We start from the raw sequence: 53,102 nt of genomic DNA on the forward strand, positions 1-53,102 counted from the left end.
TTTACTCCTTCTTTAGACTCATTTCTGATGAACATACACTGCAATAAATACTTCTTTTATAATATGCCTGCCCTAAAATATCTCATTCGAGGTCACCACTGTCAGTCTTTGGGAAAGGGTGCTAAGGGCTGACTCAAGAGAATGAAGAGTCAAATCCACACAGTAACTTCTGAGAAGGGTGAGAAATCTTGTGTGCCAGTCTAGCCTCCTTTTCTACGGTGGCTCTTGGCTCTGGGCTTTGCCCACAGCTCTACTGGAAAATCCATTCCTTCTTCCCACAGCAACTACCGCACCTAAATAACCTCATGTTTCTCCCCTCTTAGCATGAGGATCACAAGGAAGGAAAATGAAAGCACCCTACTCCCTGTTTCAGAGGAAGTTTCTCTGGTAACCCTATCCAAATGGCCCCAAATCAGCTACACAGATTTGGAAACGTTAAGTCATCAGTTACGTTCAGGAACCATATATAAAAGCCCTATTTCTCAAGACTGACTATAAAACAGAATCTGTGAGTGCCACCTTGTGGCAAGCCTGACCACTCTAACGACCACCCGTCATGCCCCATGGTTCACCCCTGGACTCCGGAGCATGGGGTCCAGCCACTGAGCACATGGCCCACAATGACCTACCCCACTGAACGTACGGTCCTGGAAGAGGCTGGTATTGTTCATCTTCAAGGATCTCTAGTTCAGAGCCCAGAAATGCCGGTTTGGGGGCAAGAGGGCACGAAGCGGCGGACGAACAAAACGCACGCCCGTTTGCGGACGCTTCGCTGATGGGCTGAAGCTCCGCTGTGCGTGGTACGTCGTGGCGCACGCCGTGCGTGGTACGTCCGTGTGCGTGGCACGTCCATATACACGCTGTGCGTGGTGTACCTGTGTGCGTGTCAGGCTTCTGCCTCACGGCAGGGACGCCAGGGGTGAATATCTCCTCCCCCAAGAATATTTACTGATTTTACAAAGCTGAGAAGAAAAAAAAGTTTTACATTTACAGTCAGTGAGCTTTGTGCTTCAAAGTTTTATTTATCAGTGTTACAGCAACCATCACCAACTTGGGCACAATTTCAAAACGGCTTCTGTTGGATTCTGGCCATAAAATCACTAAGTTTGTTACGATCTTGTCAAGTAAAAAAGCTCTCCTCGTACTTTAGAAAAACTGCTAATCACTAATAATTTATGCTCAAAGTGGTGGCTTCACGTAAAGAGATGGAACACCACTGTTCTGAACATCTAAGTATATGAATTAATCTCAGAGTCCCACACACGAGAGCGGGTGGAGAAATCCTCGCAACGCAACCCAACCAAAGGACTCCAAGAGAGAATTAAGTGTTGAAAAGAGGTCAGTATTACAAATCGGAAGGAACACAGAACACGGAAGGGACGTGACACTGATTCTGAGAGTAGAGAATCTTCCTCTCAGAAGGAGATTCAGCTAGAAAACCTTGCAGTTCTGGACAGGAGGATTGCAATGAATAGACAACAAACAGCACGAAAGGGAAAGCGAAGCAAATATCAAAGTTCTCTTGAGAGATGATGCTTGTACCTCTTTTTGCCCCACCCAGTTAGAAGGCCTATTTCCAGAAAAGGATTTCCTCCAGTGTTAGGGTGGAAGCATATGGCAGGAAGTCGCTGCTTTGGTCCTGGCTGTGTAAAGGGGAGCATCCTCAAGTATGGAAATAAACCGAAGTGACCTAGATGGGATGGATCTTAACCAGGTGAGATGTGGGAGAGCATGAAGTTAAGGAATTTATAATTATGAGCTTGAACTGGGGAAATGAATCTGACTCCTGTTCACCTCTCCAACTTCTGCAAGAATTTCTCCTGTCCTAACCCAATGAGATTAAAATACTTGACTGCCCCTGTTTGAGAAAAAACAACATACTGGGCAGGGAATAAATGTATTAAAAACCTGAGCGTCTTGACAAGTCACTTCAGGGGAGAATCCTTCATCTGCTGTCTGCGCACAGGAAGCAAAAGAAGGAAAGTAAAATAAAGGCCAAGGCCCTTTTGTCCACAAAAAATAAGAGGGAAGCAAAAGGAATTCTCACTCTGCCCAAGTAAAATCCAAAACCGTAAGCTCCCCCTGAAGCAACAGCCCGCCTCCACCAGAAGCATCCTGGGATTGGCGTGGGTTAACATTCCAAGTTGTGACACTAGGCTCTGACAATTAATGACACAGGAAGAGGTGACCTTCCCACCTTGGCTCAGCTTCCCAGCCATCCTGGGAGAAGAGCAGCTCTCACGACAGCTTGATGGGAAGGTCTTCCCCGTATTTCCGGAGCAGCTTCTGATGGTTGTGGTCCACTGACCACTGCTGGGGCAGGTGCCTGGGCTGCATGGAGTCCAGGAAGTGCTGACGCCAGCGGCTCTCCAGCTGCATGAGGGAGCGCAGCCCGCCCTGGCTGTGGCACTGCACCACCTTCAGCCCATGAGGAATGTAGTTTTCGTTGGAAATCCTGGCAAGACACAAAGCACAAGGGTCTGAGGAAGACAAGCACAGGACGGTGTCGCAGACGGCTCCAAAAGCTGTGGGCCAGGGGGCTGCCACAACGGTAGATCAGGAGGTTGCTGGACTTCTAAAGGTTGATTACTTTAATGCTTTTTAAAAAATTTTATTTATTTATTTGAGAGAGAGCATGTGAGCACGAGCAGGGTGTGGGGTGGCAGAGGCAAAGGGAAAAGCAGATTCCCCGCTGATTGGGGCTCAATCCCAGGACCCTGGGGTCATAATCTGAGACAGAAGCAGATGCTTAACTGAGCCACCCTGGCGCCCCCTACTTTAATGTTTTTAAAGCATCTTTCCTACATCTGCCATTTTAAGAAGTTTGGACATACTGCACACAATCTGACAGAAGGTATTTGGGGATTCTGAGTTATATTTGTGGGGAGGCCACTGCCGGAAGCTCAGCCCCCACTACAGGAGCCGCACTGTCTGGCTGACAATGAGTGAAGAACGTTGGTCTTTTATTTACTCCGGGGTTACTCAGGTACCAGCTTGTCCTTCTCAACCATACTCATACTCAGTATTTATATGGGGCTGCTAAATCACCCTGCGTGTTCTTGTGTTTCAAACGCTGGAATACCTACATGTAAAAATGCAAGGTGGGACATTTCTTTAGTGCCTCCTTTCTCACAGGAAGAGTGCTAAACCATACAGCATAGGCAGTAGTCAGTGGTGTTGAATAGCATTCTACGGTGACAGATGGGAGCACCACTTGTGGTGGGCATAGCATAACCCACAAACTTGTCGAATCACTGTTGTACACCTGAAACTAATATAACACTGTGCATCATGTGTCACAATGTTGTGTCAGCTACGCTTCAACTTTTAAAAAATTGAAATTAAAAAAAGATGGGGGCGCCTGGTTGACTCAGTCAGTAGGACATGTGACTCTTGATCACATGGTCATGAGATCGAGCTCCACGTTGGGCCGAGAGATTACTTTAAAAAAATCAACAAATAGGGGCACCTGGGTGGCTCAGTGGGTTAAAACCTCTGCCTTCGGCTCAGGTCATGATCCCAGGGTCCTGGGATCGAGCCCCGCATCGGGCTCTCTGCTCAGCGGGGAGCCTGCTTCCTCCTCTCTCTCTGCTTGCCTCTCTGACTACTTTGTAATCTCTATCAAATAAATAAATAAAATCTTAAAAAAAAATCAACAAATAAAAATCTTGGGGCACGTGGCTGGCTCAGTCAGTAGAAATGCAGCTCTTAGTCTTGGGGTTATAAGTTCAGACCCCATGTTGGGTGTAGAGATTACTCAAAGTCTTTAAAAAAAAAAAAGCCAAACTATATCCACGAGAGATGTGTTTTGGTCCCATGAAATACTCAATTGTGTAGCCGGTGCTGTTTAATGGGAAGATAAATCCTTGCCCTCTTCCTAACTAAGCAGAGAAGTCTTAAAAGTCCTCGGATGTCCTGCAAACAGTGCTTTTACCTCCCGTGAGTAACAACTACTTTTCCGGAGAAAGCCCCTACCCCATGGACTCAGTTCCCCTCCTTGCATTCATACCCCACTCTCATTCCTCCCTCCCAACACTCCCTCCCCCATTCCAGCAGTACCAGTGCCCTCCAGAAATCTGCAGCCACCTTACTGCTTAGCTGACAAGTATCCCTAACTTGCCTACCTTCCCCCAAACAGCTTCTTCTCAGCCCCAGACAGCTCAGTCCAGCATCCCTCTATCCTAGTCAACAAGGTGATTGGTTAGAAAGGTCTGTGACTGAAAGGGGAAGTTTAGTTGTGTTAGCAAATACATCTGGGAATTGGTCGGAGGAACCATTCTCATTCATTTCTCATTGGACCTTGGCAAGTTACTTAACTTCAACCTCAGGGTAGCTAACATAAAAAATAACATCTATGCTACAACCTCACAAAATAGTCAGGAAGAATCAAAATAGGACAAAACTCATTAGTACTGTTTTCTAACTTCGAAATATTTAACAAATGCAAGATATAATGCTAACAGTTACCAGTAAGAAATCTAAATCCTATTTCAAAGGGTTGTTAAGAGAAACGATTAAGACAATTTATAGAAAGTTTATTAGCTTGGGTAAATAGAGCAGGATAACTTGGGATGCCTGGGTGGCTCATTCAGTTAAGCATCCACCTTCAGCTCATGTCCTGATCTCAGGGTCCTGGGATCAAGTCCCACATCGGGCTCCCTGCTAGGTGGGGAGCCTGCTTCTCCCTCCCTCTGCCTGCTGCTCCCCCTGCTTGTGCTCTCTCCCTCTGACAAATAAATAAAATATTTTAAAATATATTTAAATATAAGACACCTACAACCATTTGTTTGATAAATGTTTGCTGCAATCTTTAAGATTCTGGGGTCATGAAACTGAAGTACAGGCAAGCAGCATCACTCTCACAGTTTTGGGAACTTAGCAGTGCAATTCTTTTGGGCTCTAGTACTCCTGGAAAAGTGGTAACAGGAAGCAAAACTGGAGCAGGGGGCCCAGAGTTTCTTTCACCTCAGCCCTGTACCCATTCATTTGTCAGGGCCATCGGCTTCTCATTTAGGAACACTGAATTAAGTCATGAGTTCAACTCTGTACTCATGGGGAAGGAGAGGAAGCAAAGGAAGGAAGGAAAAAAGAGAACAGTATGAACGGTAAGACCAATTGTGGCCAGTATTCTATTCGGTGGGCCAGTACCCTGAATGCAGATGAGACAGCAAGCATGAATCCATTGGTCTCAGTTCCCACAGACCTGGATGAGGTAAGGGACACAAAGCCATGTACACTGTACTCAAAAGCAACTTCAGAGACTTGGGGTTATTTTTTGAGTATTATTTCCATCTCCTCTGCTGACTTCAGGATTTACTTCTGCACAGAATCTCTAAGGCAGAGCTCCACTGCATTTGAACTCATCTGCTCATCATGAAAATGGCTGGACAGAGACGACCCTGAAGGGTCAAGGACAGAAGGCAAGTCTCCTATGGAAAGGAAACTCTCACATCGATTCTTCTATCCCAGCCCCATGGTATTTTAAGCCATTAGATACTCAATGGGGTAACAGGAGGCTATGCTCTGCACCTAAACGGCTCTTGGCCCCTGCCTGACCGGCATCCCCGCTAAGCAGGCGGAGCTAGTGCCCCCAGGATGTCCCCCAATCCCTTCCCAGACCGGGAACTGTACACTGTACCTTGTCTCCAGGCTGGCGGCCTCCTGAAGCATCTCCTCCGTGACTGTGTCTGTGTTGTAAAACTCTCTGAGCGCCTGCAGCAGTTCCACCTTTCGGTGAGCGGGCAGGCTCTCTGCGTTGAGCAGGGCCCTGGCCCCAGACCGTACCTGCCGGCGCTCAGGATCTTCCAGCAGGCGCAGCCCCTCCTCAGAGCCGATGGGGGCCTGGAATTCCCTGGCCAGCTGCTGCTTCAGGTGGTTGTCATAGTAGTTAGAGACGGCGTGACAGGAGGTACAGAGCAGCAGCACGTCGTGGGAGTTGTGGTCTTTCATCTCAATGGGGAAGTGCTTCCGGTACTCGTGCGGAATCACGTTCTTCCTGCCAAGCCCACCCAGAGGCAGTGCTCATTAGCATCGGACACAGAACGCAGGTGGAGCTAGCAGGCAGGCGGCTGGGATTCTCATCTGGGCGTAAACAGGATGGAGAAGCCTGGGGCACCACAACCCAATAGAGACTACATAAAGGCAATACTGCCTCTTCCACTCTTGGCCTACCTACCTACCTGAGCCTTAGTTTCCTCTCCCCGAGGAGCAAGTTCATACCACGTGCTAGCAAGAGTCAGCGGAGGGCCAAGGCAGAGGGAGGCTAACAACAACCTTTGCAAACACTGTGCTCCCAGAGAGGAAAAGTATCAGAGAAAAATTCAGAAAAAAAAAATTCTAATGACCTTCAACATCTGGAAAATAACTCTCTCAAAGCACGTAGCAGGTCCCTCTACTCCTGAAATTTTGGAAGCCTGGTGACTTAAAAAAAAAACCAATTTTCTCATCTGAGGAACCCCTTACTCAAACTATTTCCAGGCTCATCAAGGCCCATTGTTATTTTCTAAGGAAAACTGAGCTCTCAGGAAAAACTCTTGGCACACAACTATTTGTCTCATTTTGTAAGAGGAGAGTAGAAGAGTGAGTTACTCTACTGAAGGCAGGGAGTAGAGCCAACATGTACCTTCAGGTCATCCAAAAACAGGCATACCTCATTTTACTGCACTTTGCAGATACTGCATTTTTTACAAACTGAAAGTCTGTGGCAACTCTGCATTGGGCAAGTCTGTTGGCCTCATTTTTTTCCCCCAACAGCATTTGTTCACTTTGTGTCTCTGTGTCACATTTTGGTACCTTTTCCTTATTATTATATTTTTGTACGGATGTGTTATCACTGTCCTAGGAGTCACTAGAGTAACTGATTTGGGAGGCCATGAATCACGCCCACATAAGACTGAGCACTCAATAGATAAATGTGTGTGTTCTGACTGCCTCACCAACCGGCCATTCCCGTGTCTCTCTTCCTCTCCTCTCGCCTCCTTATTCCTTGAGATGAAATAATATTGCTCTCAGGCCAATCAATAACCTACTACAATGGCCTCTAAGTGCTCAAGTGAAAGGAAGAGTGGCATGTCTCCCACTTCAAATCAAAAGCTAGAAATGATTAGGTTTAGTGAGGAAGGCATGTCAAAATCCAAGACAAACCAAAAGCTAGGCCTCCTGCTCCAGTTAGCCAAGTTGTGAACGCACAGGAAAAGTTCTCAAGGAAACTAAAAGTGCTGCTCCAGCAAACATGTAAATGCTGTGCAAACAAAACAGCCTTACTGCTGGTATAGAAAAGGGTTCATGGTCTGGACAGAAGATCACACCAGCCATACAGTTATCTTAAGCCAAAGCCTAATCCAAGCCAAACCCAAACTCTCTTCAATTCTGTGAAGACTGAGACAGGTGAGGAAGCTGCAGAAGAAAATTCTGAAGCTAGCTGGGGTTGGTTCAAGAAGTTTAAGGAAAGAAACTATCTCCATAAACATCAAAGTACAAGATGAAGCCCCAAGTGCTGATGGAGAAGCTCCAGCGAATTATGCATAAGATCCAGCTAAGATCACTAATGAAGGTGGCTATACATAGGAGCAGATTTTCACTGTGGATGAAACAGCCTTCTTGCAAGAAGATGCCATCTAGGATTTTCATAGCTAAAGAGAAGTCAAGGGGCGCCTGGGTGGCTCAGTGGGTTAAAGCTTCTGCCTTTGGCTCAGGTCGTGATCTCAGGGTCCTGGGATTGAGCCCTGCATCAGGCTCTCTGCTCAGCATGGAGTCTGCTTTCTCCTTTCTCTCTGCCTGCCTCTCTGCCTCCTTGTGATCTCTGTCTGTCAAATAAATAAATAAAATCTTAAAAAAAAGAGAGAGAGAGAGAAGTCAATGCCTGGCTTCAAAACTTCAAAAGCCAGGCTGACTCTCTTGTTTGGGACTAATGCAGCTGGTGACTTTAAGTTGAACCCAGTGCTCATGGACCACTCCCAAAATCCCAGAGCCCTTCAGAATTATGCTAAATCTACTCCGCTTGTGCTCTCTAAATGGATGACGGCATATCTGTTTACAGCATGGTTTACTGAATATTTTAAGCCCACTGTTGGGACTACTAATCAGGAAAAAAAAATTTCCTTTTCAAATATTACTGCTCGGGGCACCTGGATGCCTCATTCAGTTGAGTGTCTACCTTTGGCTGAGGTCATGATTCCAGGGCTGTGGGACTGAGCCCCACATCAGGCCCCCTGCTGTAGAGAGTTGGCTTGTCCCTCTCCCTGTGGCCCCCAGCCCCTACTCATGCTCTGTGCTTTCTCTCTCCCTCTCTCAAATAAACAAATAAAATCTTTTTAAAGTAAAATAAAACATTACTGATCATTGAGAGTGCATCTGGTTACCCAAGAACTCTGATAGAGATGTACAATGAAATTAATGATCTTTTCAGGTCTGTTAACACAACATCCATTCTGCAGCCCATTGATCAAGGAGTAATTTTGATTTTTAAGCCTTATTATTTAAGAAATACTTTTCATAAGGGCTATAGCTACCATAAATAGAGATGCCTCTAATGGATCTTGGCAAAGCAAACTGAAAACCTTCTGGAAAGGATTCACCATTCTAGATGCCATTAAGAATATTCATGATTCATGGGAAGAGGTGAAGATACCAACATTAATTAACAGGAGTCTCTAGCCCTTATGGAGGACTTTGAGGGGTTTAAGACTTTGGTGGAGGATGTAACTACAGATGTGGTGGAAATAGCAAAAGAACTGGAACTAGAAGTGGAGCCTGCAGGTGGGAGTGAATTACTGCAACTGTTTCATCCCACGATAAAACTTATAAGGATGAGGAGTTGCTTCTTGTTGAATGAGCAAAGAAAGAGGTTTCTTGAGATGTGAAGACTACTGAAATGACAACAATGGATTTAAAATATTATATAAACTTAGTTGACTAGACAGTGGTAAAATGTGAGGACTCTCCATTTTGGAAGAAGTTCCACTGTGGGCAAAATGCTATCAAACAACATCACATGCTACAGGGAAATCCTTCATGAAGAAAAGGTTCATCAATATAGCAAACTTCACTGTTGACTTATATTAAGAAACTGCCACAGTCACCACCCTGATCAGTCAGCAGCCATCAACACCATGGCAATAACCTCCCCCAGCAAAAAGATTACAACTCACTGAAAGCTCAGATGTGGTTAGCATTTCTTAGCAATAGAGTATTTTTATTTATTTCTTTTTTTAAAAAAAATCTCTATACCCAACATGGGGCTCGAACTCATGACCCCAAGATCAAAAGCCACATCCTCTACTGGCTGAGCCAGCCAGGCACCCCAGAAGTAAAGTTTTTTGTTTTGTTTTGTTTTATATAGAGAGTGTGAGGAGGGGGGAAGGGGTAGAGGTAGAGGGAGAGAGAGAGAAGCTCAAGGATGCTCCATGCTCAGCACAGAGCCTGATGCAGGGCTTGAGATCACGATATTGAGATCATGACCTGAGCCAAAATCAAGAGTCAGATGCTTAACCGACTGAGCCAGTCAGGCGCCCAGCAATAAAGTATTATTTTTTTTTAATGTATTTTTATTTATTGATTTATTTGAGAGAGACACAGAGATAGCAAGTGGGGAAGAGAGGGAGAAGCAAGCTCCCTGCTGAGGAAGGAGCCTGACATGGGCGTTGATCCCAGGACTCTGGGATCATGACCTGAGCCAAAGGCAGATGCTTAACCGACTGAGCCACCTAAGCATCCAGCAATAAAGTATTCTTAAATGAAAGTATATACATTGTTTTTTTAGACCTAACATTACTACACAACTAACAGTCCAGAGTATAATATAAACATAATTTTTATATGCACTGGGAAAGCCAGAAAATTCATTTGACTCACATTTTTTTTTTTAAAGATTTTATTTATAGGGTGCCTGGGTGGCTTGGTTGTTAAGCATCTGCCTTCAGCTCAGGTCACAATCCTAGGGTCCTGGGATCAAGCCCTGCATTGGGCTTCTTGCTCAGCAGGAAGCCTGCTTCTCCCTCTCCCACTTCCCTTACTTGTGTTCCTGCTCTTGCTGTGTCCATTTCTGTCACATAAATAAATAAAATAAAATAAAATAAAGATTTTATTTATTTATTTATTTATTTGAAAAAAGACAGAGCATGAGTGGGTAGGAGCAGAGGGAGAGAGACAATCTTAAGGAGGCTCCATACCCAGCATGGACCCCGATGCAGCTTGATCTCATCACCCTGAGATCATGTCCCGAGCTGAAGTCAAGAGTTGGCCATTTAATTGAGCCACCCAGGCACCCCTAAAGATTTTACTTTTAATTAATCTCAACAGCCAACATGGGTCTTGAACTTACAACCCCAAGATCAAGAGTCGCACACTCCACCGACTAAGCCAGCCAGGCGCCCCTGACTCATCCACTTTATTGCGGTATTTGCTTTATTACGGTGGGCAGGAACCAGACCCTCAATATTGTACTCCATGAACAGTATCAAGGCTCAGAAAGTTGTGAGCCACTCATGGGAGGATTATAAGGACACATAGAGAAAGGCAGCTTCTGAAGGACACGGGTCTCCAGTCTTTCATGAGCAAAGGGAAACCACTTTCTTTATAGCAAACTGTTACTGAGAAGAGTGTTGCATTCTTGAAACCAAGAATGGGGCTCAAGACAGGCAGGAGAGCCTGACAACAGGACCATACAGATGGCAGAAATTCTCAGGAGAACTGAGATGACCCCTATGGACATGTCTTTCAGCCGAAACTGGCAGATTCAACCAAGACCCCTGAGGGCTCCCCACGTGGCTACAAAGGCAGCTTCCATGAGAGGCAGACCATCTGGGTGGCTGAACCCCACACTCACCGAATGTACGAATCTTTCTTGCCACAGACTACACACAGGTTCTCTTTAACCATCAGGTAATAGTCTCCCGGAGATTCAGGTCTTCCTGCGGGTTCAAACTGCAGCTTGACCACAAAAGGCTCCTCGCTCACCAGCTCTGAGAGAAAAGGTGAGAGACCAGCATTTGCCCACCTGTCCCTCAGGAAAGAAGTCCCACCTGAAATGTTCTCTGCAGCGTCCTGGCAGAGAGCACGATTTTGGGGTTTTGAATAGCCATGTCCCACTTGTCTCAAGGTCGTTCTGCCTTCTTGTGTTCCTCCTGCCCCTTGCCTCTCTGTCTCTCTCCCCACTCCTGCCAATACCCACATGCACCGAAATGCAGATGCAAGAGGACAGGTGAGTCTCACACCTCCAATGCCTTTGTCCAGGTACCACTGAGCTTTCCTTCGGTCACAAGTGCAGAGGGGCTGTCCGTCAGGAGCATGGAGGAAGCAGTTGTCATACAGAGGGGATTTTCTGCAGGGAAAGGAGAGATTAATAAAACTGGAAACTACCTATGGATCAAGGTAGCTTGATCCATGTTGTCTTCTGAGTGTATTCTCAACACGAGGGTCCAATAGTGTATTTATGGAAAGAAAACAAATGGGGCAAAAAATCTTGATTGTTCCTCCATCGTCATGGGGCTAGGAACTAAAAATGAATTTGTTTAGCTAGTTTTTATATTTATGAAACAAGGAGTGAGTTGGGTAATATATATACAACAGCTCTGTTGTGAAAGTGAACAGGAACAGAGCACCAAGAACACTGCTCTACAGAGTAATCATTGGGTCAAACAAAGTAAATTAAAATTAAAGAACTTCAAGCTAAAGTAATGAGGGCCACATGGGTTTATTTCTGGTTCATACGCAATACCGGCTTCAATGTAATCATCCAGTTCCTAAAGGCACTCTGCTATAGGGACCAAGCTTCCACTCCAAAGCACTTATTAGTCATCTTTCTGCAACAGAGGCGTTAAGTTGTACAGAAAAACTCTCACTGGTTAGAGAATAATATTGGCTTAGAGCTGGATGCCTTTCTGAATAATCAAACACCAGATGAACAGGAAACCAGATGATGCATTTCTCCTGGAATGTACGAGGCGATTCATGCTATTCCTTTCCGCAGCTATCCTGAGCAAGCGAGGGGTGATACCCTCATTTATAACTGGAGAAGTTACAGGGCTCAAATTGTACCAGGATCAGCGACAAAGCTAGGTTAAGCTCTCCTTATGGGCACTCAATTCTAAAAATTAGAAAGTAAAAGGAGGGGAAAAGGAGGAAAACACATAAATAGACCAAAGGTTAGCTCTAAATGTCCTTGAGGGAAAGAAAAAAAAAAAATGAACCCCTGGGTGGGGATTAACCCCTTGAGCACCTGTCGTCCTACTACACACACTATCTTCTCCCCAGACCTAAGATGAGGCATCATGCCTTTTGCTGGAGGCTGGGCCCCTGCATCTCTCTCTACCAGACAGAGAACAACTCAGTTACCTGGCCGAATAGCCCACCCCCAGGGGCTTTCTTTTATGCTTTCTGGGGTCTTTCCCTTGGTGGCTGCCTGGCGTCATTCCATCTGTCTTAGACTTCTTATTTCTTGGCTTCTGCTGAGCTTCTGCTGCTTCCCCATTAACCTCTTCCCCCAGTCGGCTGAGTCCTTTGCTTCGGAATGGGATGTCTACCATATCCTGGCAATTTTCCAAGACTTTTCTCCAACCCACATGGTCATCGTTTGCGTCCACAGTTGAATTCCTAGAGAAAGGGTATCCAAGAAGATGGAGAAAGAGAGCCACTGAAATCTGGGCATCCCTGGCAGCATAAATCACCTGAAGAGAAAAGTCAGAGATCAGTGGAATCTGGAAGGCACACCAGAGAGAGCAATTTCCAAGTCAGTCACAAAGACACAGACAACCTTCAGGATTCTAATTCAAGATGTACAATACCTGAAGCACTGTGTACTTCTTAAAAACCTTTTATGATGAAATATTTTGCACTATATGAAAGTAAACTGAATAGTATAATGAATCTTCATGTTTCTTGTCTATGTTTATAACTAAAATAGCTAAAATAATGACTTACTTTGAATATTCAAAAATCCTAACCTATACAAACCAGTGAAGTTTCTTTCTGTTACCAAACGTGATGGACAGACTTTTCTCAAGTTTGGGTAAGGGAAGTCCCCACAAGTGTGACTACTAGTCCATGAAATTCACTTTGGAGGTAGCCATCATCTAGACCACCTGAAAACAAGATTCACTGAGAGGTCTGTGTAATTGCCAATCAGAAACAACCTGCCATACCTATTAATAAGATGTGGAAAACAAACAGGTTTCAAGCATGGGCCTCAAGTCAAAAGTCACAAGGGCTCATTTCTGAAATGAATAAATTTCAGATTATATGGTATAATCTACCATAATAATAACAACAGTAAGTCACTCTCCCAAACAACTTGACAGGAAAGCTGGTCATAAATAAAAGTAGCCAAGACTATCATTAAGAGCTTTTCCCAAAAAAGGGAGAAAAGACTTTAAAATTCCTTTAATTTACCTTTAGTAACCAAGCCTGGTAAATAATACTATTAGGAAGGTTTTATTATGCTTTTAGAATAAAACAGGTTTGGATAAAATTTTCCATCTAGACTCAACAATCTATACATCTACCACCCGGCTGTCTCCCACTGGAAAAAACTGTGTTTGAATGTGAAGAGTTTAAAGTGTTTCCTAGGGGCACCTGGGTGGCTCAGTCAGTTAAACGTCTGCCTTCAGCTCAGGTCATGATCCCAGGGTCCTGGGATCGAGCCCCACATTGGGCTCCCTGCTCTGCGGGAACATGCCTCTCCTCCTGCTCATTCTCTCTCTCTCTCACATAAATAAATTTTTCTTTTAAACTGCTCTTTTAACAAACTGTTTTCAAATGATAAGGAAACCAAGGTACTTTCAACAGAAGCTGTTGAGACAACTGGATGACCACATGTGAAAGAATGAAGTTGGACTCCTACCTTATGTCACACACAAAAATGAACTCAAAATGGGTCATAAACCTAAATGTAAGAGCTGAAACCTAAGACTCGTAAATGAAAACATAGGAGTAAATATTCATCACCTTGAGGTAGGCAATGGTTTCTTAGATACAACACCAAAAGTGTAAGTGATAAGCGAAAAAATAGATTAACTGGGTATCATCAAAATTAAAACCTTTTTTGCTTCAAATGATGATCTCAGTCAAATAAGTGAAAAGACCACCTGAAGAATGGGAGGAAATATTTACATATTATATACCTAATAAGGGACAAGCGTTCAAAATATATGAAGAACTCTTAGAAGTCAACAGTATAAAAACAACTCAATTAAAATATGAGCAAAAGGGGCGCCTGGGTGGCTCAGTCATTAGGTGTCTGCCTTTGGCTCAGGTCATGATCCTGGGGTCCTGGGATCAAGCCCCACATCAGGCTCCCTGCTCAGCAGGCAGCCTGCTACTCCCTCTCCCACTTCCCCTGTTTGTGTTCCCTCTCTCGCTGTGTCTCTCTCTGTCAAATAAATAAAATCTTTAAAAATAAAATAAAACATGAGCAAAGGATCTGAATAGATGTTTCTCCAAAGAAAATATATAAACAGTCAACAAGCACATGAAAAGATGTTCAGCATCATTAGCCACTAGGGAAACGTAAATCAAAACCACAATCAAATACTATTTCATACTTACTAGGATGGCTCTAATCAAAAAGATAGACAATAACAAGAATTGGTGAGGATGTGGAAAATTTGAACCTTTATATATTATTGGTAAGAATATAAAATGGTGCAGCTACTTTGCAAAACAGTCTGGCAGTTCCTTAAACAGTTAAACATAAAGGTTATGACTCAGCAATTCCACTCCTAGGTATATATCCAAGATAAGTAAAAACATATGACATATGTCCACATAAAATTTTATACACAAATATTCATAGTGGCATTTTTCATAACAGCCAAAAAATGAAAGCCATCCAAAACTCCACCAATTGACGAATGGATAAATAATATGTAGTATATCCATACAATGGACTATTGCATAGCAATAAAAACAAATGAACTACCAATAAATGTTATAACATGAATGAACCACAAAAACATGAAAAATTAAAAAGCCAATCACAAAAGACCATATATTATATGGTTCCATTTATATGAAATGTCCAAAATAGACAAATCTATAAAGACAAAACGTAGATTAGTGATTGCCTAGTGTTAAGGTATTGTGGCAGGGGATAGGAAGTGACTGTAGGATGGGGAGTGACTGTTAATCACTACGGAGTTTCTTTTTGGGGTGATAAAAATGTTCTAAAATTAGATAGTGATGATGATTGCACAACTCTATAAAAATACTAAAATCCATTGATTTGTACACTTTTTTTTTTTAAGTGGGCTCTATGTCCAACATGAGGTTTGAACTCAGGACCCTGAGATGAAGAGTCACATGCTCTACAGACTGGGCCAGCCAGGTACCCTGATCTGTGTACTTTAAATGTCTGAATGTTATTGTATGTAGGTGATACCTCAATAAAACTGCTAAAAGAAACAAACCAACCAACCAAGGCGCGAAGAAGTGACTTACTCCTAGTTACAGAAAGTCAGAAATAGCTGCAGAAAACAAATTCAGAGAATTTGACTCCCAAAACTCTCTTACAGGATAATGTTAACCTGAAGATACCAGCTAAATCTTTCCAATAACAACATTTTGGAAGGATGAACAAGTGGTGACCAACTCAGCAAACAAGAGAAGGCTAAAATCTAGGCCTATGGGGGTGGTAAGCCAAAAATCCAAGAATCAAGTCAATTTGAGCCACAGAGAATGGCAAAGCATTAGGAATGGGAAGCACCAGGTGCTTCTGTGAAAGTAAGTACAAGCAGGGGTGAAAACAAGAAGATAAGGTGAAAGCTTCCATAAAGAACACTTAGGACTCTTAGACCCTCTCCTTTATACCCCAGGGGTGGCAATGACTCCTTCTCTAATCCCAGAAGAGCAAAAGTTTAAGTCATATAATGGCTGATTCACAGAGGATCTAGATCTAGTAACATCAGGCCTGGCGCAGGGTGGGGGCAAAGTGTCACCTGGAAAAGGGATTATGGGAAAGTGTACATATGGCTCGGTGAAACTACCAACACCTTTCCCCACTCAGCAACCAGAATATAAGCAGAGGGGCTTATACCTCTTGGGCAGAAGACTAGATGATTCATCTCTGGAGAAACTGAGTAGCCTGAGGAAAAAAGAGTTTCAGTTACTGACATGTGACTGTAATCTATAGGTATTGATAATAACGCCCAGTGGTCCAAAAGCCCTGGCTCTATTTGCTATGTTCTCAACCCATTTCTGAAAATTCAAATTTAAACATGATTTTCTGTATTTTCTAAAATCTCATTAAACATTATGTTTATAATTAGAATGAAATAAACAATAAACATTATTGAAATAAAGAATGAACTGGGGCACCTGGATGGCTCAGTAGGAAGAACGTGCAACCCTTGATCTTGGGATTGCGAGTTCGAGTCGCATACCGGGTGTAGAGGTTACTAAAGAAAATAAATAAACTTAAAAAATTTTAAAAAAAAAAGAATGAGTCAGAGTCTTTAGGAATTCTGAATTCTCACAATAATAGGGATCACAAATCTGGCTTTAAGATTGGTAGCAATTACCTTTTCCTCCCCAACTTTTTATTTTAAGAGTTTTCAAACCCACAGAAAAAGTTAAAGAAGCATAACGCCAACTGACATTCACAATCGTCAATGTTTATCACTTTATAATATGGACACCACACACTTTTTTTTTGCCTGAACACATTTCAAAATTAAGTTGCAGCGACTATGATACTTCATCTCTAAATGCATCAGCGTGTACTTCTTAAGAACAAGGACATTCTTCTACATGGCCTCATGATTACCACACCCAAGAGCTTTAAAAGTGACAAAGTACAATGATACACAGTTCTATTCGAACGTCTCCAATTGTTCCACACGTCTTTTCAGATGGTGCAAGATTCTGGATTTTTAGTAAACTTCTAGAACTGCACAACCCATCACCACAAGCAATGTTAAAAAAACTTCCATCATCTCAAAAAGAAACCTAATACCCTGTAGCAGTCATCCTCGACGTCTCTCAGCCTTAGGCAACCATTAATGTAATGTTGTCTCTATAGATTTATATATTCTGAACATTTCATAAAAATAGAATCTGATGTGATATTTTCCAACTGGCTTTTTTTCACTTAGCATAATGTTTCCAAGATGCATCCATGCATGTACCATGTGTCCTTTGTATTTCTGAAAAATACTCCATTGTAAGGCTATACCACATTTTACTTATTCATTCAATAGTTGATGAGCCCAATCAACTTTTTAAGGTGTCTTTAAATATGAATGGACAGCCAAGGATCTAAACATTTAAGAAAAATATTTCATGTGAAAGACAAAGACCAAATCAAACATTTCAAATAAGGAACTCAGAGGAAAATGAAGCAATACAGGAAGAAGAAAACCTCAGAAATCTTTAATACTCAAAGATAACAGAAGTTACTGTATCTCTTATACAAAAACAAAGTTATTTTAAAAGCAAATATTCAGAGGAGACCAAGAATCTCTTGTAACTTACAATTATGATAGGAATAATTAAAAATTCAATAGAAATGTTAGAAGACAAACTTGGGGAAATTTCCCAGAAGGTAAAACAAAAAACACAAAGAGAGAAAATATTTTTCTTAGGAAATCAGAGAATCAATTCAAGGGGGTCCAACATCTAAATAATATGAGTTCTAAAAACAAAAGGAGGGAAATTTTCAAAGAAATATTATGAGACTAATTCTCTTAACTGAAAGATAGATTGAAAGGGTCCACTGGCTTCTAATACTAAAATGAAAGATAGCCCACGCTAATGTATACCATCATGAATTTTAAGAACTAAGAATAAAGTGAAGATTCTCCAGAAAGAAAAACAAGTGACATGCTCAGTATCAATACCGGAAGCTCTAAGATAGGGAACATTACCTTTGAAGTTCTGAAGGAAAATGATTTTCACCCTAAACAGCTGTACTCAGCAAAAATATCAGTTCACAGACAGGCAAGCCATTATCTTTTCAGACATGAAGGGTGTCACAAATGAACTTCCTATGCTCCCTCTCTTAATGTACTCCAAGACAAGAAAGGGAAAAGACATGGAATTTGCAAGACAGAGGATCTACTCCAGAAGAAAGGTGATAGGACTCCCTAGGCTGATGGTGAATGCAGATTCCAGGGTCAGAGCTGGGCAGCAGCTCTGGAAGCAGGATGACGAAGGACTCTGTCTGGAAGGGAGGGCTCCAAGGGAAAACAAAAGGAGTAAGTCACCTCACGTGTCTGAACCGGCCAAGAAAAGATATAGGGTTCCATTAAAGAGTCCGGGCTTAAAACAGTTAATAGGTAGATAGAAAACAAAGCAAATAGCTTTTTGGCCACCAATCTGCTTTGTGTGGCTCTTGCCATGTTTTCTCATAAGACTTTCAGAAATAAGTGATTCCCGGCCAAGAAACAAAAGCAGAATCGTCCCATTCCCCAGTGGATTTGGGTGAAAACTGGTAATAAAATCAGGTACAACTCCAAGAGGAGGCACTGAAGAAGAACCAGGCTGGGTCTAGAAGGTGTCACACATCATGAGGTGGCACACCTAGTTGGCACCACATATTTAATTAAGCTGCATGAAGACCATGTGTTCTATCCTGTCATGGCCGACAGACATGTTTTAGCAGGGAAATGATTTTTCTCTGTTATTATGCCTCTGCACCAGTAGGCTGGTTCAGTAATAAATGTGAGAGTTTTCAGCTCTACTGCTACTGGGTTTCTGATTTGTGAAGTACTGAATTCCCCCTCCTGTCAGTTCACACATAGCACTGTCCTACAGAACTTTCTGCAGCGACAGAAATACACCCTTGACAACCAAGTGTGTAAAATGTGGCTGGCTAGGGGGCGCCTGGGTGGCTCAGTTCCTTAAGTCTGCCTTAGGCTCAGGTTATGATCTCAGGAGTCTTGGGATCAGGGTCCCCAGTGAGCAGGGTATCTCCTTGTCCCTTGCCCTTCCCCCTACTTGTGCTCTCTCTTTCTCAAATAAATAAATAAAATCTTAAAAAAGAAAAAAAAAAGAAAGCAAACAAAAGTATAAATTATTACTCACAAGAAAACAAAAAGCTATATAAGAAAAAAACTGTAGCTTCCTATGTGGCTCAGCTATAAATAATATCAATATAAGTAGATACTAATCTGATAAAAATGATGATTTACCTATATTGGGAAGATATGGAGGGGAAAAAGTATTTATCTGGGGACAGAGGAATTACAAGAGTACTAAATCATTTCTTCCATTGTAAGAAGTCAAAAGATAATATGAAAAATAATAAAGAGTAATATATGCATGTAATTTAAAAATATAACGGTAATTACCAGGAAGAAATGAAATTGGTTACCATTGAGTGGGAGGAAGACAGAGAACCACTAACTGTTTCTTATAATAAGTCTTATAACACTCTGGTTTTCTAATTACGCATTTGTGTTCATAATAAAAAATTACATTTTCTGAAATGCCTGGCATATAGTAACTGCTCAAAAATATAGAACACAATAGGGATTCTTACTCTGTTACTTAAGTACCATTTATAAACCACGGACCAGTTATCTTCAGTGAGTCTCTTCTCAGGTATTTCCACCCAATACTTATATTTGAAGATTACAATGACAAGAACAACTATACTTCACAAGCAATGGCTCTTCCATTCTTCAACTACTCTGACAAGAAGTACCTGGTCCTCAGTAAGATTCTCAGCATCCCAGTTGCTGCAACGAAGCAGGAGGGACTTGTCAAGCGGAAAGTTCAAAACCGTCTCAGCAAGTGATTTCAGGCTTAGCCCATTACAGAGCAAATTGTTTCTGCAAGAAATAAGTAAGTTGTGTATCAAAAATGGGCAAAAGAAGAACAGGCAAATCAAAAAAGACATTTACTATACGGGGCGCCTGGGTGGCTCAGTGGGTTGAGCCTCTGATCATGATCTGGTCATGATCTCAGGGTCCTGGGATCGAGCCCGGCATCGGGCTCTCCACTCAGCGGGGAGCCTGCTTCCCCCACGCCCCCGCCTGTCTCTCTGCCTACTTGTGATCTCTGCAAATAAATAGATAAAAATCTTTAAAAATATATATAAAGAAAGAAAGAAATGGCCAATACACAGATAGACGGCAGACACTCAAACTCACTAGACATCAAACAAAATAAAATAAAAATTATAAATAATTTATCAGCCTGCAGATTTAAAAAAACAACTACATCTACTATTGTTGGAGCATGAAGAATCAGTCTAATCTAAAATTCATGAACTGTCCATTTTTACAAGCTTTACAGAAAATAGTTTAACAATAAAGAGCTTTAAAAATTTTGAACATGAAAATTCTCTGATTCACGAATTCCACTTCTAGGAATTTATCCTATGGACAAATGTGCATAAGATGATCTTCACTGCAGCACCATTTATATAGGAGCAAAGAATTGGAAACAATCTAAATGTCCATCAATAAAAGGCTAGTTAAATATCTCTGCAATTAAATTCCATACAGCTATTAAAAATAAGGATGTGGATGGGGGCGCCTGGGTGGCTGAATCAGTTAAGCATCTGACTTCTGGTTTTGGCTCGGGTCATCATCTCATGAGTCCTGGGATGGAGACCTGCAGTGTCACTGCCCTGCTCAGCAGGCAGTCCACATGCTGATTCTCTCCCTCTGCTCCTACCCCCCACTCACCTGAGTGCTCCCTCTTTCTCTCTCTCCAATAAATAAATAAATCTTTAAAAAAAAAATAAGGATGTAGATCTACACTGATATGAAAAGATACCCATGACATATTCGTTAAGTAAAAAGAGACTGTGGGAGAAAACACATGTTGTGGTCCCTTTATGTTAATATATATACCACGTTCCAGATGTATGTGTGTGAGTCTAGGTATGAGAGAGACAAAGCACAGAGATAACTAGAAAGATATCAATCATATGTTCATGATATTATCTCTGGGTATGGGACTTATGGTGATTATCTATCTTCTTTACATGTTTCTTTATTTGCATTGGCTAGTATTCATGTAATTACTTTTCAAATTTGAAAAAATGGTAATGGCATTTTCATTGAGCAGGTGAAGGTACAAAAAAACCTAAATAATCTTTCTGTCCTTCAAATACTTTCTGATTAAAATAGCTTCAGGGTGGCAGAAAAAAATTAATTTGTCCAAGGTTTGGAGATTCCAAACAAGAAATAAATGTGAAATTAGGAACACATTGGTCTACATAAGTGGTGCTAACTTCCTGGCTACCAAGTGAAAGACCAGAAGTTTTAGAGCAGGAGGTTTGGAGGTGGGGTTACGGTAAGCAGGACTCCCTTAGGAACCGTAGGAAATGAAATCATTATAATGATGAAAAAAAGGAAGTCTTTTCCTACAAAAACCAGCAGTAATTGATGGATTTCATTATCCCCAAAAGGCGCCACTGACTAAAAAGTAGAAACAGGTCCAGACATACTTAGGGAAAAATACATAATGTCTTGGTTCAATTAAGTGAAAATTAAGGCTTTGGGAGACATAAAATCTCTTTTGTTTTGTTGGAAACTATAAAAGTAATGAATGCTTATTATTAAAAGTACAGACAACAGAAAAGCATCACAGGTGGAAAGTAAAAGCCTATCACCCCATACTTCCACTCCTTGGGAATATTGACTCTTACAGTAGGCTGTGGCCGCTCCAGACCTTTTCTATGCACAGACAGACAGATGGTTAAGCGGAGGAGGAGATAACATGTTTTTGGCATTTGTTCTGTTTTTTGCCCTACAACTTGCTTTATTACTTAATATATCAGAGACTTCCATCCATGATGATAAGTATAAATGTACTTATTTCATTCTTCTTAATAGCTGTGTAATTTTTCAAGCATGGTTATTCCATAATTCTTGAAATCATTACCCCCGGCGAAGGACAGTACTTCATTTTCAAGCTACTTTATTCCATTTAGGTCATTAGTCCTTTTTTAAACGTCATCTATGGAAAGGTTGTGCATTTCTTGAGGATTAATTAAAGACAAGAGGTCATCTTTGCCATTTCAAATTTTCACTAGGAAAGATTCCAAAGTCATATACAACAATCTCTACAGTAAATCATCTCTGATTAACATTTAACACAAAAGATAAAGAGTGAGAGCTGAACACAGCAGTACACTGCAGTGTCTCTGTGAGATACACTCAAAGTGCTTCACATAGTTTAACTCTTGAGATCCTCACACCAATCCTGGGAGGTGAGAACCCAATTATTGCCGCAGAGGGAAGTGAGGAACAGCCACTGCACAGCCCACTCCAGGGTCAACTCTTAGCTCCTACACCCACCGCCTCTAACAGCAGAGAGGGACAGTGGACACCTCCGGGGAAGCGGTGCCTTGGGAGGGTGGGGCGGAGGGAGGCCTGGCAAGAGGCGGCTGCTGGGGTGACACTTCAAATACTTTCACAGATTTAAAATCCTTTACAGTAAGTATGTTGATGTATTTCTTGAAAACTTGATGCTTACCAGAGTTGCATTTACATAAGCCAAACTACTAAGCTAAAATAAAATTCCATTTTATACTAAAAAAATGACAAGATGAGATTTTAATCAGGACTTCTCTTACTTTATCATATCCTCGGAACTTTCAATGTCTGGCATTTGAGGCAGGGAGAGAGGCTACCTCACTCCACTTTATTAAAACGAGGACACCCACCCACGCACACACTCAAGCATATGAAGGTCATTGCCAATCCCTGAAAAACAAGTTAGAATAGAATTTCCATAAGAATAGAATTAGTCTGTCACTGCTTTTAGCCTAAAGCAGGGTTTGCAAACTCCAGTGTCTATCCGGAGGAGTTGGGGTTACAATGGATGGCAGAGGTGAGGACTGTGGCAATTAAACAGAGCATGGGCATCTAAGGAGGCCAACTGCTCCCCAGCAACCGTTTCCATCTAGAACCCCTGACCTCACTTAGTCAAATCATCTGATTTTTCAAAAGCCCCAAATACAGACTTTTACATTAAATCTTCTGGATTTAAACCAGAAATTCCCAAAAATATCATGGCGGGGGGAGGGGGTGCGGAAAAAGCAAAAGCACGGGAAACCTGGGTGGCTCAGTCGGTTGGGTGGCTGCCTTCGGCTCAGGTCATGAGCCCAGGGTCCTGGGATCAAGCCCTGCATCAGGCTTCCTGCTCAGCGGGGAGCCAGCTTCCCCCTCCCCTCTGTCTGCTACTCTGTGTACTTGTGATCTCTCTCTCTCTGTCAAATAAATAAATTAATTAATTTTTTAAAAAAAGCAAAAGCAAAACATGAAGCCCTGATTTAGCCACTGGTGCAATCAGTTTTCCAACCTGTAGCTTACGGAGACACCTTATCCACGTTTCCCCTACAAAGACCAATCCTAGGTAACTAAAGTTTTCTCATAAGTTGGAATAGTCCCTCACAAATTCATATGCATCTCAGAAGCCTCTAGGCTTCTTAAAAAACTCTGGATGCTTCCTTACTGTTCTCAGTACTCCAGACATCTTGCTAAGACACTCGCCCTGCGGCTCCAGGAACCCCAGCAGTCATACGGACCCTACCTCTGCCTCACGGCTAGGTACCGGAGGTCCAGGCACCCCTTAACCATGGGGCCGTAGTCCTGCAGGAGCTTGCTGGCGTCTTCTGAACATCCTACTCCGACTTTTAAAATAGTGCCATCTGCCAAGATGTCCAACAAAGTTTTTGGTAGTGTTTTTCCTCCACGGATCAGATTTGGCAAGCGAACCAAGACACAGAAGCCGCTTGGGGAGGCCATTTGAAGGAGTGACAGAGGACAGGCTTTGCCTTCCGAATTCACCTGCAACAGAGGAAAACAGGGCCACAGGTCATGCCTACCACAGCAGCAAGTACAACATGAAACTGGCAAAAAAAAAAAAAAAAAAAAAGTCTAAGAGGGACATCCTTAACTTCCCAAAGAAAGTGGCTGGCCGAATTTTGGTTCAGATCCAAGGTTGAGCCTATGCTAGCAAATGCAATGGACTCTGTGAAGCTGTAGCCTAAACAAAGGGGCCCCAGCGTGAGCCTGAAATGTGAGCAGCTGTAAAGACTGACACAGAGGACAGCTGGCTGAGTCACGGGAAACATGCTGGTTTTAAAAAGTCTAAGTGAGAGGGGCACCTGGGTGGCTCAGTGGGTTAAAGCCTCTGCCTTCGGCTCGGGTCATGGTCCCATGGTCCTGGGGTCCCGGAGTCCTAGGGTCCTGGGATGGAGCCCCATGTCGGGCTCTCTGCTCAGCAGGGAGCCTGCTTCCCTTCCTCTCTCTCTCTGCCTGCCTCTCTGCCTACTTGTGATCTCTGTCTGTCAAATAAATAAATAAAATCTTTAAAAAAAAAAAAAAGTCTAAGTGAGGCCCGCCTGGGTGGCTTAGTGGTTGAGTTTGTGCCTTCCACTCAGGTCCTGATCCCAGGGTATTGGGATCCAGCCCCTGCTGAGTGGAAAGCCTGCTTCTCCTTCTCCCTTTCCCCCTTCCCCTGCTTGTGCTCCCTCTCTCTGTCAAAAAGATAAATAAAATATTTAATAAACAAACAAATAAATAAAAGTCTAAGTGAAAAAAGGCTAAAGAGTGCAAAATGACAAACACATACTTTTCATTATCACATGCTACTCATTTACCTTGTTACTGATTCAAAATCCAATTGAAAAGAGGTAGAAAATACAGTACTACAAGTAAGTGGCACCTGCCAATATAATAAATCCTGGTAGCACAAAAGTGCCTTCTCAGCATTTTATGATCACAAATGGTGTTCACGAAGGGGGGGGGGAAAGGTATATTGAGCATAAGCTACGATCCTTCTCTCTTAAAGAGATGAAAATCACTTTATGTATTAATTGATCTAGTTTTAATCGTTTTGAGGTAATAGATAAGTCAGAGGGGGAAAAAGCTGACAATTAAGAAATTATTCCCAGAAAAATGTACATGCAAAGTTCCCATTAACGCAAGATCCTCTAAAGCTAGCCACAGAACCCAAGTTAAACATCCAAGAAATCCCACCCTTCTCATTTTGGGGGAGAAGAAATTTAGGACCTACAGGTGAAGCAGTTTGCCCACACATGGAGGGATAATGACAAAGTTAGGACTAGAACTCAAATTCCCCAATCCAGAAGGGCAGTTCTCAACCAAGATTCATTTGCATCCCCTCCCTTACCCCATGGACATCTGGCAGTGTCTGGAGAAATTTGGGGTTGTCACAAGTTGGGGGATGGGGTGCACAAGTATCTAGCAGGTAGAGGGCAGACTGCTGTCAAACATCCTACAATGTGTGGGACAGCTGCTCACGACAACCAACAGCCTGCCCCAGCTCTCCACAGCAGGGAACGCTGCCCGGGGCACTGTGGTGCTCACACTCACGTGCCAACTGCGCCAGGCCCTGCGCCACACGCCACTGCGGCTATGAAGACATGCAAGTGATGGAACGTGACTGAGGGATTCTAGCCTTATTGGTAGAGTACGATACACACCAGCTCACACCGTCAGAAATGACACAATAAATTCCAAAGGAGTGGTTCAAACAAAGTGTTAACAAGTAATCTGAGGGAGTTAGTTCATTGTTGAGGTGACCAAAACTACAGAGAGGAAACAGTCAAGATCACAGTGCTGCTGTGAGAAACAAAACTCAGAGGGACCTCATCTTTGACTTCTACTTCACAAAGTAAAACCATGGTTTGACTCATGGAAGGTTTAGGGTTTCCCTTCTCAGGTAATGCTTTATCAGTGAGGTGAGGGCTATTTCCAGATCCTCAAATAAAAGCATGCCAGTTTGATTTCTATCATGTCTATTTCTTAGGGTTTAGTCAAGGCCAAAAAAGACCTACAAGAAACTTGACTACTGGTTCCTGTTCTTTTTTTTTTTTTTTTTCCTTTTTAAAGATGTATTTATTTGAGAGACAGAGAGAGAGAGAGCAGGTGGGGGGAAAGGGCAGAGGAAGCAGGAGAGAAAGAAGCAAACTCCACATGTGGAGCCCAACACAGGACTCAATCTCACGACCTGAACCTAAATCAAGAGCCTGATGCCTAACCGACTGAGCCACCCAGGTGTCCCTACTGGTTCCTGTTATATAACAATTCATCTACATGTGGTCAAACTGCCTTTTTATTAGTGAATAACTGCCTCTCTCCATATGCCAGCTCTCTCCAAGAAAAAGCCACACATCTCTACTTCTGATATTCAGCACTGCTAACTGGACATAACACTCACTGCAAATTCCTAAGGCTGGATATCTGTACATCTTTTCAGTCAGGTTCCATTGTCTAAAATACACTAAGTAACTAGGTAGATAAGTTGTTTTTTTAATACTGTTTCTGGATTATGTTTAAGATCTAATGCATCATATAAAGTTTTCCCACTAAGAATTCAAACGTTTAAGATTCCAATAGGTACCCAATTTATACAGAATGTCTAAGTAGAAGAAGAATGTTTTTAGCAGAGTCAATTTGGCTTAAAGAATAAGATATCTAGGGCGCCTGGGTGGCTCAGTGGGTTAAGTCTCTGCCTTTGGTTCAGGTCATGATCTCAGGGTCCTGGGATCGAGTCCCACATCACGCTCTCTGTTCGGCAGGAAGCCTGCTTCCTCCTCTCTCTCTCTGTCTCTCTGCCTATTTGTGATCTCTGTCAAATAAATAAAATCTTAAAAAAAAAAAAAGAATAAGATATCTAACCTAATCTTCATTTCTCATATTTCCCCCTTTTGCTTCCTATGATCTTTTTGCCTTGACATCACTTTCTACTCATGGAAAACAATGGAATTCTTGGTTTACCAAAGCTATGTTTAATAACAACAACAAAAGAAATACACTTAAATTTCATTAACATTATTTAATCCAATGGTCTCTGAATTATTTATTTATTTATTTATTTGGTCTCTGAATTTTTTAAATATTTATTTATTTTAGAAAGAAAGTGCATGCGTGCAAGTGGGGAGGAAGGGCACAGGGAGAGAGAGAATCACAAGCAGACTCCCCACTGAGCATGGAGCCTGACATGGGGCTCCATCTCAGGACCCTGAGATCATGACCTGGGCCAAAATCAAGAGTTGGATGCTTAACTAATTTTTTTTTTTCGATTAGTCAACTCATAAAAAATGCCTGGGACATATAAAACATACATAAATACATTTTTTAAAATATTTTATTTATTTATTTGACAGAGAGAGATCACAAATAGGCAGAGAGGCAGGCAGAGAGAAAGGGGTAAGCAGGCTCCCTACTGAGCAGAAAGCCCGGTGCGGGGCTCGATCCCAGGACCCTGGGATCATGACCTGAGCCGAAGGCAGAGGCTTTAACCCACTGAGCCATCCAGGTGCTCCCTATAAATACATATTTATACGTTATAAACTTGTAGTACTATAATAACATGTTATAGACATTATGAAATATATACAAAAGTAAAAATTTTTAATGAATGATGCCATCAAGAATTTTAGACAAAATTTCTAATGCTTTTTCTGTATTTCAGTGATTCACTTAGAGAGTACTGATTTAGAGAGTCTCCTTTCTGAGGGTCAGTGTATAATCCATATTGGCTTCAGGATGTCCAGAGCGGATAAAACTTTTTCTAGAGCGCACAATTCTTTAAATGACCCCACGATGGCAGCAGAGAGTAAAGAATGATTTGGGACCATCTTCTGGGCTTTGAACAGATTAATAAACATCCTTAGTCCACAGAGTTTATGTATCATTTAAATTTAGACGATGCCTTTGAGACAAGAATGAGTTTGTCCTTTTCAAGTGAAAGAATAAAGGCTTAATGAGGCTGTCAAGTAATAATTAGAGTATGAGGGGGAAAAAACAAAACAGGAAGATGGGAAGAGGACAGGACACAAATTAGAGATGCTGAGAGAAGCCAGAGCATGTAAGTCCTTAAGTATAGATAAGTAATTAAGACATGTTGGTTCTATTCAGAGCAATGGAAGGGTTTTAAGCAGAGGACTGACATGGTCTGATTTCATTTTTAAAAGTTCATTTTGGGGGCGCCTGGGTGGCTCAGTGGGTTAAAGCCTCTGCCTTCGGCTCAGGTCATGATCCCAGGGTCCTGGGATCGAGTCCCGCATCAGGCTCTCTGCTCGGCAGGGAGCCTGCTTCCTTCTCTCTCTCTCTGCCTGTCTCTCTGCCGACTTGTGATCTCTCTCTGTCAAATAAATAAATAAAATCTTAAAAAAAAAAAAAAGTTCATTTTGCTTACTATCTGGAGGTGGGAATATAGGTGTTCAGGGGTCCAAGGTCAGGAGGGTTCTACAAAGGTCCAGATGAGAGTCACTTGAGGTTTGGGCTGGGGGGAAGCAGAGGAGATGCAGAGAGCTAGAGGGAGCCAACATCTTTTTTGGAGGTAGCACTAGATACTATTACTGGAAAGAGGCTGATGATAAGGAGAAGGAAGCAGACCTCCAGTAGGCCTGAAGCCTGGGCCTGCAAAACAATACTCTTCAAAAATGACCTTCACCACTTTATTCAATCTTTGTTGCACTAGTTATTCGCACCTGTTGACAAGGACATCTGTAGCAAGAGACTCTAGAAAAAAATCAGGCAGGAGACAGGGGCCAGAAAGATATTTAACATCTCTATCCCCACCTTCCTAAGAGAAAGGCATGTTTTAGCTTCAAAACATGGCAGAAACCTCATTTTCTATAGGTGATTTATGCACAATTGTACATTGCCACGGGTAACTCAGGAGAGTCTGGAAACCCATACTTCTACCTCTGTCTGGTAGCATGCTGTGTTATTTCCTATTTCTGCAACCACTTCTCTGAATTTCTATATATTTTGCTATTAAGGAATCCCAGCACACCACAACTGTTTGTGTCTGACTTTCTTTTTTCTTTTTTAAGATTTTATTTAGTTATTTGAGAAAGAGAGAGGGAGAGCTAGAGAGAGCGGGACAGTACCAGCAGGGTGGGGGTGCAGAGAGAGAGGGGAAGAAGCAAGCTCCCCGCTGAGCAGGGAGCCCCACTCAGGACTCTATCTCAGGACCCTGGAATCATGACCTGAGCTGCAGGCTGATGTTTAACTGGCCAAGCCACCCATGTGCCCCATGTGTCTGACTTTCAATCCTATCATTTCTGTTGGTTAGCCCTTAGGGGGTTGGATGTTTCCCTGATTTTCATCTTAAAGGTAGAGAAGACCAAGGATAATACAGATTTGGGAAGAAAACTCAAGACTTCTTTTAGGAACATGTTAAGTTTGAGATGACTATTAGACATCGAAGGGAAGATGTCAAGTAGGTAGGTGGATATAAAAGGCTGGAGTTCTAATTTTGAGAGTCATCAGCATATCAATGACATTTAAAGCTATAAAACAGATGAGATCACTTAAGAGAAGAAAACAGAGAGGACATAAATTAGTGGTCCATGGACATATCCACTGATCCACAGACATGTTTAATATTATTATTATTATTTTGGTCTTCACATATTTAAAAATTTGCACCAAAATTTAAAAATTAGTAAAGTTCACATTTTTAAAAAATCTATATTCAAAGTTTTTCTTTAAAGAACTGGACAACCTGGCAACCCTTGGCTTGACCTGTATAACCATTTCCTCATTTCTATAAGGCATGAACTCCTTAGTTCACCATAATGCCTTCTCAGCACTGAAGCCAACTGTCATTTTCCAATTACCACTGATGTATACCACTTTTTTTTTTTAAGATTTTATTTATTCACTTGAGATAATGTGAGTGCATAAATGGGGAGAGGGGCAGAGGGAGAGGCGGACTCCTCTGAGCGCAGAGCCTCCCCCTCACCCCACTTGAGATCATGACCTGAGCCAAAGTCAGACCCTTCAACTAAGCCACCCAGGCACCCCACCACTGTTTTTCTAGTAGAAAGAATTATTTCTAAGGATCCATGTCTCTATTAAAACTAGGAAAATAGGGACGCCTGGGTGGCTCAGTTGGTTAAGCAGCTGCCTTCGGCTCAGGTCATGATGCCAGGGTCCTGGGATCGAGTCCCACATCGGGCTCCTTGCTCGGCAGGGAGCCTGCTTCTCCCTCTGCCTCTGCCTGTGCTCCCATGTGCTCTCTCTCTCTCTAACAAATAAATAAAAATCTTTAATAAAATAAAAAATAAAAAAAAATAAAACTAGGAAAATAAAAGATCATAGAGGTCTTGTATTTAAAGAAAAAAAGGAGGGAGCATATTTCTTTATGAAATTTAAGAGTATCTCTGTATGCTCAAAAATGCAAACAATCACTCCACATCTTCATTTACATTTCCCATCTGGAACTTGTAGGCATATGAGTTTGCAATCCCTGGGCTAGATACAGAAGAGACCAAGTCTGAGCTGCCTCAATATTTAGATGCAAGGTAAAAGGGAAATCAGAAGATGAAAAAGAGGAAAGAACAGAATGATAGGAGGTAGGAGAGTGTGAAGACATGAGAACCAAGAAAAATATCTTACATAGGAACTGTGCAGATGCTTTTTGAGAGCTAGAATAACACGAATCCACATAAGTATCTGCTGGAGTAGAAAACAAGAACGCTGTCAATTTGATCAGTTTCAGTAGGGTGGTCTAGGAGAAGGTCAGATTGAAGTAGTCTGAAGAATTAATGAAGGATAGCAAATTATACCCAAGTGAGTAGAAGAAAAAAAAGAGAGCAGACATCAGTGAAACAGAACACAAACATAAAGAAGATCAACAAAAGTGAGAAGTTGGTTCTCTTGAAAGCCTAACAAAATTGATAAGCCAAAAGGAGTAATCAAGAAAAAGAGAGAAGCACAAATGATGTCAAGAATGAAAAGGGAGGGGCGCCTGGGTGGCTCAGGGGGTTAAAGCCTCTGCCTTTGGCTCAGGTCATGATCCCAGGGTCCTGGGATTGAGCCCCGCATTGGGCTCTCTGCTCAGCGGAGAGCCTGCTTCCTCCTCTCTCTCTACCTGCCTTTCTGCCTACTTGTGATCTCTGTCAAATAAATAAATAAAATCTTTAAAAAAAAAAAAAAATGAAAAGGGAGCCATCCCTACATATCCTTCAGATTGGGGAGAAAAACTGTCTGAAGATATTATAAACAAGTTTATGCCCATAATTTTAAAATCTGAAAGCAGCTTTAGATGAAAAATATAATTTACCAATTATATTGGTAAGACAAGAAGATAGGGCAACTGGCTGGTTCAGTCAGAAGAGCATGCCACTCTTGATCTCGGGGTCAGGAGCTTGAGCCCCAGACTGGGTGTAGAGATCTCTTACTTATAACTAAATAACAACTTACTTATAACTAAATAAACAACTTTTTTTTTAAAGGCATGAAGAAACAGAAAATCTGAATACCTCCAAAACCATTAAAAAAATGATATCCATAATTCAAATACTTACCTAAAAAAACTCCAGATGGCTTCCCCAACAGATTCTAACCAAATATTTAAGAAAACAAGAATGGCGATCTTATACAAACTCTTTCAGAGAATGCAAAAAAGAAAAAAAAAAAAAAAAAGGAAAGCCTTAACCTGTTGTATGAGATCAGCATGACTTTTTTTATCAAAAGGGGACAGTATCATTTCTAGAAAAAATAAATTATAAGCCAATATCACTCATGAACATAGTTTTTTAAAAATCCTCTAAAAAGCATTAGCAAAATGAATTCAGCAATGTATGAAAAGAATAAGACATCATGACCCAGTTGAATTTACTCCAGAAATAAAAAAATCAATGTATTTCACCACCACCACAGAATAAAGGTGAAAAACTACACAGTCATCTGAAGACGCAGAAAAGGGCACCTGGGTAGTTCAGCTGGTTAAGAGTCAGACTCTTGATTTCAGCTCAGGTCATGATCTCTGAGTCATGACATCGAGACCCACATTGGACTCTATACTGAGCAGGTAGCCTGCTTGAGGATTCCCTCTCTCTCCTTTTGCCCCTACCCTTAAAAATTGTTTTAAAAAATAATAAAAAAGGAAATGCAGAAAAAGCCCTTGATAAAATTCAGTAACTATTCATAAATAATAAATAAAAACCTCCTAAAAAACCAAGAATAGAATGTAGTGTATTTAATCTGGTTAAGGGATCTATAAACAAACCTATGGCAGATATCATATTCAATATGAAAATGTTGGAAGCTGCCATTTTGAGATAGGAAATGAGTCAAGGATGCCCACTAACACCACTTCCCCTAAACATTACACTGTGATCCTAGTCATGGTAAAACAGGAGAGGAAACAAAAAGTTTAAGAACTGGAAAGAAATAAAATCATTTCTCAAATGATACAACAGTGTACACAGAAATCCAAAAGACACTACAAGTTTGAATTAATGAGTTTAATAAGGTCCCCTAATAAAAGAGACATACATAAAAATCAACTGCATTTCTTTATACAAGAAACACAAAAAATTTTAAAAAGATTTCATTTACGGGACGCCTGGGTGGCTCAGTTGGTTAAGCAGCTGCCTTCGGCTCAGGTCATAATCCCAGAATCCTGGGATCGAGTCCCACATCGGCCTCCTTACTTGGCGGGGAGCCTGCTTCTCCCTCTGCCTCTGCCTGCCATTCTGTCTGCCTGTGCTCGCTCTCTCTCCCTCTCTCTCTCTGACAAATAAATAAATAAAATCTTTAAAAAAAAAGATTTCATTTACAATAGAATTTTTAAAATCACAGAAAACTATAAATAGATTTTTAGGAGAAATTAAAGTCTAAATAAATATTCTTAGATTAGAAAACTCAGTATTATAAGAAGTTACTCCCCACAAAATGATCTACTGATGTAATACAATTTCAATCAAAATATCAAAAAAAATTTTTTGTAGAAACTGAAAAGCAGAAATAAATAAAATAAATAAGGAAATGTAAAGGACCAAGTCTAAGATATTCTGGAAAAAGAACAAGATGGCAGGAGTCATGATAAAAGAATAGTAACTATGATAGTTTGTGATCATAAGTGCAAGAATAGAAAAACAGACTCCTGGAGAGCCCAGAAACAGATCTTATAATCAGACACTTGTTTTGCGGCAAAGTGGCAGTGCTGAGCAGTGAAGAAAGGTTTATCTTTTCAATTCATGGTGCTAGAACAACTGGATATTCATATGGGGAAAAAATGAAACCTGACTCTACCTCACAGCCTACACACACACACACACACACACACACACACACATGCATATGCACACATACACACAGAAACACATACCAATTTCAGGTGACCCGTAAATCTAAGTGTGCAAGGTTAAAACCACAAATCTCTAAGAAAATAATTTAGGAGAGTATCTTTATGACTATGAGTAGGATAAGACTTCTTCTATGCCATATAGAGCTTCTGATTATCAAAAGATAACATTAAAAGAATGTACAGATGGGGCACCTGGATGGCTCAGTCAGTAGAGCATGCAACTCTTGATCTTGGGGTTGTGAGTTTGAGCCCCATGTTAGGTGTAGAGATTACCTAAAAATAAAATCTTAAAAAAAAATAATGTAAGGTAAATTCACAGAATGGGAGAAAACATTTAAGGTATACATTTAACTCATAAAGGATTCATAGCCAGAATACATAAAAAATGCCTTTAAATCAGTAAGAAAAAAACAATTCAAAGATAAAGGGGCAAGAGACTTGAATAGGCACTCCATGAAAGAAGATATCTATATGATGAATAAAATGTAAAAAGATGCTCAATCAAAAAATAAAATAAAATAAAAACTTTAAAAAATTTTTTAAGTTTTGGGACGCCTGGGTGGCTCAGTTGGTTAAGCAGCTGCCTTCGGCTCAGGTCATGATCCCAGCGTCCTGGGATCGAGTCCCACATCGGGCTCCTTGCTCGGCGGGGAGCCTGCTTCTCTCTCTGCCTCTGCCTGCCTCTCTGTCTGCCTGTGCTCGCTCTCTTTCCCTCTCTCTCTGACAAATAAATAAATAAAATCTTAAAAAAAATAAATAAATAAAAATAAAAAATTTTTTAAGTTTTTATTTATTTATTCATGAGAGAAAGAGAGAAAGAGACACAGAGGCAGAGGGAGAAGCAGGCTCCCCAAGGAGCAAGGAACCTGATATGGGGCTTGATCCTAGGACCTGGGATCATGACCTGAGCCAAAGGCAGATGCCTAACCATCTGAGCCACCCAGGTGCCCCAATAAATAAAAACTTTTTAGCACAGCGAAGGAAACAATCAACAAAACTAAAAAACAATCTACTGAAGGGAGAAGATATTTGTAAATGATATATCTGCTAAAGGGTTAGTATGCAAAACATATAAAGAATTTATAAAACTCAATGCCATAAAAATGAGTAATCCAATTAAAAAATGGGCAGAAGACATGAATAGATGTTTTTCCAAAGAAGACATCCAGATGGCCAACTGACACATGAAAGGATGATCAACATCACTCATCATCAGGGAAATGTAAATCAAAACTACAATGAGATACCACCTTAAACCTGTCAGAATGGCTAAAATCAACAACACCAGAAACAAAAGGTATTGGTGAGGGGGTGGAGAAGGGGGAACCTTCTTGCACTGTGGATGGGAATGCAAACTGGTGCAGCCACTCTGGAAAACAGTATTGATGTCCCTCAAAAAGTTAAAAATAGGGGGCGCCTGGGTGACTCAGTGGGTTAAGCCTCTGCCTTTGCCTCAGGTCATGATCCCAGGCTCCTGGGATCGAGCCCCACATCAGGATCCCTGCAGGGAGCCTGCTTTCCCTCTCTGCCTGCCTCACTGCCTGCCTCTCTGCCTACTTGAGATCTGTCAAATAAACAAACAACAAAAAAAGTTAAAAATAGAACTACCCTATAATCCAGCAATTATAGTACTCAAAGAATACAAAAATACTAATCCAAAGGGATACATGCACCCCAATGTTTAAGCAGCATTATCTACAATAGCCAAATTATGGAAACAGGCCAAGGGTCCACTGACTGATGAATGGATAAACACAGATGTGGTATATATATATATATATATATATATATACACACACACACACACACACACACACACACACACACAAAGGAATATTACTCAGCCATAAGAAAGAATTAAGTCTTGCCATTTGCAACATTTATGGAGCTAAGCAAAATTAGTCACAGAAAGACAATTACCATATAATTTCACTCATATGTGGAATTTAAGAAACAACACAAAGGGGGAAAAAAAAAAAGAGAGGCAAACCAAGAAACAGACTCTCACCTATACAGAATCAGATAGTTACTGGGCGGGGAGGTGGGTTGGGGACAGGTTAAATAGGTTATAGGGATTAACAAGTGCACTTGTGATAAGCACCAGGTGTTGTATGGAAGTGTTAACGCATTATACTCCTAAAACGAATATTATACTGTATGTTAACTAACTGGAATTTAAATAAAAACTCCAAAAATTTTTTTTAAAAAAGAAAGAAAATGCAAGATGGTGCAATTAAATAAATATATTGGATTTTTAAAAAAAATTTTTTTTAAAGATTTTATTTATTTATTTGCCAGACAGAGATCACAAGTAGGCAGAGAGGCAGGTGCGGGGGGGGGGGGGGGGGGGGGGGGGGGTCGCAGGCCCCCTGCTGAGCAGAGAGCCGGATGTGGGGCTGGATCCCAGGACCCTGGGATTATGACCTGAGCCCAAGGCAGAGGCTTTAACCTGCTGAGCCACTCAGGTGCCCCTAAAAAATCTTTTTAAAAAGATGCTTACCTCACTAGTAATCAGGAATGTGAAAATTATAAACCACAATGAAATATTACTACACACCCATGGACATGGTTAATATTTTAAAATCTGACAGTACTAAAAAATAAATAAAAATTAAAAATAAAAATAAATCTGACAGTACCAAATGTTGATAAGATATATGACAAAGACAACTTTCATATAGTCTTGGGAGGTTAAATCAGTAGAACTACTACCTTTTTTTTTTTAAGATTTTATTTATTTATTTGACAGAGAGCGAGAGAGGGAACACAAGCAGGAGTAGTGGGAGAGGGAGAAGTAGGCTTCCCGCTGAGCAGGGAGCCCAATGCAAGGCTCGATCCAAAGATGTGACCTGAGCCAAAGGCAGACGCTTAATGACCGAGCCACCCAGGCGCCCCTGTAGAAGCATTTCTGAAAACAACTGCAACAATGGTTACACTTATATAATACTGATTGGAGGATACATTAGTGAAAACCACTTTGGCAAACAGCTTGGCATTATCCATATAGGTAAAACATGATACACAATTCTACAATCCAGGACTCCACTCATAGATACATATGCCCAATAGAAATGAGTGCATATGTTCACTGCGACATTCTTTGTAAGTGCTCCAAATCACAAACAACCCAAATATCCATCAATATTAGAATAGATGAGTAAATCATGGCATTTTTATACAACAGATTACTATATGGCATAGAACCACAGTCACACACATCATAGGCAAATCTCACAAACATAATGTTGAGCAAAAGAAGACGGACACAAAAGAAGACATACTTGACTGTTTCATATATATTAAATTTAAAAACCAGGCACATCCAAATTAGAGTGCTTAGGGATGCGTGCTTGAGTAATAAAAGCGTAACAAAAAACAAGAATGTGAACACTATGAAATCAGAATAATGACAACCCTTGGAGGATAATGATTACAAGGGGTCATAAGGGGATCTCCTGGGGTACTAGCAATCTTCTATTTCCTGACCTAGTTTCTAGTTACACAGCTGTTCTCCTCAGATAAATCATTTAGCTATTTTTGTTTCAGGCATTTTTCTTGATATGTTTTATTTCACAAAAAAAGGTTAAGAAAAAAAGACTTAAGGGGCAAGTTAAACAGATGAGACAAAACTAAATAAAGCAAAAAGGGGACTACAAAAGAGACCTAAAGAAATTGTGCAGAATGAATCCAGAGGGATGACAATTATGTTAACTATAAAAGAGAGAGGTGCCTGGCTGGCTCAGTGGGTTAAGCGTCTGCCTTCCACTCGGGTCGAGATCCCAGGGTCGTAGGATCGAGCCCCGCATCAGGCTCCCTGCTCAGCACAGAGTCTGCCTGGGATTCTCTCTCTCCCTCTGCTCCTTCCCCATTTCTAAAAAAGAAGAAAGAAAGAAAAAAGAAAAGGAAGACCAAGGAATGAACGACTCTTCCTAAAGCTTTTCTGTGGCCGCAATCGGAAAAGCAATCACAGCTGAGGGAGATGTGGCCTCCAGCAGGAGCTCGGTACTTACCCAAAGCCAAAAGGAAGCAGGTTTAGGCTTACTTGCCACTTTCACTTATCCCTGCCTCTGCCACAGTCATGAAACAACTGCTGTCGATAACTGTTCCGCTCAGACTAACCTGCTGCTGCACGATGCTTCCGTTTAGTTAGCAAATCAAGGTGTCGGGCAAGAGTGAATTTTCCGCATCTACTAAAGCTCACTGTTCAGCAATGGTTTCGTCTGTTATTGTTGGTGTAAATATTTCTAAAATGATATAGTTTCTTATATAGAATACACCAAAAGTATCCAATCCTTCCCTGGTTGCCCAAGGTCATTGGTAGAAACCACTACTATTAGTGCTGATACAACGAAATACCCTCCAGTAGCCAAGGTATAAGGTCTTGTGTGACCACGAAGCCTTGCCCACGCTGCCACGTGTCCCCCTGGTCATCACTGCACTGGCGCCTGCTAGGCCTCCCACCATGCTCTGACCTGATTTTGTGGCAACTCTTCTGCTTAGAGCCTCTGCTGATTCCATGTCCTGGCTCTAGGCCATATCCTAGATATCCCAGAGAAATACAGCAGAGAATCTTGGCAAGGCATTCTACTGAATTAGTCAGAAATGATAACTATGATTTATTTATACTTTTATAATATCTTCTGTTTCAAGGAGATTAAAACTCACTCTGCGAATAAGAACAACAGAGGGACAGATGCCTTGTACGATCCTCATCCCAACTATGTCACAACTCTCCCAAAGGAAGAGCTACTAGAAAAATTAACCAGATGTGGGGTGCCTGGGTGGCTCAGTCAACTAAGTGCCCAACTCTCGATTTCAGCTCAGGTCATGATCTCAGGGTTGTGAGATCAAGCCCCACGTGCACTTGGCATGAGTCTGCTTGGGATCTACTTCTCCCTCGCTCTCTGCCCCTCCCCCCACTCCCACGCTCTCTAAATAAATAAATAAAATCTAGAAAGAAAGAAAAAAAGATGGGGCGTCTGGGTGGCTCAGTGGGTTAAAGTCTCTGCCTTCGGCTCGGGTCATGGTCCTGGGGTCCTGGGATCGAGCCCCGTGTCGGGCTCTCTGCTCGGCAGGGAGCCTGCTTCCCTTCCTCTATCTCTGCCTGCCTCTCTGCCTACTTGTGATCTCTGTCAAATACATAAGTAAAATCTTAAAAAAAAAAAAAAGAAAGAAAGAAAGAAAGGGAAAGAAAGAAAGATCGATTAACCAGATGGTTAAGAAAGCTCAGGGCTCAAGTGGTTACTTTTATGCCTCCTTTCCTAGCTATAAAGTAAAGGTAACAATAGTATTTTTCTACATAGGATTACTGCGTTAATTAAAGAAGACATGCAAACAAAACAGCAAAGTACCTGGCTGAGAGTAAACAGTACTTCAAATTTTAACTGTTATCTCTTTAAATGCTACTTTGTGTAATAATTCCTCTTTAAGTAGATAGACTTTCTTAACTATCTTCTCCATGGCATCCTTACGAAAATACTATTAAAAATATTAATAGTAGCTAATATTTAATAAGCACTGACTACATGTGAAAATCATGCTGAACCCCTCATTAGGCTTGTCAATATGAATCCTTTGAAAAGCCCGGGGAGGGAGATACCATTACTTCCCTATTGGACAAAAGTTTACTAAAACTCTGAGAGCTTAAGAAGCTTGTCCAAGTTCAAAGAACGGTAAGTGTTCAAAATGGTGCTCGTGCGGATTTGTCTCACTCTAGAACCCATGACTATGAGCACTCCTCTATCCTAAGAAGAGAAGGAGCTTCTCCTGCTAAATTCTACTTGTGAGCTAGCTGAGAACAAGCTAATTCTCCTTTAATCTTATCTCGACGTGACAATTCAAGTTACCTAGTTAGAAAAGCAGAAAAGATTTATTTACATGTTTTGTTTTTGCTGTTTAACTTACCCACTCACAGTCAATTCCAAGCACTGGACAATCTTGTAACTCACTCCTAAGCAAGGGCTCAATTTGATCCCACTCCTCCTCCTGGGACACGGTGACCACCTTTGCTCCGAGGATCCTTTCCTCCCACCAGGCTCGGGGGGCACTGGAACGCCGCTGGTCCTCTTCCGGGGAGGGTGACTCCCCCCTGCTGGGTGCTTGCTGCGGCTGCTGATGCTGCTGCTGCCGCCGCCCAGTGTGGGTGTCGAGGCTCTGGGTGTGGAGGCTCTGGGTGTCGAGGCTTGCTTTACTCCTCCGCCTCCGGATGCCTTTCCACAGGACAAACCCGCCCACGGCCACACCGACGAGGGTGGTCACTGTCAAAGCCATTAAGTATCTAGACATCTTCAACTCTTTTTTTGCTGTTTAGGAAAGCATATCACTAATCCCACAATCTGCAAAACAAGTGGCAACAATATATTTACATACAGGCTTTAAACCCAGATGGAAACATGTTTTCCCCTAAAAAGTGTTCTACTTATAATCTATGTGTCCACAAACTAACGCAAAATGCTACAAATTTCCATGTGGAGTGATATTCATTTTTCTCACTTTTGTACATTCTGTACTCCATCTATCATTATCTTCATTCCCACTGGAGAAAACCCCCCTGGCCCTCTACCAGCTGCCCAGCACTCACTTAATCCTGTGACAAAAGGGCGTCTGAACATAGACGTACTTGTACAGAATTTGAAAAACCATGGGCGCCTGGGTGGCCCAGCCAGTTAAGTGGCTGTCTTTGGCTCAGGTCATGATTCCAGGGCCCTGGGATCAAGTCCCACATCGAACTCCTTGCTCAGCAGGGAGCCTGCTTCTCCCTCTCCCTCTGCCTGCCGCTCTTCCTGCTTGTGCTCTAATAAAAAAAATTAAACCTTAAAAAAAAATCAAATTAATTATAATCCTACTACCCTTAGGTGGTCACTGCGATCAATTTGATGTTCTAGTATTTCATACAATTAAAAAAATTAAGAATGGCAGATGGCTTTAGTCAGGGGAACCCCACACAATAATCTCTCTTCCATTTTTCTTATCACACATTGGTTTCTCCATCTATCTTTTGTTTTCCTATTTTTGATGGAGAAATGGATATATAGTATTATTTCTGTACTACTTAAATAACAGCAGAAAATATGTAACAATAAAGGGTAAGCAGCCCTTGCCTCAGTCACGGAGAGCAATCATGGGACAGACACCATTCAGCACAAAGTGATTGATCCTTTTTGGGAAGCAGGCCCAGTATGATCTAGATAGCTCCATTATTCAAGAGAAGTCAGATATCTAAATTTTATGCGAAATGTCACTATTTTTAAGTGTCAGCAACAAATTTACAGTTTTTAAAACACTGTACCAGCCAAACAAAAACACTCTGGGCTCTGTGCCACCCATCTGTGGGCTCTGGCCTAAAATCTCTAATGCCCAAAGACACAGCGATCTGCTAGACCCTGCCTACGCTTATCTACGGCTGAGAGTTTCCCATTGAATGTATACTATTTTTATCATTTTTCAAAGCTTCAGTAACAACTGTTTTTTAAAATAATTCAGTATTTACAACAACCCTGGGCTATGGTCATACCTACAGAGATATTTGGCATTGGAGATGAAAAATGAAATCACAACAATTATTACACTGCTAATGAAAACCAAAAAACGGCTGTGTTGTTTTAAAAAGATTTACTTTATTGCAGAAACTGTGCTAAGTATTCATGTGTACTTTCTCCAGTACTTTTATTGAAGGCTTAATGAGATTAAAACATTTGCACAAACTTCTAGTTAAAATACTGAGAAGACTTTAAAAAAAAAGAAATAAAAACCCTTCCTTTCCCCCTGGAAACAATACAAAATGCTGGAGAAAACATTTATCTTTTTAATATATATTAAATAATACATATTATTTATTATATATAAATATATATTTATTACATATATATACACACATATATATATATATAAAATACAGAGTTAAACTCAAAAAGAAGAAAGGGAAATCATCAGGTACCAGAAATGGAAGTGGGTGGGAGATACAGATGTGCAGAGACCAGATCTCATACCAGCCCATGACCAGAAGTCTAGGCCAGAAGCCCAGGGCACAGCTGAGACCCAGGAGAGTGCTACCTTGTCCATGAACAGGAACTGAAAGCGCTCACCCACCACCGTCCAGGCAAGCCACCTGCCCAAGGCTGGGAGTATGAACAGAGCTCCTCATGGGAAGGCAGATGCTCAAGCCTGTACTGTGAAGTAGTCCAGGGCCAAAGTTCACATTAACCTCACGAAAGAAAACCCTAAGCCAAGAAACTAAAACTAAAATGGTTAGAATTGGTGCATTCTGTTGGAGTGTGTGTTTGTGTGTGTGTTTTTAACACACAGGAAACACAAAGGACCTCCACAGAACATCAGTCCCTAGAAGAGCAATTATAAATGAATAATAAGAAAAAAAAATTTTTAATTTTTTAAAAACCAATTAAAAAAACAGTTCACAGAAGAACCAAACAAAAATACCCATTACCTGAGATCTGAAAGGAACGTTAAAATAATAACACTCAAGGGGTGCCTGGGTGGCTCAGTGGGTTAAGCCTCTGCCTTCGGCTCAGGTGGTGATCCCAGGGTCTTGGGATTGAGCCCCGCATGGCATCGGGCCTCTGCTCAGCAGACAGCCTGCTTAATCCTCTCTCCTCTCTCTCTGCCTGCCTCTCTGCCTATTTGTGATCTCTGTCAAATAAATAAATAAAATCTTAAAAAAAAAACAAATAAATAACACTCAGGGAAATTAAGGAAAATAATCTAATACATCAACAGGAAACAACAAAAAAATAGAAATTCTAGATAATTGTTAAAATTTTTTAAAAGTCCAGTAATCAATAGACAGGTTAAATAGATCAGACAGTGAGATGAGAGTGTTGGGAAATTGAGGCTAAATCTGAGAAACTCACTCAGAATGTAGCACAGAAAGATATAGAAAACAGCAGAGACATGAAGGCTAGATTGAGAAACTCAACATCCATGTAATGAACAGTGGGAAGATGGAGGTCATCAGATTTAGTACAATTCTCTGAGTCCCAAGCTGGATAAAATTAAATCTATCCACGAAAAGACTTACTTAAGAATGTTCGTAACAGCTTTATTCATAAGACTAAAGATACATGCATGAATCTTAAATAACATTAGGCTGAGTGAAAGAAGCCAGATACAAAAGAGATACTGTATGGTTCTATTTACATAAAGTTCTAGAACAACTAAAATTAATCTATAGTAGAAAAAGATTTGATCAGTAGCTGCCTTGGGGTGGGGGGAGGGTGGTTACAGGGAAGATAGATTTAAGCTGAGCACTGAGTATCAAAAAAAGAGCCGGTCATGAAAATCTAGGGAAGAGCATTTCAGGCAAGAGGGAACTTTCTAGAATTGCATGTAATATCCCAAGTTTTGATGGAAGCTTGGCTTACAGGTATGCACATTTGTCAAAACTCAGCAATATTAAAAAAAAAATCAGCAATATTTCTGATGTTTACCCATTGGCCTAATGAATAACTGTTGGTTCATTCACTGTCTTTCCTACTAGATTGTAAACTCCATGAAAACAGGGACCTTACCTGTCTCCTTCAACACAACATATATCCCCAGTAACTATCACAGAGCTCATAACAATAAATACTCATCGAATGAATAAAACTCAATCCAAGATGTTACATTTTATGATAAATGTCTCTATTTTAACCATCCAATTATAAAAATCTGTTTATTCCAATGAAAAAAGTATTCTTCCCCTTACTGAGCCCTGATGCTAATAAGAAAAAAAAAAAAAACAATATGGTTCAATGCTGGGCCAGAAATGAGAAAAATCAAATTTTGCATTACAAACTGAAAGTCTATGTCCCTCTAAAATTCATACGTTGAAATCCTCTCCCCCAATGTGATGGTGTTAGGAGGGGGAGCCTCTGGAAGGTGATTAGGGTGAGGTCATGAGGGTGGAGCCCCCATGATGGGATTCATGCCCTTATAAAAGCTTGCCTCTCTCTGATCTCTGCCATGTGAGGCTACAATGAGAAGTCAGAGGTCTGCCTTTTGAAAGAGGGCCCTCACCAGGCCCTAACCAGGCTGGCATCCTGGACTTCCTGCCTCCAGATTGACAGAAATCCATCTCTGTTTTTTATGATTCACCCAGTCTGTGGCATTCTACTTTAGCAGCCCAAACAAATTAAGATACCTCTCTAAGGGCTTGCTCTGGGATCCAAAGCTTTCAATGCTTCACCACTTTCCATGACTAAAAACAATCTGCCATTTTAATTTTTTTTTTTTTTTTGTACATAGTAGGGATGCCTCGGTGGCTCAGTCAGTTAAGTGGCTGCCCTTGGCTCAGGTCATGACCCCAGGGCCCTAGAATCAAGCCCTGCATCAGGCTCCTTGATCAGCCCAGGGAGTCAGCTTCTTCTCCCTGTCCCTCTGCTGCTCCTTTTGCTTACGTGCTCTCTCTAATGAATAAATAAAATCTTTTTATAAAATAAAATTGTACCAGTAATTGAACATCAAACTGAAAATAGTGATTACCTAATGGTAGTAGGATTATAATTTTGACTTTTCAAATTCTATCCAAGTATGTGTATCTCTTGATAATTAGAAAAGCACTTTTTAAATTGATGTTTTTTACTGATATGCAATATAAATATCCCACTTAAGACATGATTATATTCCTGAAATAAATCAAATTTTTTAAAAGGATTTTATTTTTATTATTTATTTGACAGAAATAGAGAGAGGGAGATCACAAGTAGGCAGAGAAGCAGGTAGAGAGAGAAGGGAAAACAGGCTCCCCAACGAGCAGAGAGCCTGATATGGGGCTCGATCCCAGGACCCTGAAATCATGACCTGAGTTGAAGGCAAAGGCCCAACCCATTGAGCCACCAAGTAAACAAGTATGTTCAGCTGTTCAGGGAGCAGCCTAAGGTAGAGGATAAGGACAAGGGCCCTAGTGTCAAACACCCTGGGTTCAAATCCAGCCTCTGCCTCTTGCTAGCAATGTAACTTGGGCAATTCACTGAACTTCTCCAAGTCTCTGTTTCCTCATTGGTAAAATGGGAAAGATAGACCCCGTAGACTCCTGTGAGTCTTAAAAAGTAATGTGATCAATACACTTGACTTAGCATACCGACTAGCACATTAGGGTTCCGTAAATGTCAGCTCTTACTGCTACTGGGCACTATAAACCACAGAACTCCTAATTAAAGCAAAACAAAGAATCACAGAGTGAAAATGCAGGACCCAAATTCAGCTCCTGCACAAGTTAAGAATCCTTGCTGTGTAATCCTGACAGAGAATGACTTGGTCTCTAATACTTTTAGGAACAGAGTTCATTACTTTAAGAGGCAGTTTTTGTTGAAAAGTCCTTGCATTCTGCAAAAGTTCCCTACTTAGAAATCGCTCTCAAAGAAAAGAAGGAGAAAGAAAGAACGAAAGAAAAGAAAAGAAAAGAGAAGAAAAGAAAAGAAAAGAAAACAAAGGAAAGAAGGAAATTGCTCTCTTTTTAGGTGTTGTTTGTTTGTTTTGGAGAGAGAAAATTTTAAGCAGGCTCCACACCCAGCATGGAGGTGGACATGGGGCTCAATCTCACAATCCCAAGATCATGATAAGCGGATATCAAAAAGAGTTAGGCACTTAACTGATTGGGCCACCCAGAAATTGCTCTCTTTGATGTCTTTGATGATCAGTCTGGCCCCTGAAATGACAACGTTTCCTCCTTCCTGAGAGCCTGTGAGATACGTAAAGATAACTTTTATGGCTTCCCTTAGAACATTCTTCTTAATCCAAGCAGCCTTCCTATGACCTAGGAGGGTCACCATTGTGGCCAGGTCCTTCTAAATACCTCTAATTTTGTCAATGTATCTCTTAAAATGTGGCACTCAGGTCAGTATTCAGTACTTGACATAGGGTCCGATTGGTGTAGACGACACTGCTACTACTTCTTCCTAATATCTGGACGCTAGATTTTATTAATGCAGCATGAAATGACTTGTTTTTGAGTAGAAAAGAAACCCAGTGGTGGATCATATAAAGCTTGTGGTCAATTGAAATTCACTAATACCAAATCGAGTCCCCCATTTAATATACTTATAATGTATATTTTGCACTTACGTCCAAAGCTTTACATTTCTTTCTTTTAAATTTCTTGTTTGTTTCAGCCAAATGTTTCATCCTTTGAGACCAATCTGCATCTTGATTGTGCATTCCCTCTCAACTTAGAAATCATTTTGCAGAGATAAGGGAATTTTTGTTTTCAAAGAAAATTACATCTTCTCACATGTGTTTTAATTCATATTTTACATTTATTTTTGCATCTCATACTATCTCCATATTTCATAACATTAAAATAAGGTGACATTAAAGTAGAAAATGCTTAAAAAACAAAATATTATTGATTTGCTTCCACTGAGAAGGGCTCCCTCAGATATGGAATTCCCAGGCATATGGTAAGGTCCTGACATACTCTTTGTCACCTGTGGCCCATGTAAAAGAAAGGCCTCACAGGGAACCAGAAGGAGCAAGCAGGGTACCTCCACATGAGGGAATGTTTGGCAATATTCAAAACACGTATTAATTCATTCTTACATGGAGAAGTTTTGTGTGGGTATTTTTCCAGCCAAAGGGTTCATTCAGCAAACATGTACGTAGCACTTTCAATAAGCCAGCCACTGTGTCAGACTCCAGGTAAAGGGTTAAAAGGCACAATCTGCTCTCAAAAATTCGGGATTCAGGAAAGGAGAAACACCTGTAGTGAACAGGTTGCAGGGCAGGGAGAGAACACTGCAGGAGCCCAGGTTTGGCAAAGAGGAAGGGACCCGGGTATTGCTAACAGGAACGCTCCAGGACAGAGTGTGGGGGAGGCTGATGCTGGGGTCAAAAACTGAGAGCGAGACATTCAGGTGTGCAGGCAGCTAGGAGAAGGGCACACCAGGCCAGACGGAACAGCACATATAAGATACAAAAGGTAGGAAACACCACAGTATAGGTGAGAAAGTTCAAGCAAATGTAATGTGTACTGTAAGTGTAAAATATAGAACTTTGCAGACTTACTATGAAAAAATGTGAAAGTATCTTATTGATCATTTCCATATTGATTTTTAAGGTGGACTTTTTAAATTTTAGTAACATATACAAAACACAAAATCTACCATTTTAACCATTTTTAATCGTATGATTCAGTCAAGCAGACACCCCACTGAGTGCAGAGCCTGAGATGGGGCTCGATCTCACAACCCTGAGATCACGACCTGAGCCAAAATCAAGAGTTGGACACTTAACCGACTGAGCCACCCACATTACCCCTCTTTAGATTTTTAATGTGGCTACTAGAAATCTGTATTTATGGGGCTCACATTATATTTCTATTGGACACTGCTGAGCTAGAGCATAGTGGGCATAGAATAGAGACAGATGGTGCTGGAATCAGCAGATCTAGAGCAAGGTATGAGGGTCCTAATGGACAGCCAATAAGACTTATAAGGGAAGTGTCAGCCTCAGACTCAGATTTCAAAGAGCACCATGGTGGCTATGTGAGGGCTAGACTGGAGGAGAGCAAGACAAGAGGAATGGAAGACTCAACAATAATAGAGCCTGGAAGGGAAGGAGATCCAAATCAAGGCAGAAGAAGGCAGAATGAAAAAGAATCATGGGATGGGTGGGGGTGGGTGGGGTAGGGGAGGTCTCCTGGCTGGCTTGGTCACTAGAGCCCAGGACTCCCTGGATCATGAGATTTCAACGTTGGGTGTAGCTCTTCGTTATAAAAAGAAAAAGAAGAAAAAAAGAACCATGGTTCCTAACAGAAGGATTGCACTGGAATCACCCAGATAAATAAACAAGTCATAACTTTCACAACTTACCATTTTGAAAGTTTGATGAATATATAAAATCAAGAGCTTTCCAAAACCATTATAAAAACATGAAGAAAAGCCCACTCATAACAGCAACATACACTTTAAAACCACACACAACTACCACATACACACACACACAGCTAGGTATAAACTCAACAAAATGTGCAAGATTGATATGAAGAAAAATAGAAAAGTTTGCTGGAGATGTAGAAGACTGGAAGAGCAGAGAGAGATGAACACAGCTGTCACAGAGCATATAGCATGCGTGAGGTACCGTCCATTATATACAATCATGTATACAGTACTCACTCAATCCTTTCAACAACCTTCTGCAATAGGTACTATAATTACTCTATTTTTTTAATAAAGAGATTGTTTTACAGAAATAGTCAAAATAACATATAAATGTAATGCAAACTTAATTTTAAAAAACTTTCTAAAAAATGAATTGACCATCAAGAGAATGAAAAGACAATCTCAGGATGGGAGAAAATATTTCCAAAGCATAGATCTGATAAGAGCCTGTATGTAGAATATATAAAGAACTCTTACAATTCAATAATAAAAAAGACAAACTGGTTGAAAACAGGCAAGGATCTGAACAGACATTTCTTCAAAGAAGATACACCTATGGCCAATAAGCATATGAAAAGCTATTAGGGAAATACAGATCAAAATGACAATGAGATACCACTTCACACCTACTAGGAAGGCTCTAATTTAAAAAACAAAACAAAACAGAGGTGCCTGAGTGGCTCAGTGGGTTAAGCCTCTGCCTTTGGCTCAGGCATATCTCAGGGTCCTGGGATGGAGTCCCCGCATGGGGCTCTCTGCTGGGCGGGGAGCCTGCTTCCCCCTCTTTCTCTCTCTGCCTGCCTCTCTGCCTGCTTGTGATCTCTCTCATTCTGTTAAATAAATAAATAAAACCTTTTTAAAAATTTTATTTAAAAAAACAGATAATGAGTGCTAGCAATAATAAGGAGAAATTATAACTCTCACATATTGCTGGTGGGAATGTAAAATGGTGCAGCTGCTTTGAAAAACACTCTGGCAGTTCCTCAAATGATTAAACATAGGGTTGCCATATGACCCAGCAATTCCACTGCTAAGTATATGCCCAAGAGGAATGAAAACATGTCCAAACCAAAAAGTGGAAACAATGTATATGTCCTTCAGCTGACAAGTGGATACATAAAATGTACCATATCCATAAGGTTATGGGTTGAACCAGGTCCTCAAAAAAAGAGAGTTTGAAGTCCTAATCCCTGGTACCTGTGAACATGACCTTATTGAAAACTAGGTCTTTGCACACATAATCAAGTTAAAATGAGGTCATTTTAAGTAATGCAGGACTTTAATCCAAGAGAAATGGTGTCCTTCCATGAAGGAAGAAGAGACACAGAAACAGGCTCCAAGAGACAGAATTAGGGCATCAAGACAGACCCTCAGGGAAGAAAGCTCTCTGAAGACAGAGGCAGAGGCTAGAGTTTTGGCATATGCCAAAGATTGCCAATAATCACCAGAAGCTAAGAGGCAAGAAAGGATTCTCCTGTAGAACCATCAGAGATGGAAAAGCCCTGCTGACACCTTGATTTTGGACTTTATCACCTCCAGAACAGGGAGAGAATACACTGCTGTTATTTTAAGCCACCCAGTTTGTGTTACTTTGTTACCCTAGCCCTAGGAAACAAATACAACGAAGGCTGGAATTCTGTTCAGCAGTAAAAAAAAGGATGATTACTGATACATTCAACAACATGGATGAAACCTAAAAACATTATGCTGAGTGAAAGAAACCTGTCACAAAATATCACAAATTGTATGATTGCCTTTATATAAAAGATTTGGATCTCGGGGCGCCTGGGTGGTTCAGTGGTTAAAGCCTCTGCCTTTGGCTCAGGTCATGATCTCAAGGTCCTGGGATTGAGTCCCGCATTGGGCTCTCTGCTCAGCAGGGAGCCTGCCTCCTCCTCCTCTCTCTCTCTGCCTGCCTCTCTGCCTACTTGTGATCTGTCAAATAAAAAAAAAAAAAAAAAGATTTGGATCTATAAAGGCAGAAAGATTAGGGGCTACCTAGGGCTTGGGTACTGGGGAATGGGATGGGGAATGACTGCTAACTGGCATGGGTTTCTTTTTGGGGTGATGAAAATGTTCTAAAATTAGATTGTGATAACGGCTGCACAACTGTGAATACACTAAAAAACCACTGAATTGTACACTTTAAACATCGAGTTATGTAAATTACATTTCCATAAAGCCACTTAAAAAAACTACTTGCCAAGCTAATTCTAAAAATCTGGAAAAGAAACTAAGATTAGTCCCAAAATAGTGTTGTTTTTTTTTAAGATTTTATTTATTTGTCAGAGAGAGAGAGAAAGCACAAGCAGGGGGAGCAGTAGGCAGAGCGGGCAGAGGGAGAAGCAGGCTCCCTGCTGAGCAAGGAGCCCCATGTGGGACTCGATCCCAGGACCCTGGGATCGTGACCTGAGTGAAGGCAGCAGCCTAACCAACTGAGCCACCCAGGCGTCCCCCCAAAATCGTTTTTAAATGAGTATGTGAGCTGAAAAAATATACAATTTTCAATAAAGTAATGACAGTAATAATCATAAGGGAGTATTTGTCCTACTAAATATCAAATAGAACATATATTTAACATAAGATATTGTGGTATTGGTCCAGCAAAACAGAAAATTCGGTCACAGAATAGGAGTCCAGACACTGTGTGTGTGTGAGAAAGTAGTAAATGATAAATGTGGCATTTCAGATTAATGTATCAAGAGTGTATTTAGTATTCAAAGTGGCACTGTTGGGAAAACAGTAACCATGCACACACCATTCACTCACTCACACACTCACAACACATCCAGAGGAAGTGATGAAAAACTCAAACATGTAAGAGTTTACAGGAGGAAAGATAGTCATAAGAGAAAACCGTGTTGTGCCTTCGGGTATAACAGGGTTTTTCCACATCAGCACTACTGACTTTTTAGTCCATAAAAATCCCCTATTGTGGAGGGCTTTCCTAGGCATTTCAGGATGTTTAGCAGCATCCCCGGTTCCCACCCAGTGGATGCCTGTCATTCCACAACCCCAGTTAGACAACCAAAAAATGTCTCCTCACATTGTCAAAGAGCCCTTGAAGGGCAAAATATCTCCCACTGGCGAACCACTCTGGGAGGGAATGACAGCCACAAAATACAAAATACATAGAGCAAAAAACTGATACATTTAAATGTAAAATTTAAAACTATGGTTCGACAAAGATGCCATGTAGTTAAAAGACAAGCACCAACTTTAAAAAGCACTAAGTTGGGACTAAATACTTAAAACAAATATAAATGACCAAAAATTAATACCCAGAATACATAAAAGACTACTACATATTAAAAAAACAGCCCAATTAAAAGGAGACATTTCTCAAAAGAGGAAATACTAACAGCCAACAATCATGAAAAGATGCCCAATCTCACTAGTAACTAGGGAAATGCAAATTAAAACATCAGCAATTTTTTTTTTTTCACCCATCAGATTGGCAAAAATGAAAAAGATTAACAGCATCAAATGTTTAAAAGAGCTAGGGAAATAGACATTATTACACACCGTGGGTGGGCAGTTTGCCATTAAATGTCCACACTGTCCCACACAGCAATTCAAACTGCAGGTTTGTAACGTCCACATGGGCACACAGACACATGTGGAAGGATGTTCTCTGACACGCTGTGTCTAACTGTAAGCAATCTATGGAATCTCGCATACCATGAAATCTTAATAAACCGTGGAATTTACAGAGCAAGTAGAAAGAATAAGGCAGATCTCTACATATATATAAACAAAGAAAAAGTTCCAAGACCCATTTTTAAGTATAAAAAGTCAAGCTCCTTGAATAGGTACAATATGCCATATTTGTAAAATACGTATTAGTAGAAATTTAACACGAAATCTTACACCTTACATACATGTAACTTATCTGAATACTTGTCAATAAATGTTAAGAAAAAGAAATAGAAAAACACATCCCAAACTGGTAACAGGTCTTACTTTAGGGCTAACAGAGTAAAGATGGAGATGGAGAGAGATCAAACAGAATCCATTTTGTTTAAATTTCTTACATGATTGTTTTTTAAAGGCTGTATGCATGAAAGACAACTAAAATAAATATAAAGGATAGGGAGCCTGGGTGGCTCAGTGAGTTTGGCGTTTGCCTAGGCTCCAGTTATGATTCCGGGGTCCTGGGATTGAGCCCTGTTCAATCCCTCTGTTGTTCCCCCCTGCTTCTGCTCTCACTCTCTCTCAAATAAATAAATAAATTTTAAAAATTAAATATAAAAGAATACATTTTTAGAACCAGCTCAGCCTGACCAAAACGAATCATTATTTCCTATTAAGCCGCTTTTCTCCCACACTTCCTAATGCTGATAATTAACAAAATATTCCCATGCAGTTCCTTCTATCCATGTAATAGAACTAAAAAAAATACGGTATAGGGCGCCTGGCTGGCTCAGTCGGTGGAGTACGCAACTCTCGATCTCGGGGTTGTGAGATGGAGCCCCGCCGTTGGGTGTAGGCATCACTTAAAAAAAAAAAAAAATCTTAAAAAAAATGGTATAAATAATGTAGTGTTCTCAAGGAGCGGGTATCTAAGAGAGTTTGCGCCCCATCAGTATATCAAAAGCTCAGGAAGGGTCGGGTTTCCTTATATGTTAATAAACAAGGATCAATTTCGTAGGCATCTCTAGGGTTCGAGTCTCCATCCCAGGGATGCGGAAAGAGAAAGAGCTGGCTCCCAGCAAGGCCCAGAGCAGCGGGTGTGGTCTGGGAGGAAAGGGGTGGTAACACCGGGGGCGGGAGCAGGTCCCCACGAATGGAGAGGAGGGAAACGTAACTGCGGCCGCGTGCAACACGCAGCGCCCAGGGAGTTGCCAGGTGCTGTGGGCGGTGCCTCCTTTTGAGCTGACGGGGTCTAGAGGCCACGAAGGTTTGGTAGGTGCTCCGAGAGACAGACGAAGGGGCCCGGGGAGCGCGTGGTGGGCCCGGGCCGGGGCGAGAGCCCTCGTCGCACACCTGGGTGCTGAACCGCCGTGGGGGTGGGGGGCGAGGAGGCCGCGCCCGGGGAAGGGAACAAGGGCCGGGCCAAGTCGCTCGGGGACGGCGGGGTCCTGCAATAAGTCGCCCCCACACACAGTGACATCTCCAGCTCTACAGCGCTTCTCCTCAATCCGCCCTGGAATCCCCCTCCTTCCCTCGCACAAGGCAGGTGAAAGGCCCCGAGGATCCCGTGTTCTCACTTACCTGCGACCCGGGACCTAACCCGAACACCTGCGGCACCTCACGCTGAAAAACTGGAACCCTCCTCGGCCACCTGCGCTCACCTACCCGGATCCGCTAGGGCCGAAACCACTTCCGGTCCTGCGACGGACTAAGAGGACGTAAATCCAGCCGGGGTGTACAGATGGGCGACGCCATGTTGTACGGAAGCTGCTGGGGCAGCTGTGCCCTCCCCAGTTTCTCCACTGCTGAACAAAGGATCTGTTAAGATTGGAAAGGCTTAACGTCTCTTCAGAAAAGGGGTGTTTCGTTTTTGTTTCTGGGGTGGTATTTTTATTTGTGTTGGCTTTGGTCTTAAGAAGCCTCTGGAATCCTCACAAATGCAATATGGAACATCTAATTGTTATTACTAATTAGCTCAAGTCATGTTACTCTCCTGCACTAATTATCTTAACCGTTAAATGACAAAGGTAAATGGGAGAGACACTTGTTTAAATATTGTATTCCTGATTAGCAGTGCATTTTGTACTATCGCCATTATAATAATTATGCCGCCTTTTATAACAATAACCACAATACCTTATGTTTATATTTAAAAATCATTCATTCAACTAGTCTTTATCAGCAACTATTATATGTCAAGAGGCTAATGAGTGCGATGTATTGTTTCTCTTTCAATAGAAAGTGTAACAGAAGGAGAAAAGAGATGAGCCTAAAGAATATAAGGTATAGTAATAGCTGCCGTTTGTTGACTATGTACACACTGCGTGCTGGGAAATTATTTTATGTATTTTATCTCATTTAATCCTCAAAACAAACTACTGAAGCAGTACCATTAGCAGTGACATTTTACATAAAATGGAGAAAGGTTAAATAAATTCTCAAGGTAGTAGCAAGGAAGCATTAGAGCTGAAAATCAAACCTCAGTCTATCTTCTTGCAAAGCTTATTGCCCTCATTCTCTGTATTCTACTGCCTCCTGTACAGGAAAAGAGGTTCTAAGTTCCAT

General features: G+C 41.3%; 1 protein-coding gene and 1 pseudogene across 2 annotated transcripts; one reads left to right on the forward strand and one right to left on the reverse strand.

Annotated features, from left to right (window-relative positions):
• Window positions 1-720: 720 nt before the first annotated feature.
• EXD2 (exonuclease 3'-5' domain containing 2) lies at window positions 721-52,198 on the reverse strand. 2 transcript variants are annotated; one of them, XM_032849390.1, is made up of 9 exons: window positions 52,119-52,198; window positions 38,935-39,365; window positions 23,482-23,738; window positions 19,637-19,763; window positions 12,334-12,665; window positions 11,214-11,320; window positions 10,826-10,961; window positions 5,639-5,995; window positions 721-2,455 (listed from the first exon to the last, which is right to left on the reverse strand). In XM_032849390.1, the coding sequence occupies exons 2-9, from the start codon at window positions 39,313-39,315 to the stop codon at window positions 2,239-2,241; spliced, it is 1,914 nt and encodes a 637-aa protein (XP_032705281.1). In that variant the 5' UTR covers window positions 39,316-39,365; window positions 52,119-52,198; the 3' UTR covers window positions 721-2,238. The 2 variants fall into 2 exon arrangements, with proteins under 2 accessions (XP_032705281.1, XP_032705282.1); XM_032849391.1 differs by lacking the exon at window positions 38,935-39,365 and having other exon boundaries at window positions 722-2,455.
• LOC116862216 lies at window positions 18,328-18,600 on the forward strand (annotated as a pseudogene).
• Window positions 52,199-53,102: the final 904 nt, after the last annotated feature.

This window comes from Lontra canadensis, unplaced genomic scaffold (assembly GCF_010015895.1).
Source record: "Lontra canadensis isolate GAN:19392208 unplaced genomic scaffold, GSC_riverotter_1.0 scaffold227, whole genome shotgun sequence".
Taxonomy (NCBI): domain Eukaryota; kingdom Metazoa; phylum Chordata; class Mammalia; order Carnivora; family Mustelidae; genus Lontra; species Lontra canadensis.

Coding starts and splice junctions, on each gene's coding strand:
- EXD2 (XM_032849390.1), bottom strand. CDS start 39,315: ATGTCTAGATACTTAATGGCTTTGACAGTGACCACCCTCGTCGGTGTG. Junction 12,666..19,636: donor AGAATCTTACTGAGGACCAG/GTACTTCTTGTC, acceptor TTTTCTCTTCAG/GTGATTTATGCTGCCAGGGA. Junction 11,321..12,333: donor GGGGTGGGCTATTCGGCCAG/GTAACTGAGTTG, acceptor CTTTCCCTGCAG/AAAATCCCCTCTGTATGACA.